General features: G+C 42.0%; 7 protein-coding genes across 9 annotated transcripts; 5 read left to right on the top strand and 2 right to left on the bottom strand.

Moving 5' to 3' along the window:
• The first annotated feature begins 11822 nt into the window (after positions 1-11822).
• Positions 11823-18563, top strand: LOC306714065 (NXPE family member 3-like). Its single transcript, XM_079183994.1, has 7 exons — positions 11823-11840; positions 12746-12877; positions 13682-14119; positions 14357-14655; positions 15870-15940; positions 17193-17396; positions 17479-18563. The coding sequence occupies exons 2-7, from the start codon at positions 12776-12778 to the stop codon at positions 18030-18032; spliced, it is 1668 nt and encodes a 555-aa protein (XP_079040120.1). The 5' UTR covers positions 11823-11840; positions 12746-12775; the 3' UTR covers positions 18033-18563.
• Positions 18564-21068: 2505 nt separating this feature from the next.
• Positions 21069-23405, top strand: LOC306713830 (NXPE family member 3-like; the record flags this gene model as incomplete). Its single annotated transcript, XM_079183671.1, has 2 exons — positions 21069-21099; positions 22321-23405. The coding sequence occupies 2 exons, from the start codon at positions 21069-21071 to the stop codon at positions 22872-22874; spliced, it is 585 nt and encodes a 194-aa protein (XP_079039797.1). The 3' UTR covers positions 22875-23405.
• LOC306714064 (NXPE family member 3-like) lies at positions 21146-39974 on the top strand. Of its 3 annotated transcripts, XM_079183991.1 has the most exons (8): positions 21146-21319; positions 31630-31800; positions 32886-33017; positions 33816-34259; positions 34488-34786; positions 36002-36072; positions 37322-37525; positions 37608-39974. In XM_079183991.1, exons 3-8 carry the CDS (start codon positions 32916-32918, stop codon positions 38159-38161), a joined length of 1674 nt encoding a protein of 557 aa, XP_079040117.1. In that variant the 5' UTR covers positions 21146-21319; positions 31630-31800; positions 32886-32915; the 3' UTR covers positions 38162-39974. The 3 variants fall into 3 exon arrangements, with proteins under 3 accessions (XP_079040117.1, XP_079040118.1, XP_079040119.1); XM_079183992.1 differs by lacking the exons at positions 21146-21319; positions 31630-31800 and adding an exon at positions 26038-26155; XM_079183993.1 differs by lacking the exons at positions 21146-21319; positions 31630-31800; positions 32886-33017 and adding an exon at positions 26056-26155.
• Positions 39975-41325: 1351 nt separating this feature from the next.
• On the top strand, positions 41326-48760 carry LOC306713722 (uncharacterized protein). Its single transcript, XM_079183532.1, has 9 exons — positions 41326-41620; positions 42260-42462; positions 42577-42675; positions 42861-42956; positions 43062-43172; positions 44148-44271; positions 44365-45505; positions 45700-45752; positions 47299-48760. The coding sequence occupies exons 1-9, from the start codon at positions 41587-41589 to the stop codon at positions 48564-48566; spliced, it is 3129 nt and encodes a 1042-aa protein (XP_079039658.1). The 5' UTR covers positions 41326-41586; the 3' UTR covers positions 48567-48760.
• An 81-nt stretch (positions 48761-48841) lies between these two features.
• Positions 48842-51889, bottom strand: apex1 (APEX nuclease (multifunctional DNA repair enzyme) 1). The gene is made up of 5 exons (XM_079184185.1): positions 51805-51889; positions 50809-50946; positions 50499-50662; positions 50211-50403; positions 48842-49781 (listed from the first exon to the last, which is right to left on the bottom strand). The coding sequence occupies exons 2-5, from the start codon at positions 50873-50875 to the stop codon at positions 49267-49269; spliced, it is 939 nt and encodes a 312-aa protein (XP_079040311.1). The 5' UTR covers positions 50876-50946; positions 51805-51889; the 3' UTR covers positions 48842-49266.
• Positions 51890-52126: 237 nt separating this feature from the next.
• On the top strand, positions 52127-60899 carry osgep (O-sialoglycoprotein endopeptidase). Its single transcript, XM_079183561.1, has 12 exons — positions 52127-52239; positions 53208-53327; positions 53423-53542; positions 55499-55674; positions 55841-55936; positions 56039-56088; positions 56191-56269; positions 56461-56526; positions 57036-57126; positions 59623-59698; positions 60272-60370; positions 60619-60899. The coding sequence occupies exons 2-12, from the start codon at positions 53213-53215 to the stop codon at positions 60656-60658; spliced, it is 1008 nt and encodes a 335-aa protein (XP_079039687.1). The 5' UTR covers positions 52127-52239; positions 53208-53212; the 3' UTR covers positions 60659-60899.
• Positions 60900-61036: 137 nt separating this feature from the next.
• LOC306713744 (uncharacterized protein) lies at positions 61037-66965 on the bottom strand. Its single transcript, XM_079183562.1, has 4 exons — positions 66845-66965; positions 63241-64020; positions 63102-63134; positions 61037-61716 (listed from the first exon to the last, which is right to left on the bottom strand). Exons 1-4 carry the CDS (start codon positions 66858-66860, stop codon positions 61667-61669), a joined length of 879 nt encoding a protein of 292 aa, XP_079039688.1. The 5' UTR covers positions 66861-66965; the 3' UTR covers positions 61037-61666.
• Between the last annotated feature and the right edge of the window lie 600 nt (positions 66966-67565).

Genomic DNA, 67565 nt, shown 5'->3' with positions numbered 1-67565 from the left:
TTTAAAGTCCTCTTCAGATACATAGTGAGATGAAGAAAATGGACCAAATATTTGTCAGAACAAGAAACTTGGCTGGCCCTCTTCAACCTCACACAGGTTTTTTTACTCTGTTCAGTGTTGATGCTCATTATCTTTTAAGAAGACCGGTCCTCTTCAAACAGGATGCTACTTCATCTGTGCAAATTATTATGGTTGACACGTGTGACGGACAACGCTGTTGGCGTGTTGCACGGTTGTTTTGATGTATTTTGTTTTAGTTTTTTCTCTTATTTATCTATTTATAATCAGCTGTAATAATTATGCAACAACAATTTCTTTAAAACCCTCCTGTTACCTTCAAATTGACTATCATCTTTTATCCTTGGGGTCAATTTGTCAAAAAATAACTTAATTACAACCTGCTAACATAACTAACTACACTATTACATTTCAGAGCTATTCACATAACTGTTTTAAAACAACCGACTCCAGATTTGATACATTATAAAGGAAAATGTTGTTTACTGGTGGTGCATTGTAAATGTTATTTAATCTTGATCATTTTAAATGAACCAAACTAAATCCTGAAGAAAACACAAACTGACCCCTTCACCCCTTAATATACTTAATGTATTAGAAGATTATAATAAATTAACATATCTATACATATCCACCCCAATAACAATCAATAACAATCCAATAACAATAATCTCTGAATATCACTTTAAAATTTTAAAGGTGCACTTGACAGCAACTCATATTTGTGGGATGATAATTTTCAAACATTTTTAAATATAGGAATCAAACATGCATTATAATATTTCCATGGATTCAGTGATTCAACTCTGATCTGACCTGGAAAGCATATTTTGGATGCTGTAAAATACATGTGATGTGCTTTGTATTCATATTTGGGGTGATGTAAACTAAAATCTGGGGAAATGTATATATGGGGAAGAATGTGACCCATACAGGATGTAGTCACATTGTTGTTCACGTATTTATTTTATTTTGACATGAAATTAACTTTGTTATTAATGTTAAGAGGATCAGTGTGGGATCCTGTCCTGGGCCCCGTTCCTCGTACGTGGCTAACTGAGTTAGCAGGATCATTTTCAGGATGAGATTACATAAATCAGGCTTTTCGGTTCCTCGAAGCAAGTTTGGCAATATCACCATAGCAACACATCCATATGCTTGAACCTGCTCCAGCGCAGGCTTGAGCTGGATAAGCTTGCCACTCCCCCGGAAAAAAGTGTCAGCTCCCTTCCTCAGAGATCCCATCGAAGAGATAGCGATATTAGTTAGATTAGCGTTTTATAGGGAGAGAGTTCTTCGAGATCGCCAAAATCCGTTATCACATCATGATGACTTCCTGTACGAGCGCTATCGATTCTGCCGACACGGAATCATTTATTTACAAGAGCCATACATTGAACACCACACGCCGCATATGAAGGCAAATCACTGTCAAAATCCGAGATCGTAAATGAAATCCATGCGCGCGCGAAAATCAAACAGCCGCGAGCGTATTTTACTTTGACGAGCACTTTTATATCACTCCGCGAGGAAAAGTCCGTCTCGCGCGAGCAAAAGTCGCTCGCGAAGTTTAAACCTGCTCGCTCGCGAAACTTTAATCTGCTTGCTCGCGAGTCTTTTTCCTGCTCGCTCGTGAGTAGTTTTTCTTTTTGACAGTAAGTGGGCGGACCCAGTCTCACTTGTATCTCTACATATAATTGGTTAAAATCCTCGTCTTTGGATAAACCGGATATCACTCTGACGCAGATGCTAGGTCTGATAGAGGTGGTTTTCAATTCAATTTAATCGCGTTATTAAATACAATAATACAAAATGTGTTAAAGTCAAGTTGCTCAGATTGGTTTAAATTCACTCCATCATTCTATTACAGACAATGTGTGTTTGATAGTCAAACCTCTTGTGACAAACAGCTCAAAGACACTTTTTGATCTTAATTGATTAAAACATGATCATATTTAATCATACTGTTGTGTTTACAGAAGTTAAGAGATATAATATGAGCAACAATTTGGACCCGCTCAAGGATCTGGAGCCGAGATTAGGGACCACTATTTGTATATTAACTGTTTGCCCAACTTAAATCACTGACAAGTAATTAGTGGATGAAAAAGTATTCAGCTCCTCACTGCAGTAAACGTACTAATAACATACTGATGAAACAATAATCCACTACGAGTAAAATACCTGCAATCAAAACCTTAGTCAAGTATGTTATTATCAGCAAAATGTACTTTAAGTGCAGAAAGTAAAAGTACCCGTGCAGTAAAATGTACATTATTTTCAATCTGAAAATCTTAAAAGTCAGAGTGATATCCGGTTTATCCAAAGACGAGGTTTGTAACCAATTATATGTAGAGATACAAGGGAGACTGGGTCCGCCCACTTACTGTCAAAAAGAAAAACTACTCGCGAGCGAGCAGGAAAAAGACTCACTCACGAGCAGGTTTAAACTTCGCGAGCGACTTTCGCTCGTGCGAGACGGACTTTTGCTCGCTGATATAAAAGCGCTCGTCAAAGTAACAGCGCGGCTGTTTGATTTTCGCTCGCGCATGGATCTCATTTGCGCTCTCGGATTTTGACAGTGATTTGCCTTCATATTGACTCACCATTCTGAATAATGTTTTAGTGCTTAGTTTTTACTTGCTCCCATGTCCTCTTGATAGCTGGGTTGCAACTACATGATGGTTGAAAGCACTCATAAATATATGACAGTATTATTAGTACACCATAGCATATCATTATTGTAGAAAATGATTAAGGTGGACTCATGATAAGAATAGAGAGAATCACACATAATTTATTTTCACTGCTTCAATTGATTGAATTACTGATTATGAATAATACATATACTGATACGCCCATACACAGATTCGCACACGCATATTCAAACTCAGAGATGGGCAAAAATACATCAAATTGTATTTTGATACAAAATACAAAATACCCCCAAATAAATGTATTACAACAAAATACAAAATACAAAATACTGGTGCCAGAAAATGTAACAAAATACATGTATTTTGTATTTAAAATATAGGAAATACTTTTTTCTAGATTTTCTGTTTTCTCACAATTTGGTATAGCAGAGCATTCAGGTTTGGGCTATAATGTACACAAAGCTCTGGTGAACCCCACAAAAAGGAAGAACAGTCACAGAATGTCAGTGTAACTAAGAAAAGCTATTAAAAGAACAACTTGATTAATTATGTATATATATATTTTTATTAATGGGACTTAACAGCCCATAAACTTTGGCTTTGTATCAACAAGAAAATATTCATCACATATGACATACAAGATCCCAATCTCCCTCTTCCTATAGCTAGTGTTAGTGAAAGAGGACACAGACTAGACTGAACTCAATAGACTTAAAATCAAACAAAGTATTTATTCTTAACAGGAGTATTCTGACGCAGCAGATCGATACGAGCTTGGACCTAAATCAAAACTATCTGTGACAGCAAAGAAAAAGGCGCTCCCCAAGGGAGAACACAAAACTATATAGTCCTTAAGGGCATTTTGTGATTGGTTGACTATTGTTAGAGGCGGCTCTTGGTTTAAACTTTCTGAGAGCCTCATTGGTGCAAAGGACGTCCGTCCCTACCGGCACCCGGATAGCCGCTCCAGCGATGAGTCAGATCAGTGTGTGTGTGTGTGTGTTTGAGAGTGTGTTCTGAGGCCAAGGTCGCTTAACTGCTTCTTTGTTGAAACTGTTATTTTGTACCAAGCAGTGGCAAGACCGGGAGTACCTGGTTTCTGCTATTGGTCAGTTAACGATGGGCCTCTGCATGGGTGAGAATCACTGCAGCCTCACTCTGTGACTTACACTTAAAGACATATTATGATTACTGCACATAGCATATGGTTTAAGCTTCACTAAATGTGTTTACGAATACATAGCAGTGTTTACAAATATATAGCAGTGTTTACAAATATATAGCATATTTGTTTAAGCTTATTCTTAATGTGTTTACACTAGCTACTCGACTGATAAATTAACTTGCTAAACACTGGCTATGCACTAGCCTAGACAGCATGCTAGCGTTATTAGCATGTTAGCATCGATCGCTAGCTTGATATTATAACCATCACCATGTATATACAATAATAGGCTATGTAGCCAGACCCAGACATGAGTTATACATCAAGCTAGTTGACATCTGTCACACTCAGATACAATATTTAACTTGACAGACAATCCGTTGAACTTGAAGTTCTGAAGACTGAACTCGTGAACTGTTTTTTGTTTCGTGGAGAAAGTATTTTGAGTATTTTAAATACAAAATTACTCCACTCTAAAGTATTTTGTTACAAATTACATTAGATTTTTAATCTGCCCTATCAAATACAAATTACAAAATACTCAAAAGTAATTGAAATACGTATTTCAAATACAAGTAATAGAAATACTGCCCATCTCTGTTCAAACTCCTAGTTGTATATGGTAAACTACACACACATGTATATACACATATATATAGTACATGATACATAAGCGCATACAGTACATATATCCTCATAAGTATCTATTCATTCGTATCAGTTAGATACTCTTTGGGCTTGTTTTTATCTACTTATTCTGAAAGAGTTGAGATAATAATTTTCACTATAAGATCTCATTGGATGATGCATTCCATTAAGCCTACTGCCAGCAGGCACATTTAAAGAAATATCATCTGATTGATTGGGGTGATGAGGCACTTAAAATTAACCTATACATTTTCCCAACACTTACGCATTTAACTTCCTCATATGCGTTCATGATCATCTCCTGCTCATCAGCGGACAAAAAAGAGGCTCTTTCTTTGAGTTTATTGGCCGTTGTACTGTTAGAAAATCATAGTTTCTGGTTCGAATTAACGAGATTGTTTGAGCGCGGATCAGCCTTTGAGGACCCGAGATAGCCTGACACCAATCATCGGGTTAATTTAAGCTGGATGATAGGACATTTGATTGACTTAGTTGAACCACGTACGAGGAACAGGGCCCAAGCCAGAAGGGGGCGATAGCGGAGCAGCTGATGTCACCCACTCTAACCTCCAGCTGTTCTGCTTTAGGCAAACATTTCACACTTAAGTCCTTATAAGCCTCACAAATGTGCCTTCTGATACAAAATTGATAACTTAAAACAGATATTTAGTCCTTTTGCACGTTTAGGAAATACAACTTAGCTCCAAACACTAAGAGAGCCCTAAAGCTCTCTCATTCATTGTAATGTTATTTAGTTATTTCACATCTGAAAGTCTGTGACACATTCCCCTGCACCTCAGACAACAGTATGTTGGTTGATATATCTTCTCCTAAAGACATCTAACCAACATGTTTCATTACAACGGCTTACTTATAAACTCATCTCTACATTTCAGGTTCTTTGGACTTTAGTTGGTGTTAATGAAAGAGGACACAGACAAGACTGAACTCAAAATACTTAAAATCAAACAAAGTGTTTATTCATAACAGGAGTATTCTGACGCAGCAGATCAATACGAGCTCGGACCTCATCAAAACTATCTGTGACAGCAAAGAAAAAGGCGCTCCCCAAGGGGGAGTCACAATGATTTATATGTTCTTAAGGGCATTTTGTGATTGGTTGACTATTGGTGGAGGCGGCTCTTGGTTTAAACTTTCTGAGGGCCTCATTGGTGCACAGGATGTCCGTCCCCACCGGCACACGGATAGCCAGCCGCTCCAGCAATGAGTCAGATCAGTGTGTGTGTGTGTGTGTTTGAGAGTTCATTCTAAAGCCAAGGTCGCTTAACTACTTCTTAGTCGAAACTGTTATTTTGTACCAGGCAGTGGCAAGACCGGGGAGTACCTGGTTGCTGTTTTGTATTAGATAATGAGGGGGCCCTGCGCAGGTGGAATACACTGCCTCACTCTGTGACTTTACACTTAGAGACATATTATGATTACTGCACATAGCATATGGTTTAAGCTTCACTAAATGTGTTTACGAATATATAGCAGTGTTTACAAATATATAGCAGTGTGTGTTTACAAATATATAACATATTTGTTTAAGCTTATTCTTAATGTTTACATTGGCCAAGACTAATATTTAAAGGCAGTTTAAGATTTTATTGTCATGAACACTTGTATACTAAAAGAAGAACAGTTCTAAACAAGTTAACAAAAAGAAACATGTTTAATAAAAATAATTTGATGTAGATTAGTTCAGTAGACACATCATATATTCTACAATAAGAACATTTCATATCATTATGCCTTCAACACAGAAGCAGATCCACTCTGCTCAGTTTCTGGAGATTCTCCACGTGAAGTTGCTTTGCTTAAATAGCTAGCTACTCGACTGATAAGTTAACTTGCTAAACACTGGCTATGCACTAGCCTAGACAGCATGCTAGCGTCATTAGCATATTAGCATCGATCGCTCGCATGTTAGCATCGATCGCTAGCTTGATATTATAACCATCACCATGTATATACAATAGGCTATGTAGCCAGACCCAGACAAAAATTATACATCAAGCTAGTTGACATCTGTCACACTCAGATACAATATTTTACTTGACAGACAATCCGTTGACCTTGAAGATCTGAAGACTGAACTCGTGAACTGTTTTTTGTTTCGTGGAGAAAGTATTTTTTGTTACAAATTACATTAGATGTTTAATCGGCCCTATCAAATACAAATTACAAAATACTCAAAAGTAATTGAAATACGTATTTCAATTACAAGTAATAGAAATACTGCCCATCTCTGAGCACTGGAGCAGGCTTTTAGCCTCCAAATTAGCGCTAGTGGGCAAAATGAGAAATGGCTCTGATTGACTGAACCTTTCACCCAATCAATCTGCTGTTGCTGGGGTGGAAACGGACAACAGGACGAATCCGATTTGACTCTTCTGATACATCAAGTTTGATTGGCTCGTTGTGTTACGGCTTTGGTATAAATACCGCCTGTGAGCTTTTTACTCTGTCTTCGACATCTTGTCTGAGGTAAGTCAATGACTCATGTATTTAGCTAGCTAGCTAGCTTCTTCTTTCTCTGTGTGTGTGTGTGTGTGTGTGTGTGTAAAGTCGGAACACTGTGCTAATGTGCTCCTAGCTTCTCCGCTAGGAAGACCTAAAATGGCTGACATTTCAGATCGTCGATGTGATATTACTCTGTGAGACAGATTTTAGTGCATGGTTGATGTGCTGCATACGAGAGGACATTTCTGTTAGCATTAGCTTCATAGCTGGGTTAGCTGCTGTGTCATGTAATGGTGGAAGAAGAAAATTATATTGGATGACTCATTGGTTGAAATTTGGTTGGTTCAATATTACTCAAGTACAGGTCATAATTTTTTGTTTTTAAAGAAAAGATGCTTGGATTTTGACTGAAAAATATGAAGAAATTTACTTTTTTTGTCATATTTTTAAATAACTGCAATATTACTGGGGGATGTGATCTTTAAAGGGTTTAATCTCTACTTTAATGCACATACAGTACTGTGGTCTAACAAAGGGAGGTGTGTGGAAAACTTAGAATATTGCTTTTAGCTCTTTGTTAGATAAGACAAAATGGCTGTGTTGTTAAAAGGAGGCAGGAGTTTAGTTCAAAATCACTGTAACATTTCTTAATCAGTCTGCCTCAGTAGCGTTCTTCCTTTCAGCAACTATCTTAAAATGAGGTTCATGTTAACAAATATTAGGTCTTTCCATCCCAAATACAGAAATGCAATTTTCAAAGGTATGTACAGTGGGTACGGAAAGTATTCAGACCCCTTTAAATTGTTCACTCTTTGTTTCATTGCAGCCATTTGCTAAAATCAAAAAAAGTTCATTTTATTTCTCATTAATGTACACTCAGCACCCAATCTTGACAGAAAAAAACAGAAATGTAGAAATTTTTGCAAATTTATTAAAAAAGAAAAACTGAAATATCACATGGTCATAAGTAGTCAGACCCTTTGCTCAGTATTGAGTAGAAGCACCCTTTTGAGCTAGTACAGCCATGAGTCTTCTTGGGAATGATGCAACAAGTTTTTCACACCTGGATTTGGGGATCCTCTGCCATTCTTCCTTGCAGATCCTCTCCAGTTCCATCAGGTTGGATGGTGAACAGCCATTTTCAGGTCTCTCCAGAGATGCTCAATTGGGTTTAGGTCAGGGCTCTGGCTGGGCCAGTCAAGAATGGTCACAGAGTTGTTCCGAAGCCACTCCTTTGTTATTTTAGCTGTGTGCTTAGGGTCATTGTCTTGTTGGAAGGTGAACCTTCGGCCCAGTCTGAGGTCCAGAGCACTCTGGAAGAGGTTTTCTTCCAGGATATCCCTGTACTTGGCCGCATTCATCTTTCCTTCAATTGCAACCAGTCTTCCTGTCCCTGCAGCTGAAAAACACCCCCATAGCATGATGCTGCCACCACCATGTTTCACTGTTGGGATTGTATTGGGCAGGTGATGAGCAGTGCCTGGTTTTCTCCACACATACCGCTTAGAATTAACATCAAAAAGTTCAATCTTGGTCTCAGCAGACCAGAGAATCTTATTTCTCATAGTCTGGGAGTCCTTCATGTGTTTTTTGGCAAACTCTATGCGGGCTTTCATACGCCTTGCACTGAGGAGAGGCTTCCGTCGGGCCACTCTGCCATAAAGCCCCGACTGGTGGAGGGCTGCAGTGATAGTTGACTTTGTGGAACTTTCTCCCTACTGCATCTCTGGAGCTCAGCCACAGTGATCTTTGGGTTCTTCTTTACCTCTCTCACCAAGGCTCTTCTCCCACGATTGCTCAGTTTGGCTGGACGGCCAGGTCTAGGAAGAGTTCTGGTCGTCCCAAACTTCTTCCATTTAAGGATTATGGAGGCCACTGTGCTCTTAGGAACCTTGAGTGCTGCAGAAATTCTTTTGTAACCTTGGCCAGATCTGTGCCTTGCCACAATTCTATCTCTGAGCTCCTTGGGCAGTTCCTTCGACCTCATGATTCTCATTTGCTCTGACATGCACTGTGAGCTGTAAGGTCTTATATAGACAGGTGTGTGCCTTTCCTAATCAAGTCCAATCAGTTTAATTAAACACAGCTGGACTCCAATGAAGGAGTAGAACCATCTCAAGGAGGATCAGAAGAAATGGACAGCATGTGAGTTAAATATGAGTGTCACAGCAAAGGGTCTGAATACATATGACCATGTGATATTTCAGTTTTTCTTTTTTAATAAATTTGCAAAACTTTCTACATTTCTGTTTTTTTCTGTCAAGATGGAGTGCTGAGTGTACATTAATGAGAAATAAAATGAACTTTTTTGATTTTAGCAAATAGCTGCAATGAAACTGAGTGAAACATTTAAAGGGGTCTGAATACTTTCCGTACCCACTGTATCTCAAACAAAGGTGTATATCTCCAATACAGAAATGACGGGAGCCATTTCTGGACTGTCCATCACAAACACAAGATTCAATCCAAGAGTATGAATCTAAAATGCAGAAAAGAGAGAAGCGCTATCTCAATCCAACCTTAACGATACTACCAGTAACATCGGTGTGTATGTATATTGCGACGTCTACGGGCAGTAGAAGCCACACTGTCAAAATTTCTTGCGAAATTTTCTAGTTTAACTTCATATCTTCATTTTATTTGTTTTAATTTAGGGAGTTTCAATCTTCCATACTTCACAAGAATTACACCCTTTAAAGGGGGCGAAGAGTGTACACATGTAGTACACATCACTTTTGAGAACGAATGAAATGATATTTTAAAATATTTAAAAAACGTACATGATGAAGAGATAAAATGAACCATGTAACCTATTTTAATCACTAAAAAAATATAAATATAAAAAATATATATATATATATATATACACAAAGTACTTCAAGGTACTAAAAGTATGACCACAATTTCACCTATTTCTCACCAGGAGAAGGCGCGCAATATTCACTGTTATCGATCCCAGCCGCGATCTACGGCACTTTTCAGACAAAGAGAATGTCCACGTGGACAAGCAGAACAAACTACATCGAACTATAGCTTCAGAATATTTCTACTTTTCACTGTTAAAAAGTTAAGCATAAATATTGAAACGCTTCGTACCTTTTAGATGTTTTTCTGGAAGAAAATCGGCCCGAAAAAAATTGAATCCATTTCCTGCATTTGCAGCTGCTCTCTCGCCTTCCTGCTTCAAAACAACTGAGTTTCTACGACCTACTATGACGAATGAATAATAATTTCAGTTTTGGCCAATGGGTTTGACCCATGGGGGCGGATCACAGTTTTCGATTATTTTATTGGCTTAAAATTCAGTCAAACAACTCAAAGAACGAATGACTACAATGCCCAGAGTCTTCCGGGTTCAAATCTGTGGGAATTGCGCAAATCGGCCAATCACAGGCTGAAACTGAAATTCTGACGAAAATTAGGTTTTTATATAGCACAGGCTCTCAAAATGATGCCAAACTGCTGTATTAGATATATTGAACACTATTAGTGATAAAAGAAGTGACATAAATAGTTATATAGTATTTAAAAGTACAATAAAACTGCTTCCAAAATCAGAATTGACGTTGGCTGACCTCAGCTGACCTGTACACCAGCATTGATTTCTCAGGCATACTTCACTCTATCAAAGCCAATTTGTTTTTTAAAAGGACTGCTGACATGTTGTGATATGATTTGAGAGAGTTTAAGCCTTGGTCTGCATCATTTCAAATCAATAAAAGTGATTTTTCTTTCAGGCGAACCTGACATTTTTTTATTTGAGCTGTATGTTATATTCATTCAGCATTAATTAGTAACATATACACTGATATGTACATATATAAAAAAACTATCACAAGTGTTAGTGTTATAATTCCATTGAAATTATTCAAATAGACCTTGTAGTTAGCGAGATAAGCCCCTTTCAGTACAGGTATGACATTTTCGAGCAGAGGTCTCAAAATAGGCTTAGGTTTAAACTTTTAGCTATTTAGATGGACGTGACAGTCAGAGTACAAAGGTTAAAAAAAAGCTTGAGGACACTATAATCACTTTATGTTCTTTTTTTTGTTGTATTTGTTTCAATTTAGGTATATTAAAGCTTCAACAGAGAAGCCCCTACTCATTGCTTTTTCTGTGCTCTTTTGGCACATGGGAGTGGTTCAGAAGAGAAGCTGTGACAGGGATTCATGGTCCAGTGCTGTTTGCTGTCATACCCTTAAAAGCCAAGCAAACCTGTAAACCTTGTAAACCTGTGAGATAAAGTGACAGATCACACTGCAATGAACAGAATCTCCAAATGAATCTCTGCTGAGGTAAGACACAGGAAATGCTTAAACAAAGTAGATATTAAGTTTATTTGATCATGTATCAGTAACCATTCTAATGTACTGTACATGTGTGACATTTTATTTTACTTCTACTACCTTTGTTTTATGCTACTTAATACTCCACTACATTTCAGAGGGAAATTGTGCTTTGTACATTACATTACATTTACTCGACTGTAGTTATTGTATACTTTCTTGATTTAAGATTTACATAAAGTTAAAGACATATGACCAGTTTATAAAATCATGCATTTAAAATGTGATGGAAATAAAAGTGTTGTGTGGCTTGATCCGTGATCGGTTCGGCTCACACCTCACGGTTCGGCACACTTCTGAACCGCAGATCAATTGAGTCTTTTTTTTTGTACAGTGTAATCATCATAGTGTGTAAAGTTTTACTGCTGCTGTTCCTTTTCAAGTAACAAGTCCCCAAATATCAATGCAGTGTACAGATGTAAAGCAGTAGTGTGTTCACGTGAACGGAGCACGCCCACTTCAGTAAGAAGATCGTTCCTCTATGAAGAGGAAAAGACTGACCGCTCACTTCATCACGGTGGAGTGGAGATTCATAGTCCGGTGAGAGTCACACAGACAGGTGCTGTAGACACGCCCCCTCTGTGAGAGTCACACAGACACACACCTGGTGCAGGTGCTGACAGAAGCAGTAGAGTGGAAGCTAGACAGGCCCAATAGTAATATCCCATATCCCGTATCAACATATCTCATGTTGCACTTAAACTTAACAGAATTGAGTAGTCTTGAATGTTTTTTTATAATTTATTTATTTAATTTTTTTTCAAAATGGACTTCTTCAATATATTTGTTTTCATGTAAGACTATAGCCCAAAGTTATTTGCTTTGTGTTCTTGAAGTTCTTTAATTAATAAATGGAAAGCAAAGTTATATTTGTCACCTCCCCTTTTCTTTGCTGATCCGAAAAATGATCCGAACCGTGAACCGAACCGTGAGGTTTGTGATCCGTTGCACCCAAGGGCGCACTTTATTTATAGCCTAAGTGGTGCAGAATAGATTTATTTTAAATTTTTTAATTTGTGTTGTCTTTTTTGGCTGCACAACTGAGAAAAGTTTTTTATATATATTTTGGATATAGAATATACTGTTACTGTATATTGGTATTTTAGCAGAACGTTTTTATTCATTTATTTATTATTATTATTTATTTGGTGCAGAATACTGTTTTGTATTTAAACAAAGGTTTTATTACCGTTATGTTTTAATCAGTTCCAAGTTACACAAATGTTAATATATTTTAAGGGGGGGGGCTGGCAGTGTCCCTACCAATGCTGAGACCAAACCTACGCCCTTGGTTGCACCCCTACCCAACAGCAAGATACATTTGAGCATGTATGTTAACACAAAGGATGAAGGTGTACTGAGTTCAGAGCATAAGTACAAGTGCTTAGGCATTTACACAATATACTAAGTAGAAATATATACTAAGTAGACATTTACCATTACAGTATACCACAGATGAGGACTGATCACCAATCATGAAGGCCATCGCTTGTTTAAGAAGGGCGTTCGGCACCCTCCTCCTCTTTCTGGCTGTCTTTGTCTTAATATTTGTGCTACGACACATGGACATTCTGGAGGTGAGAACTTTTAAGTTTTAGTGGGATCAGTTTGAAGGGTGGACCCTGTTTGAAATGTTTGATATTTGTCTGTTTCTGGATAATTTCAAATCCAATGGAGCCTGGCTACAGTAATGGTCTATGTTGCAAGATAATGCAGTTAAATGGTGTTATCACTCTCAATCCTGCATCTCTTCCAGTTAAAGGATAAAGCTGACAGTATTCTATACTTTAGATAACCTACTGGCTTCCCATTCGTTCTTACTGAAGACCTAAATCTTAAGAAATGGGTCGCAAATATATAGTTTATAAAAAGCCATGAGATGCCCCAAAACAGCTGGGCACTAAAGGGAGGACTTTGAGGTTTAATGGCTTGAATTCTCTCATCAGTGGAGTTTGTGAAACGACTAATAGTCCCTTTTCTACCGTTAGTGTGGTTCAATCCATTGTATATGCATTAAAAAAATGCGTCTTTCAGCTATGAAAGTCTTCCACTGTCTTGTTAAACCATTGGGCATGAAACATCCTCTGTAGTGCTTCTTGGCCAAAGACACAACATATCCCAAAATATGAATTTCATTTAAAAAGACCTTGAAAACCTTGAACATTTGAATTCCATGGGTCAATGTTGACAACAGAGTAAGGGCCATGGCGGAAGTTGAGAAGGGTGGAAAACATACATTTAAATCACTTACCAACTCTCCAAAGTCATTTTGAGTTTTGGGGAGGCATACATCTTCCCCCTTTGCACTTTTGCTGCATTTAGTTAATTATTTGTTGCATCTTTGACACCATCTGTCTCTCTTAACCCTCTGCCAGCTTCTGCCTAAAATAAAATCCACCTTCAGCATGCCGAGAGTCTCCACTCACACTAACATGAATCGCAGCTTCTGCACCTTCCAGTCACTGTCCCCTGAGGACGCTCTGGAGGAAAGTCTCATACTCGAATCAACTGCTTGGCCTGAAACTCCACTTTTGCCAGCTCCTATTTCCCTGGAGCAGACCAGTCATCCAGCTCACAGCAACTTCACCATTCTCCCAGGGAGGAAAGGGGGACAGTGGCATGTAGGGGATCAGCTGGAGGTCATGGTACAAACCTCTGACTTCCAGGGTCGTCCCAAGAAGCATGGGGGGGACTTCCTACTCGCCCGGCTGCACAACCGGAAGCTTGAAGCAGGTGTGGCTGGGCAAGTGGTGGATCATCTGAATGGGAGCTACTCTGCTGTATTCTCTTTACTCTGGGAAGGAGACGCACAGGTTGAGGTACTGATATCTTTAAAACATTTTTTTTACCAATTGTCTGTGAAGCCCCGCCCACCTTTAGTTAGTTCAGAGGAGGGTTTAAGTGAATAGACAATTCTCCAGAGATTATTGTCTGAGATTAATCTGGTTCACGATTTGAAGACGTGAACCTTTATAAGTGTGGCACTTCAAGTAGTATTACTGATATGACTGAACATGATTGGACTTGGTGAAAACTCTTGTTCTCTGTCCAATCAGGTGACTCTGGTTCACCCTGGTGAAGCCATCTCAGTGCTGAACAGGCTGAACGGAGAACAGCCCGACAGGATTTACTTCAAGAGCCTCTTCCGTTCAGGCTCACTCTCTGAAACCACCCTCTGTGATGTCTGCCTAAGGCCAACCAAGCAGCCGCTGTGCAACTACACTGACCTCCGTACAGGTGAGCCGTGGTTCTGCTACAAGCCAAAGAAGCTGAGCTGTGATGCCAGGATCAACCACTACATGGGAGGATCCAAAACAAAGATCCTCAATGCTAATGAGGAGAAGCTCTTTCGAAGGTGAGGGAGCAGAAAGACTGGTATTTTGTGTGACTTCTAAATATGCAGATCCAGTGTTATCTTTGTATCCCCTTGGTGGAATGTTTCAGACGTTTGTATACATGCAGTTAAGATTGAATATAAAGATGTTTTAAAGGTAATGCAAATCAAACAAACCAGTCTGAATCATACTTGTTGACTTCCATTTGGAACATTAGATAGTATTTGCTGTGTTTGTTTTTAAATTGAATTATTGTAAAGTCATTTTATTTTGGATGTAGTCTTTTCTAAACTTTAAGATGGACACTTATTATTTTGTGTCACTTGGAGGCAGCACAACAAGCTATTAACATAAGATCACCTTGTAAAGTAGATATGGCTAAAATGTGAGCAAACACTGGCCTATTTTATACCAGTTGACATGGAGACACATTAGCATTCATTTGGAGTTGTGTCTAATATTTATTCTCATTTTAGCTGTATTTTGGTCTTCACCGACGTCAGAGGGAAATATCTGCCTTAATCTAAATGTGGCACTTTGTTCAACCTGCTAGTCGCTAACATTGCCTGCCTGCTGTTTACTGGTTGTTAGTGCACAATTGACCCTTCACTTAGCCCCGACCCCCGCTGATACTCCGTCAAAATGTCAGAGCTACCATGGAGCCCACACCGTCACTAACTGCACTCACTGAATACATAATATCTAATCTTTCTAGTCAGAGTTGGCCAAATCTACACTTTGATTGACCAGTCTGCGTTGGATTGGCAGAACTAACCAACGGGTCAATTGGTTAATCAGCTTTCCGGCATGAAGCAGCTTGCCTGCTGCATCAATAAAATATGTTGATGAGAACAGTGAGACTCAACCAAAACAGTTTAGTTTGCCGGCCGTAAAACCAAAAATATGAAGTGAATGATACTAAAATGTTCTGTAGAAGGTAATCATCATCTCTGGGTTCATCACTGTGAGTGGCACCTTGCACATTACAGTTATTGGACCCATTGCTTATATGAAAATGATATAAATTAGTGCTGCTTTAATTCACAAAATTGATTTTTAGGGGTTACGTTTTTGTGATGTTGAATGAACTTTCAAGCAGTTGTTTCTCTTTTTAGGGCTATATTTTTCTAATTTTAATTTCTTTCAATTATTTCAAATGTTTCGCCTCTTGTATTTATGTTGTTAATGTTGTAGTGTAATTAATTAATGAATTACTATGTGTGCTTTTCTTCAGTGGTGTTAACTTGAAAGTCTCCATTAAGGCTTCAGGACCTGCTAGTGTCACCGTGTTGCCACAACAAGAAGGTAAAGCATTTAAAACTAACTCGAGAGAGTGACGTTTTTTATATAGAACCATTTCTTCTTTATTTCAGTGACAGTGTGAACCCCAGGTGACACGGCAATAACATCATTCTTTATTGTTCCCCATCCCTTGACTTTAGCAGGTCCTTTAATTCTGCTGCTGACTCTTGTGTTGGCTTATTTCCACTATGACTTATCTGTCTGTTGTTATTGTCTGACTACTCAGTATTTTGGCCCTTTTTGTATTAACAAAGTTAATCAATGTCAGACATGGTGAGTGAGGGTCCACTCAAGTTGAGTAGTATAGTGTGTGTGTGTGTGTGTGGGGGGGGGGGGGGGGTTTAATCAAGGACATGATATTGTCAACTTAGATAAGGGGCTGAATGGGGATGCAGTCAGTGGACCAATCACTGATTAACCATTCAATGGTTAATCAGTTATTGGTCACTGTTGTTCAGATGTCCTCGTGATGAACTCCTCCTATCCCATCATGTGCTCAAGGCCTTTATAAGTCGTACACAACCAACACTCTGGGTTCTTCCTCCTTCAGACCGCATTGCATTCTGTATGACGATTGAACCTTCTCTGCGCAGAGAATAAATACTTTAAAGACAAACTTGGTTTCTCAATGTTTCTTAATTTCAGTGTCATAGGACTCACTCGGTACTATTGAATAGTTTTTTTCCACCACACTGTTAAAAATTAGAGAATTTTCTTTATGGATCTCTGAAAGAAGGACTTCTATTTAGGACATAATGAGGCAGGATGCTCAGCCTTATATGATATTATTGGGGTTACTTGTGCTAATTTATAATGATAATGAACGTAGTACGCTCATTTGTGCACAGGTGACATTCATCATGCCACGCTGGTCATTTACAGTCATCTGAAGTTAAGAGCGTTTGCTGAATCTGACGTGGCTCCATCGTACGAATCCACCGAACGAAACAAAAGTTCAGATAAGAATATGAAAATGTCGTTGCATGAGGTCCACTGAGAGTAATGGTCAGGAACATTTTCTTTTTTAACTTTTTTCTGGCGTTCTCCTGAAGAGAGATTAACCGTATTCAGCCCAAAAGAGTGCTGGGAGCATGGAGCACTAGGCTAAAAGTTCACGAGAGTTGTTCTTCCTGTTAGCAGTGTTTATAGTCTCTCAGGAGTAAGATGTACTTCAGATGTTTATACAATCTCTTTATAGCTTGGTTTTGTTTTTTTCATGGGATAACCCCACCCTTATTCTTTAACTTCCTCTCAGGTCAACCACAGGAGAAGAGCAGCATTGTGACATCTGGACCCTCTGGTTATTACTACCAGGGTGTGTGGCGAGCACTAGGTGGCACCACAGTCCGCGAATTCAGCACTTCTGCCATCAGTCAGTGTCTGAAAGGCAAGGTGGTCCACATGTATGGAGACTCCACCGTCAGGCAGTGGTTTGATTTCCTCAACGCAGCTCTACCAGGTAGCTGATCCACAGGGATTTCTGGCAACAGATGATTGTGTTCCCACTGCTGCTTAACGTGTTCCCCCTGTCATACTTTCAGGTCTTAAGAAGTTTGACCTGCACAGCCCGAAGAAAGCTGGACCTTACATGTCCTTGGACTATGCCAACAACGTGTTGTTGACGTACCGCTTCCACGGCCCTCCAATCCGGATTGTCGTTGTCTCAACTAGCGAGCTTCGTTACATTGCTAATGAGCTAGATGGCTTAATCGGAGGCCCCAACACTGTCGTAGTTTTTGGCATCTGGGCTCACTTCGGCTCTTTCCCCATTGAGATCTACATCAGGAGGCTGCAGAGCATCCGCAGGGCGGTGGTGCGGCTGCTGGACAGGGCTCCAGGCACACTGGTCGTCATCCGGACAGGGAACCCCAAAGATTTAAACCCTTTTGTGTCGCTAACCAACAGCGACTGGTCCTCGCTGCAGTGTAACAAGGTGCTCAGAGCCATCTTCAAAGGACTGAATGTTCATCTGATAGATGCCTGGGAAATGACCCTTGCCCACCATCTGCCACATAACCTCCACCCACCACCTCCCATTATTAAGAATATGGTAAACAATCTATTGTCTTACATGTGTCCTCAAAAAGGCAGCTAGATGTTTGTTTGTTGAGGGAGAGGAGTGGGGGTGCATTTTTTTGTTCAGCAATACTCCAACTAGACTAAATACTTTTTTCTTTTCAACATCAGGCAATGTTGAGTGAACACAAAATAAACGGGACTTGATTGAAAGCGGCTCCAAGCCCACTTGGGTATTAAAAACTGCTGAATGATCACATTTAACACATACAACTTCATGTCCCGTGTCTTGGGATTGTCTCGCAGAATAACAGGAGACGATTGTTTCCTGATAAAACTAATTTTCGATTCGTCACACTGTTTCCATCTGCAGTCTGATATCTGATTTGATTTTTGCTAACCAATCACGAGAGACCAAGGTATCTGCCTGAATCCAACGTAATGTTAAGTCGAAATTGTGTAATTTTGTATTATTGTGAAATTCTCTCCATACAAATATTGTGACACCGCCAGCTTTAGAATTATTATTTGAAAAGTATCTTTCTCCATAAAAACACAGAATGCAAATAAGGAAATAAAAGATTGTGCGTTTGATTTAAAAGTAATTATTCTTGCAACAAGAGGCACAGTTACACAGTCACAAAGAGTCTGTAGAAGTGTGCGCTGCAAAGTTCATTTCACACAGAGTTGTAAAGAGAGTGATCAAGGGTGGGGCCCTGCGTACTGGAACATCCTGTTTCAGGCCGTGCAGGCTGTGGCAGTTAAGAAGCGCTTTATTTGTGTAGACACACAGATACTTAAAGCATACAACATGTGAATGTATACTTGTTATCCAACACATACAACTTCATGACCCGTGTCTTGGGATTGTCTCGCAGAATTGCAGGAGACGATCGTTGCCTGATAAACATAATTTTCAGCTCGTCACACTGTTTCCATCTGCAGTCTGACATCTGATTTGATAACCAATCACGAGAGACCAAATTTTCCGCCTGAATCTAACGTAATGTTAATTAAGTCAAAATCAGTCCTCGGGTGGACACAAGCACTTTTTAGGGGGGGTCAATTTGTTGATAACTTCTAAATAAATGCAAAATAATAGTAACAGTAGCACTGTGCACATCTTAAATACACACCAACACAGGAAGATAAATTAAAATGAGTCAATATGTCGATCGCGTTACTTTGTTTCAGTACAGTGGTGTCTAGAAAGTTGCTTCAATTATTTGTGTGAACGGGTATCCTGGCTTTCAGTTTAAGTTTGAATTTAATGAGTTTGGATGCAAGGATGCACTGTCGACACTTTCCCCTGTCATGCCATGGATATACTGTCATCACCTGAAGTCTTCATGATGTGCATGAACCTTTGTAGGAGGCTTGATCTCCTCAGACTACGAGTGCACGATCTCCTGGGGTCTGGCACTTACATGGAGAGGTCACCCAATGCAATAAGTTAGCCGCATGGCTTTTAAAGTCCTCTTCAGATACATAGTGAGATGAAGAAAATGGACCAAATATTTGTCAGAACAAGAAACTTGGCTGGCCCTCTTCAACCTCACACAGGTTTTTTTACTCTGTTCAGTGTTGATGCTCATTATCTTTTAAGAAGACCGGTCCTCTTCAAACAGGATGCTACTTCATCTGTGCAAATTATTATGGTTGACACGAGTGACGGACGACGTTGTTGGCGTGTTGCACGGTTGTTTTGATGTATTTTGTTTTAGTTTTTTCTCTTATTTATCTATTTATAATCAGCTGTAATAATTATGCAACAACAATTTCTTTAAAACCCTCCTGTTACCTTCAAATTTACTATCATCTTTTATCCTTGGGGTCAATTTGACCCCAGCAATTTAAACCTCCAGAAAATTATTATAATTAAAATTGTTACCCAAGTTTATGTGTCAGGTACTTTATGTTTGTTTGTTGACTACCTAAATAGCAATTTAAATAACCACCCACCCCCCTTATACATCCAGAATACCTGTTAGCGACTATGGAGAAATATGCAGATCACCACAAAATCTCACTGACTGACCTAAAATTGGAAAGAGATATCTTTTTGGTGTTTTAATGGCTTTATATTATTTCTAAGTACATATTTTTGTTTTCTATAACATTTGGAATGAAAAGCAATTTCTGTTATCAAGAATAGTAACATGTAACGAATATCACGTGACTCTTCACGTAAACTGGGCATGCGCGTGGGTGGAAAGTCCTCCGTTTTCTGTCCATCACCCTCCCTAAAGCCGCTAACCGTGACTTCAGACGGCGGCTCCATAGGTCTGATAACGCTGCTGGTCAGGTCACGCCGCTTGCTAATCGCTCCAATAACCGCTGCTTCCTCCGTAATAATGCAGACTTTAACTGAACAACAGCTGCTAGTAAAGACAAAAAGGTCAGCATCACCTGGTAGTCGATCGGTAATCAATGTTGTTTGTCAGCTTCCGGGTAAGGGTCACGTGATAGGAGTGTGGTGAATCAGGGAAGGACACGTCATGACTGCTAATAACCAATCAATTAGCGAACGCGGGTGTGGGCCTCATCGTTTCTAAATGTAGCCGTTTTCGACTGTCCACACGAAAACGCAACCCAGAGTTTTCAAACTTATCCGTCCTCTGGAGCGTTTTCAAACTCCTCCGTTTTCGGTGCTGCCAGCATAGAAAATCGAAAATGCCAGCATAGTGTTGACACTCAGTGTAAACTTAGCAAAACATATGCATTTTCAAATGGAAACGGAGTAGTGTGGACATGGCATCAGAAGAGGAAAGGGATGACTGGAGGGGTCAATGGGGAACTTGAAACTGCTTTGTGTTATTGTAATATAAATACCTGATGTTCTCCACACCCTGTGAAACTGGATTCTTTGCTGATTCCTCTGCAGACTGCGTTGCAGTCTGTATGACGATGAAAGCCTCCTCTGGCCAGAGAATAAATACTTTAAAGACAAACTTCTTTCCTCAATGTTTCTTGTTTCAGTGTTCAGTATTATAGGACTCACTCGGTACTATTGAATAGTTTTGTTTTCCACCACACTGGTCTACCTCTTCTGTCTACGCCTTTGGGGCAGGGCTGGAGTTGGTTGGCTGGTTGGTGTCTGGTTTATGGGTGATGGATGGTGGAGGGACTGCGGGAGGCAGGCTGGGGTAAATGGGGGGGCTTCATTTATGAGAAGCTGAGGTGAAAATCAGAGGTGCTGTGAGGGTGCATGTGGTGGCCGGATGGAAGGGTGCGCCGCAGAGCTCGCAATTAAGAGGAGTGAGCTGCAAAAACTATACAGTATAATTCTGGGTTGAGTGTTCCCCAGTACGCTCCCTGGTTAAACTGCTGCACGTGACCGGCGGCTTCGGACACAAACAGGATGTGGTAGGTGTAGAAACCATTGCCGCCGAATCGGAAGGCTAGGTCGAGTATCAGTGACAAGTAGTAGTCCAACTCGGGCCTGTGGTCGGGGAAGGCGGAGCAGATGATATCGCGGTATAGGGAGAAATAGTAGGTGAATTCGGCTGTAGTGAGTTCCTTGGATGCAAGTGAGGGAAACAGGGATGCAACGGGGATAAAATTAAGAGACTTGGGACGTACACTTTAGTCTACAGAAATGCTGATTTACGGAAAGGGTTCATAAAGGGATTAAAATGTCTGCGAGAGAGCCCTCAAACACTCGATGATTTGACAGTGTGACAGCCATAAACCCTCACGAATTTTGCGAGAGCGCGCCTCAAAGTCTGTAAGTTTGCGAGAGCGCACCTCAAAGTCCGCCGGTCAGTGAGTGTGGAGATTGGGATTGGGCTGACAGCGTTCTTATTTTTTTTGCCTTAGTAAGTAAATGTTTTTTTCATGAATTTCAAAATGTTTCTTATTTGTATGATTTATATAAATGTAAAAAAGAAATCACAAATATATTTCTGCATTTGTAAGTATTTGTTTGTGGATTTGTATGTATTTGTTTGTGGATTTGTATGTATTTATTTGTGGATCGCACTGCATTTATTTGCAAATCGCTTTACATTCATTTACGGATTTTTGAGACTGTCCTGCAGTCGCTGGATTCACAAATGCGTTTTTTTCAACATAGACCTCTCTGTAGCCAATCAGATGTCAGCCTCATTTTCAACCAATCACATGAGCGCAGCTCCCCCCTCCCCTCCCCACGAGACTGTCAGCTGTGTTGAATCAGGAAATACATATTGTAGCCGTCTGTGTTCACCCAGAGCTCTACGATACCTCATATCAGTAGAGACCGGACCAAACTATGTGTATAAATGTTATTTCGGAGTTCCTTTTTGTAGCTGATCCACAGGGATTTCTGGCAACAGATGATTGTGTTCCCACTGCTGCTTAACGTGTTCCCCCTGTCATACTTTCAGGTCTTAAGAAGTTTGACCTGCACAGCCCGAAGAAAGCTGGACCTTACATGTCCTTGGACTATGCCAACAACGTGTTGTTGACGTACCGCTTCCACGGCCCTCCAATCCGGATTGTCGTTGTCTCAACTAGCGAGCTTCGTTACATTGCTAATGAGCTAGATGGCTTAATCGGAGGCCCCAACACTGTCGTAGTTTTTGGCATCTGGGCTCACTTCGGCTCTTTCCCCATTGAGATCTACATCAGGAGGCTGCAGAGCATCCGCAGGGCGGTGGTGCGGCTGCTGGACAGGGCTCCAGGCACACTGGTCGTCATCCGGACAGGGAACCCCAAAGATTTAAACCCTTTTGTGTCGCTAACCAACAGCGACTGGTCCTCGCTGCAGTGTAACAAGGTGCTCAGAGCCATCTTCAAAGGACTGAATGTTCATCTGATAGATGCCTGGGAAATGACCCTTGCCCACCATCTGCCACATAACCTCCACCCACCACCTCCCATTATTAAGAATATGGTAAACAATCTATTGTCTTACATGTGTCCTCAAAAAGGCAGCTAGATGTTTGTTTGTTGAGGGAGAGGAGTGGGGGTGCATTTTTTTGTTCAGCAATACTCCAACTAGACTAAATACTTTTTTCTTTTCAACATCAGGCAATGTTGAGTGAACACAAAATAAACGGGACTTGATTGAAAGCGGCTCCAAGCCCACTTGGGTATTAAAAACTGCTGAATGATCACATTTAACACATACAACTTCATGTCCCGTGTCTTGGGATTGTCTCGCAGAATAACAGGAGACGATTGTTTCCTGATAAAACTAATTTTCGATTCGTCACACTGTTTCCATCTGCAGTCTGATATCTGATTTGATTTTTGCTAACCAATCACGAGAGACCAAGGTATCTGCCTGAATCCAACGTAATGTTAAGTCGAAATTGTGTAATTTTGTATTATTGTGAAATTCTCTCCATACAAATATTGTGACACCGCCAGCTTTAGAATTATTATTTGAAAAGTATCTTTCTCCATAAAAACACAGAATGCAAATAAGGAAATAAAAGATTGTGCGTTTGATTTAAAAGTAATTATTCTTGCAACAAGAGGCACAGTTACACAGTCACAAAGAGTCTGTAGAAGTGTGCGCTGCAAAGTTCATTTCACACAGAGTTGTAAAGAGAGTGATCAAGGGTGGGGCCCTGCGTACTGGAACATCCTGTTTCAGGCCGTGCAGGCTGTGGCAGTTAAGAAGCGCTTTATTTGTGTAGACACACAGATACTTAAAGCATACAACATGTGAATGTATACTTGTTATCCAACACATACAACTTCATGACCCGTGTCTTGGGATTGTCTCGCAGAATTGCAGGAGACGATCGTTGCCTGATAAACATAATTTTCAGCTCGTCACACTGTTTCCATCTGCAGTCTGACATCTGATTTGATAACTGTTGTGAAAAAAAAACTTCGTAGAGACAACGGAGAAAGTCAATTTGTAGTTTAGTTAATCAAATGCTTTATTTCAAGCTTAAACGGAGTATTATATTCCGGCAGTTATACGTGCACGGACCTAACAACCAACACCCAACATAGAGTTGAGACATTCGTAAAAAGGCGCTTGTAACAGAGTGCGCTGATGTATTTAAGGTTCTCCTTAGTGGAGCCTCATAGGTCAAAATCATAGATGCAGGCGGAGCTGGGTTTAGAGCAGCGGCCTGGTTGGAGCACTGAGCATTGTCCCGCCCACACCGGCTCACGTCCATTGATTGTTGTCATCTGTCAGTGTGTGTGCATGTTGTCGAGTGCGTAGATGCAATCAGGGCAAGGGCACTGTTCTGCTGTGATTACTAGACAATGTGTTCCTGTTTCTAGTGTGATGTGTGTTGGCCTTTGCCCTGATCACACGTTGATCACAAGGGCTGTATGCTGACAGCCAGTGTATGTTGTGTGTGTGTGTGTGTGTGTGTGTCAGTCATTTCCTCCTTTATGTGCCACTTAATAAACTATCTTTCAAACTTAGAGGCTCTTATTTGCCCTGATGTAATTTCAAACCTTCTACTCAGTGTTTCCCACATTATAGAATAAATGCCTGTTTATATGCTTATATTTGTGTGTGATTGTGTGCTTGGCTGCATATATTTATTTCCATGACAAATCCCCCTTTTCACACCTGCTAGGTGTGAATTTTTTAAATTTCAGAATCGTTTTGAATTTTGAATTTCAGAATCGTTAAATTAGAATCTTAGAATTAGAATCTTTCAAATCAGTTCTCACTTCTTTCAGTGAGCGTGTCGGCGGAGATGCTGGGGCACAGTGTGTCAGGTGGTGCCAGGGCGCACCTGATTTGCCTCTGACCTGGACCGAGTGTGAGGTAACCTCCCTCACTTCGTACGGTCCAGTCCACCTGGGGTCAGTCCACTTGCGTTTGTGAACCTTGACCCTGACCCAGTCCCCTACTTTTAGGGTCTGCTCCTTCTCCTCCGCTGGTTGCTGCTCGTGTGCTTTCGCCACCTGCGTAGAGAGGGCTGAGACCAACAATGTTAATTCACGCATATACTCAGACTTCTCTATCTGAGTGACATCCAGGGATGGCATATGACCTCCATCCCTGGGTGGTCCTGTTATTTTCCTACCGGTCAAGAGTTCGTGCGGGGATAGATGCGTCCCACCCCCTTAGTGGTCCTCATTGCCATGAGTACCAGAGGGAGGGCTTCTACCCATATCATCTTTGTTCCGGCGCATACCTTGGCTATCTTAGCCTTTATCGTCTGATTTGCTCTTTCCACCAGCCCCCGGGACTGTGGATGATAAACTGACCCGAACTTGTGAGTTATACCTAAGCTGGCCTCCACCTCTTGCAACATTTTATTGTTGAAATGTGTTCCGTTGTCGGATCTGATGTGTCTAGGGACTCCATACCTAGGTATGAGTTCTGTTCTTAACCATTTTATCACTGACTTTCCATCTTCCTGTCTGGTGGGAATTGCTTCCACCCACTTCGAGAATCTGTCTACCATTACCAATAAGTATCTCTTTCCCTGTACTACATTATCTGCTCCCATGTCTGTATAGTCTATGCTAATGTCTTGGAAACAGGCTGAGGGAACAGGGTAGGATCCCATTGGAGTTTTATATGGCTTTCGGGAGTTGTGGCTTCCGCAGATGGTGCATTCTTCACAGTATAGTCTTACCATGCTGTCCAGGTGTGGATGCCACCAAAGCGTCGATATATTGATCAATGTCTGTTTCTGTCCTTCGTGTGTCATTCCATGTGCTTCTGGGAGCAATGTTTGGCATAGTTTGGCTGTTGCCACCACTCTTCCGTCGTGGGATCGCCAGATGCCTTCTTTATCTTTCGTCGCCCCCTTTCTTGTCCAGACTGACCATTCATATGGTCCTGCTGCGTTTTGTAGTTCTTTCAGGTGTTTGGTGTCGAGAGTTTCAGATTGTGGTTCCATTTGGAGCACCATTTGTCTTGGTGCGTAGCCTCCTGCTTGTTTTGCTGCTCGATCTGCAGCGTCATTACCTGCACTTATTCTGGTTGCTGTTTTTTCATGTCCTTTGCATTTCATTACTGCTACTGCCTGTGGTAGCTGCACTGCTTCAACGAGTTCTTGGATAAATAGAGTTCTTGCTGCCTGATGTTTGATGGGCGTGTTGTTTGACGTTGTGAAACCTCTTCTCTGCCACATAGGTGCGTCTATGTGTAGTGCTCCGTGCGCATAGGCAGAGTCAGTGAATATGTTCACCCTTTTTCCCGCTGATAGCTTGAGTGCTTCTGTCAGTCCTTTTACCTCAGCCATTTGTGCTGATGCTGGCTGGGGGATTACTGCTGACGTCAAGGTGAGATGTGTCCCGTCTGGGAACTGCTGTACTACTGCGAATGACGCTTGATTTTTTCCATCATCTCCCTTGTAGCAACATCCATCGGTGTAGAGCCACATTTCTGCTGTCATGTTGGGCATGTTTTCCAGATCTGGTCGGAGCTTGCTTTCTTTGACTGCCAGTTCTTCACATGAATGTGGTGTTCCTTTGCCAAAATTTCCTGCCATATTTCTGTCTGTTAAGACAAAGGTGATGTGTGGTTGGGTGCAGACACGTTGCATTTTTGTTTTTCTGGCCATGCTGAAGGTGAATTCTTTGCTCGTCAGGAATGCTGCGACACCGTGTTCTGTATGAATCTCGAGCGGGTGGCACATTACAACATGTGCTGTCTTTTGTATGGCTTTTGCCACTGCTGCAATGTACCTGGCGCATGTTGTTTGGCCTGTTTCAACAGAATCAAGTTTTGATGAGTGGTATAGCAGCACATTCCTCTCTCCCCCTTTTTTCTGATACAACACTGCGTTGAGAAGCGAGTGTTGTTCAGAAACATCCAGGTGGAACGGCAGCGTGTAGTCAGGAGACATTAGTGCTGCTGCTTGGGAGAGTACTTGCTTCATGTCTGTGAACGCCTGTTCAGCCTCTGTTGTCCGTGGCAACGCGGCAGTGAGGTTGCGAGCGCCTACCTCACTTATGATTGCGCGTAGAGGTTGAGTTCTGTTGGAGTAGTCTGGGATGTGAGAACGGCTGTACCCAGTCAGGCCCAGAAATGACAGCATGTCAGAGACTGTGAGGGGTTTGGCATGGTGTAGGATGGATTCCCTGTGTGCCGGTGAGACCCCAAGACCGGAGGCAGAGACTAGTCTGCCTAGGAAAACAACTTCTCTTCTGCACGCCTGTACTTTCTCCTTCTTAATTTTGTAACCTTTCAGGTGTAGCAGGGCCAGGAGCCGCTCGGTGGCAGTCAAACAGAGGGCAGCCGTTTCGGCGGCGAGAAGCAAATCATCAACATATTGGATGAGAACGACGCCAGGTGGCCATGTCATTTCCAGGAGATGAGTTTTCAGGGCTCTGTTGAAGATGCCTGGAGAGTCCCTGTATCCCTGTGGTAGCCTGCTGTAGGTGTACTGTTGACCATTGAAGGTGAAGGCAAACAGTGGCTGTGATGCTACGTTTAGTGGGATACTGAAGAACGCATTTGCAAGGTCAAGGACAGTGAAGTAAGTCATGGCCGGACTAAGGCTCGTGAGTGCCAGGTGGGGGTCAGGTACCGGATGTACATCCGGCACTGTGATGTCGTTCAGTGGGCGAAAGTCTTGGACCATTCGCCAGCCTTTACCTCCAGCTTTCGGTACTGGTAGTATGGGGGTGTTCCAGTTCGATTTACACTTGTAAATGACCCCTGCTTCTAGTAGACCAGCTACTGTGGGAGCAATTCCTTCCAGCTGTGCCTCAGTCAGGTGGTATTGTCGCCTGTACAGGGGAGGAGCTGTTGGGTCATGGAGGCTGACAGAGATAGGACTGGTGTCCAGCTGGCCAACATCATAGGCAGATGAGGTCCAGATGGCCGGATTGACAGTGCTGAGGCAGGCTGCAGCACCAGGATGGTCAGTGCATGGCAGGCCGTGGTGCCTGGGCAAGGGAAGATGTTCAGGTAGTGTAGTCTCTGTTGTGTGAGGTGCAGTGAAGCACCACATGTCTTCTTCCTTTGCTTTGAGTAGATCAGGCTGGGACGTTGGCTCCCATGTGAGGGAGGCTGCTCTCTTGACCATCGGTCCCAGTCCTCTAGCCTCTTGACCAAATCCGACCGCCAGAGTGACATGTGGGACGGAGTTGGGTGCCAGATTATACCAACGAGCAAGCCAGGGGTCGAGCAGCACCTTCGCTGCTACCCCCTCTTTTCCACAATAGATGCCTTTACAGATTATTGAGGGGCGGAGGTGTGACATGTTCACGTCCCAATCGTCCGTGTATGGGTCATCAGGGTCTGGGGCGACATTCATGGTGCAGTGGACATGGTCCAGTGGCATCTTGTAGGGATGAATGGCAAAGATGCGTGGCTTGAGTATGTTGAAAGCATACTGTATGGCTGGTGTCTGAGGGCCCGACTGTATGAGTCTTAGCCAATAGACCTCCTCATCTTGCATCAGGGGCGCTGGTCGCAGTGACAGCAGTCGGACAGGATTAGCAGCAGTGGGTGTGGGAGTCCGTGTTGACACATGGACTCCATCATTGTCCATATAAATTGTGAGGCCGAACCTGCACATCAGGTCACGGCCTAGGAGGTTAACAGGGCAGGTGGGGGCAAGCAGGAAAGAATGTTGTAGCTTCTGGTTTTGGTAGGACACTTCGAGTGGAACAGACATGTTCTGTAGGACAGGGCGACCCGTGACTCCCACCACCGCTAGGGTCTTGCCTGATTGCATCTGACTTGTGGTTATACAGGAATACGTTGCACCTGAGTCTGCTAACATGACGTGTGCGACACTGTTGATAGTGAAGGTTAGCAGGGGCTCACTGGTGATGTCAAAATGTGCAGTTCCTGTTTGCGATGGAGGGGAGTGTCAGTACTGGGATGGGTCCTGTTGGTCCCCATACCAGTCTTGGGCATAAGCCTGGTTGCTAGGAGCAGGCCATGACTGTTGGGCGGGTCCAGGTGTTGGTGGGTGTGGCTGTGGGCCAAACCCTCCTCTTCCAATGCGGTGATTCTCTGTTTTAGTTGGTGCAGTTGCTGTGCATGCCGTATCACCTGTTGTTCCGGTGCACTGTAGTCGATGTCCAGATATCCTCCTTTCACTTCTCTTATAGGAGCCATCGTTGCTGGTGCAGGTGCAGGAGGTGCTGTGAACGGGTTGAATGGGGAGTATAGTGGTGGTGCTGTTGGTACTGTGTCTCCATCTTGTGGCAGTGCAGGGTATATGCCTGTTGTTTTTTCTGTTTCCTGTTTCTGCTTTCCGGTGTCATAGCGCATAACAGTGAGAATGATGTCAGCCAGTCTCGTTTCTTCCTCTCTTTCTTCTTTCGCTGCCTTCGCAGGACGTTTCTTGAAGGGGCCCTTCACAGTGTTGGCTTCCTCTTCTTCAGCCTCTATAGCTTCCTGTTGCTTCCGGCGTACATCGCGGACTATCTGTTTCAGTTCCTCATTTGTTGATGCACGTTCACGGTGTATCCAGCCTTTTCCTCCCCATCTTTCTAACAATCTTCTGACTACTTCCCCATCTCCCTTCTTATGTCTCTTTTCTTGATCCTTTACTCTGTCCCTCAGCTCTTCTGTACAACTCGCTTTATCTTTCATTTTTCTTCCAACAACTTGCTTTAGTACACACTATTCCTACTGCGAACAAAATCAAAATTTCTAGCACTGCGATAAATGTCGTATATCAGCTAAACTTTGACCTATTTTCTAATTTTATTATTCTTGTGGTTATGACATGTGGAGTGATGGGTGCAAGGCTTGTGTCTGATGCTTGTTCGATGTCTAAGAGGTGGAGCTCAAATTTGGCAAAGTCTTTTTCCCAAGTCTGTCTTGCGTACCTTTTTAAATTATAAATTCTACAATTACAACCTATGCGGATCGTTTTTACGTTATTGTAAATTTATCTTTCTATTCTACAACAAACACTGCCTAAATTATAAATTCCACAATAACAACCTATGGATCGTTTTTACGTTATTGTCAATCAATCAATTTGGTCCCTTGAGGAATTGTTGTGAAAGAGTTACTCCTAAATTATTTATTCCTAAATTATAAATTCTACAATTACAACCTATGCGGATCGTTTTTACGTTATTGTAAATTTATCTTTCTATTCTACAACAAACACTGCCTAAATTATAAATTCCACAATAACAACCTATGGATCGTTTTTACGTTATTGTCAATCAATCAATTTGGTCCCTTGAGGAATTGTTGTGAAAGAGTTACTCCTAAATTATTTATTCCTAAATTATAAATTCTACAATTACAACCTATGCGGATCGTTTTTACGTTATTGTAAATTTATCTTTCTATTCTACAACAAACACTGCCTAAATTATAAATTCCACAATTACAACCTATGGATCGTTTTTACGTTATTGTCAATCAATCAATTTGGTCCCTTGAGGAATTGTTGTGAAAGAGTTACTCCTAAATTATTTATTCCTAAATTATAAATTCTACAATTACAACCTATGCGGATCGTTTTTACGTTATTGTAAATTTATCTTTCTATTCTACAACAAACACTGCCTAAATTATAAATTCCACAATAACAACCTATGGATCGTTTTTACGTTATTGTCAATCAATCAATTTGGTCCCTTGAGGAATTGTTGTGAAAGAGTTACTCCTAAATTATTTCTTGAACGACTCAACAGGTCGTGAACAATCTCTCACTTCACGTATTTAAATATGATTCGGCGATCATAACAACCCTATCCCAACTGCTTGCAACAATAACAATCTCTCACTTCACGTATTTAAATATGATTCGGCGATCATAACAACCCTATCCCAACTGCTTGCAACAATAACAATCTCTCACTTCACGTATTTAAATATGATTCGGCGATCATAACAACCCTCTAAAACCTATTTAAATATGATTCGGCGATCATAACAACCCTTTAAAACTTCGTTTGCAACAATTCGTCAATTCTGTTAGACCCATTCACTCATGTGTACATACTATGGCAATTTATTTATTGAAATACAATACTCCGTTAATTATTCAAACTTATTTCAATTCAAGTCATTTATCAATTCGTAACAATTTAGACTAAGTTATTCATACTCACACTCAGTACTCCTGATCACAATTTAGTTTTATCTATCGACATTTATACACATAGTTTGGTCCGGTCTCTACTGATATGAGGTATGGTAGAGCTCTGGGTGAACACAGACGGCTACAATATGTATTTCCTGATTCAACACAGCTGACAGTCTCGTGGGGAGGGGAGGGGGGAGCTGCGCTCATGTGATTGGTTGAAAATGAGGCTGACATCTGATTGGCTACAGAGAGGTCTATGTTGAAAAAAACGCATTTGTGAATCCAGCGACGGCAGGACAGTCTCAAAAATCCGTAAATGAATGTGAAGCGATTTGCAAATAAATGCAGTGCGATCCACAAATAAATACATACAAATCCACAAACAAATACATACAAATCCACAAACAAATACTTACAAATGCAGAAATATATTTGTGATTTCTTTTTTACATTTATATAAATCGTAATTTATTTATTTGTGCATTGGAATGTATTTGTGAATTGTTCTGCGTGCATTTGTAAATCGAATATATTTGTAAATCCTTCTGTGTGCATTTGTAAATCGAATATATTTGCGAATTGTTCTGTGCGCATTTGTGAATCTTTCTGTTTGCATTTGCGAGTCTTTCTGTGTGCATTTGCAATTATTGAGACTGATCTGACCCCATATGGTGGAGGACTCAGACGCAGACCAGGCAGAGTAGCTTGCAACAGATATTTAATTACACAAAATCAATACAGGACACAGCAGGGGATCCACGGACGAGACAAGAGGACAAATCCAGCAGAACCGAAACAGGGCAGGCAGACAGGGAAACCGGGACCAGGACGAGCAAAACGGGCGGGAGACATGAAGCAATGATCTGGCAGGGAGTGACTGCGGGGCAGGAGTTTATGTAGAGGTTTGAACAGGTGAGGGGAGTTGTGCTGATGAGGGGGAAGTGCTTGATTAATACCCAGTGAGCATTTTTACGTTTAAAAGACGTTTAAAGACGTCTACGCCCACCGTTGAAAAGACGTTCAGAATTGGTTCAAAAGTGAAAGTTTTTTCGCCGACTATTCATAGACGGTGATTGAACGTTCACGCTTAGACCAGATTTCAACGGGATTTGCAATACTACAATTTAAGACGTTCAGACCCGATTTCAACGCGATTTAAACCAAATATCAACGTTGAAATCCGGGTTAGTGCTCACTGGGATGATCAGAGGCAGGTGAAGGGAACTAGGCTGAGGGAGTGACTGATAGGTAGAGTGAGGAGGGTGTGGAGCTACACACAGAACACAGAGGCAAAGCCTAATCGTGACACTTTTGTTCATAGCAGTACTTTTAAAACAAGAGTGCGCAATACACTACTTTTGAATTCATTAATGAACTTTGCCATAACAATGCAATTAATCGCGATTACAAATGGTAATTGTTGCCCAGCACTACTAATAATTACATAAAGGAGGAAAGCACTTTATTTATAGCCTAAGTGGTGCAGAATAGATTTATTTTAAATTTTTTAATTTGTGTTGTATTTTTTGGCTGCACAACTGAGAAAAGTTTTTTATATATAATTTGGATATAGAATATACTGTTACTGTATATTGGTATTTTAGCAGAACGTTTTTATTCATTTATTTATTATTATTATTTATTTGGTGCAGAATACTGTTTTGTATTTAAACTAAGGTTTTATTACCGTTATGTTTAAATCAGTTCCAAGTTACACAAATGTTAATATATTTTAATAAAGTTTGCCTGTTCAAAATAATATCAATTAATTATTTTGATATGGCGGGGGGGGGGGGGGGCTGGCAGTGTCCCTACCAATGCTGAGACCAAACCTACGCCCTTGGTTGCACCCCTACCCAACAGCAAGATACATTTGAGCATGTATGTTAACACAAAGGATGAAGGTGTACTGAGTTCAGAGCATAAGTACAAGTGCTTAGGCATTTACACAATATACTAAGTAGAAATATATACTAAGTAGACATTTACCATTACAGTATACCACAGATGAGGACTGATCACCAATCATGAAGGCCATCGCTTGTTTAAGAAGGGCGTTCGGCACCCTCCTCCTCTTTCTGGCTGTCTTTGTCTTAATATTTGTGCTACGACACATGGACATTCTGGAGGTGAGAACTTTTAAGTTTTAGTGGGATCAGTTTGAAGGGTGGACCCTGTTTGAAATGTTTGATATTTGTCTGTTTCTGGATAATTTCAAATCCAATGGAGCCTGGCTACAGTAATGGTCTATGTTGCAAGATAATGCAGTTAAATGGTGTTATCACTCTCAATCCTGCATCTCTTCCAGTTAAAGGATAAAGCTGACAGTATTCTATACTTTAGATAACCTACTGGCTTCCCATTCGTTCTTACTGAAGACCTAAATCTTAAGAAATGGGTCGCAAATATATAGTTTATAAAAAGCCATGAGATGCCCCAAAACAGCTGGGCACTAAAGGGAGGACTTTGAGGTTTAATGGCTTGAATTCTCTCATCAGTGGAGTTTGTGAAACGACTAATAGTCCCTTTTCTACCGTTAGTGTGGTTCAATCCATTGTATATGCATTAAAAAAATGCGTCTTTCAGCTATGAAAGTCTTCCACTGTCTTGTTAAACCATTGGGCATGAAACATCCTCTGTAGTGCTTCTTGGCCAAAGACACAACATATCCCAAAATATGAATTTCATTTAAAAAGACCTTGAAAACCTTGAACATTTGAATTCCATGGGTCAATGTTGACAACAGAGTAAGGGCCATGGCGGAAGTTGAGAAGGGTGGAAAACATACATTTAAATCACTTACCAACTCTCCAAAGTCATTCTGAGTTTTGGGGAGGCATACATCTTCCCCCTTTGCACTTTTGCTGCATTTAGTTAATTATTTGTTGCATCTTTGACACCATCTGTCTCTCTTAACCCTCTGCCAGCTTCTGCCTAAAGTAAAATCCACCTTCATCATGCCGAGAGTCTCCACTCACACTAACATGAATCGCAGCTTCTGCACCTTCCAGTCACTGTCCCCTGAGGACGCTCTGGAGGAAAGTCTCATACTCGAATCAACTGCTTGGCCTGAAACTCCACTTTTGCCAGCTCCTATTTCCCTGGAGCAGACCAGTGATCCAGCTCACAGCAACTTCACCATTCTCCCAGGGAGGAAAGGGGGACAGTGGCATGTAGGGGATCAGCTGGAGGTCATGGTACAAACCTCTGACTTCCAGGGTCGTCCCAAGAAGCATGGGGGGGACTTCCTACTCGCCCGGCTGCACAACCGGAAGCTTGAAGCAGGTGTGGCTGGGCAAGTGGTGGATCATCTGAATGGGAGCTACTCTGCTGTATTCTCTTTACTCTGGGAAGGAGACGCACAGGTTGAGGTACTGAGATCTTTAAAACATTTTTTTTACCAATTGTCTGTGAAGCCTTTAGTTAGTTCAGAGGAGGGTTTAAGTGAATAGACAATTCTCCAGAGATTATTGTCTGAGATTAATCTGGTTCACGATTTGAAGACGTGAACCTTTATAAGTGTGGCACTTCAAGTAGTATTACTGATATGACTGAACATGATTGGACTTGGTGAAAACTCTTGTTCTCTGTCCAATCAGGTGACTCTGGTTCACCCTGGTGAGGCCATCTCAGTGCTGAACAGGCTGAACAGAGAACAGCCCGACAGGATTTACTTCAAGAGCCTCTTCCGTTCAGGCTCACTCTCTGAAACCACCCTCTGTGATGTCTGCCTAAGGCCAACCAAGCAGCCGCTGTGCAACTACACTGACCTCCGTACAGGTGAGCCGTGGTTCTGCTACAAGCCAAAGAAGCTGAGCTGTGATGCCAGGATCAACCACTACATGGGAGGATCCAAAACAAAAATCCTCAATGCTAATGAGGAGAAGCTCTTTCAAAGGTGAGGGAACAGAGAGACTGGTATTTTGTGTGACTTCTAAATATGCAGATCCAGTGTTATCTTTGTATCCCCTTGGTGGAATGTTTCAGACGTTTGTATACATGCAGTTAAGATTGAATATAAAGATGTTTTAAAGGTAATGCAAATCAAACAAACCAGTCTGAATCATACTTGTTGACTTCCATTTGGAACATTAGATAGTATTTGCTGTGTTTGATTTTAAATTGAATTATTGTAAAGTCATTTTATTTTGGATGTAGTCTTTTCTAAACTTTAAGATGGACACTTATTATTTTTTGTCACTTGGGGGCAGCACAACAAGCTATTGACATAAGATCACCTTGTAAAGTAGATATGGCTAAAATGTGAGCAAACACTGGCCTATTTTATACCAGTTGACATGGAGACACATTAGCATTCATTTGGAGTTGTGTCTAATATTTATTCTCATTTTAGCTGTATTTTGGTCTTCACCGACGTCAGAGGGAAATATCTGCCTTAATCTAAATGTGGCGCTTTGTTCAACCTGCTAGTTGCTAACATTGCCTGCCTGCTGTTTACTGGTTGGTAGTGCACAATTGACCCTTCACTTAGCCCCGACCCCCGCTGATACTCCGTCAAAATGTCAGAGCTACCATGGAGCCCACACCGTCACTAACTGCACTCACTGAATACATAATATCTAATCTTTCTAGTCAGAGTTGGCCAAATCTACACTTTAATTGACCAGTCTGCGTTGGATTGGCAGAACTAACCAACGGGTCAATTGGTTAATCAGCTTTCCGGCATGAAGCAGCTGCCTGCTGCATCAATAAAATATGTTGATGAGAACAGTGAGACTCAACCAAAACAGTTTAGTTTGCCGGCCGTAAAACCAAAAATATGAACTGAATGATACTAAAATGTTCTGTAGAAGGTAATCATCATCTCTGGGTTCATCACTGTGAGTGGCACCTTGCACATTACAGTTATTGGACCCATTGCTTATATGAAAATGATATAAATTAGTGCTGCTTTAATTCACAAAATTGATTTTTAGGGGTTAAGTTTTTGTGATGTTGAATGAACTTTCAAGCAGTTGTTTCTCTTTTTAGGGCTATATTTTTCTAATTTTAATTTCTTTCAATTATTTCAAATGTTTCGCCTCTCTTGTATTTATGTTGTTAATGTTGTAGTGTAATTAATTAATGAATTACTATGTGTGCTTTTCTTTAGGGGTGTTAACTTGAAAGTCTCCATTAAGGCTTCAGGACCTGCTAGTCTCACCGTGTTGCCACAACAAGAAGGTAAAGCATTTAAAACTAACTCGAGAGAGTGACGTTTTTTATATGGAACCATTTCTTCTTTATTTCAGTGACAGTGTGAACCCCAGGTGACACGGCAATAACATCATTCTTTATTGTTCCCCATCCCTTGACTTTAGCAGGTCCTTTAATTCTGCTGCTGACTCTTGTGTTGGCTAATTTCCACTATGACTTATCTGTCTGTTGTTATTGTCTGACTACTCAGTATTTTGGCCCTTTTTGTATTAACAAAGTTAATCAATGTCAGACATGGTGAGTGAGGGTCCACTCAAGTTGAGTAGTATTGTGTGTGTGTGTGTGTGGGGGGGGGGGGGGGGTTTAATCAAGGACATGATATTGTCAACTTAGATAAGGGGCTGAATGGGGATGCAGTCAGTGGACCAATCACTGATTAACCATTCAATGGTTAATCAGTTATTGGTCACTGTTGTTCAGATGTCCTCGTGATGAACTCCTCCTATCCCATCATGTGCTCAAGGCCTTTATAAGTCGTACACAACCAACACTCTGGGTTCTTCCTCCTTCAGACCGCATTGCATTCTGTATGACGATTGAACCTTCTCTGCGCAGAGAATAAATACTTTAAAGACAAACTTGGTTTCTCAATGTTTCTTAATTTCAGTGTCATAGGACTCACTCGGTACTATTGAATAGTTTTTTTCCACCACACTGTTAAAAATTAGAGAATTTTCTTTATGGATCTCTGAAAGAAGGACTTCTATTTAGGACATAATGAGGCGGGATGCTCAGCCTTATATGATATTATTGGGGTTACTTGTGCTAATTTACAATGATAATGAACGTAGTACGCTCATTTGTGCACAGGTGACATTCATCATGCCACGCTGGTCATTTACAGTCATCTGAAGTTAAGAGCGTTTGCTGAATCTGACGTGGCTCCATCGTACGAATCCACCGAACGAAACAAAAGTTCAGATAAGAATATGAAAATGTCGTTGCATGAGGTCCACTGAGAGTAATGGTCAGGAACATTTTCTTTTTTAACTTTTTTCTGGCGTTCTCCTGAAGAGAGATTTACCGTATTCAGCCCAAAAGAGTGCTGGGAGCATGGAGCACTAGGCTAAAAGTTCACGAGAGTTGTTCTTCTTGTTAGCAGTGTTTATAGTCTCTCAGGAGTAAGATGTACTTCAGATGTTTATACAATCTCTTTATAGCTTGGTTTTGTTTTTTCATGGGATAACCCCACCCTTATTCTTTAACTTCCTCTCAGGTCAGCTAAAGGTGAAGAGCAGCACTGTGACGTCTGGACCCTCTGGTTATTACTACCAGGGTGTGTGGCGAGCACTAGGTGGCACCACAGTCCGCGAATTCAATGCGTCTGCCATCAGTCAGTGTCTGAAAGGCAAGGTGGTCCACATGTATGGAGACTCCACCGTCAGGCAGTGGTTTGATTTCCTCAACGCAGCTCTACCAGGTAGCTGATCCACAGGGATTTCTGGCATCAGATGATTGTGTTCCCACTGCTGCTTAATGTGTTCCCCCTGTCATACTTTCAGGTCTTAAGAAGTTTGACCTGCACAGCCCGAAGAAAGCTGGACCTTACATGTCCTTGGACTATGCCAACAACGTGTTGTTGACGTACCGCTTCCACGGCCCTCCAATCCGGATTGTCGTTGTCTCAACTAGCGAGCTTCGTTACATTGCTAATGAGCTAGATGGCTTAATCGGAGGCCCCAACACTGTCGTAGTTTTTGGCATCTGGGCTCACTTCGGCTCTTTCCCCATGGAGAGCTACATCAGGAGGCTGCAGAGCATCCGCAGGGCGGTGGTGCGGCTGCTGGACAGGGCTCCAGGCACACTGGTCGTCATCCGGACAGGGAACCCCAAAGGTTTAAACCCTTTTGTGTCACTAACCAACAGCGACTGGTCCTCGCTGCAGTGTAACAAGGTGCTCAGAGCCATCTTCAAAGGACTGAATGTTCATCTGATAGATGCCTGGGAAATGACCCTTGCCCACCATCTGCCACATAACCTCCACCCACCACCTCCCATTATTAAGAATATGGTAAACAATCTATTGTCTTACATGTGTCCTCAAAAAGGCAGCTAGATGTTTGTTTGTTGAGGGAGAGGAGTGGGGGTGCATTTTTTTGTTCAGCAATACTCCAACTAGACTAAATACTTTTTTCTTTTCAACATCAGGCAATGTTGAGTGAACACAAAATAAACGGGACTTGATTGAAAGCGGCTCCAAGCCCACTTGGGTATTAAAAACTGCTGAATGATCACATTTAACACATACAACTTCATGTCCCGTGTCTTGGGATTGTCTCGCAGAATAACAGGAGACGATTGTTTCCTGATAAAACTAATTTTCGATTCGTCACACTCTGTTTCCATCTGCAGTCTGACATCTGATTTGATTTTTGCTAACCAATCACGAGAGACCAAGGTATCTGCCTGAATCCAACGTAATGTTAAGTCGAAATTGTGTAATTTTGTATTATTGTGAAATTCTCTCTATACAAATATTGTGACACCGCCAGCTTTAGAATTATTATTTGAAAAGTATCTTTCTCCATAAAAACACAGAATGCAAATAAGGAAATAAAAGATTGTCCGTTTGATTTAAAAGTAATTATTCTTGCAACAAGAGGCACAGTTACACAGTCACAAAGAGTCTGTAGAAGTGTGCGCTGCAAAGTTCATTTCACACAGAGTTGTAAAGAGAGTGATCAAGGGTGGGGCCCTGCGTACTGGAACATCCTGTTTCAGGCCGTGCAGGCTGTGGCAGTTAAGAAGCGCTTTATTTGTGTAGACACACAGATACTTAAAGCATACAACATGTGAATGTATACTTGTTATCCAACACATACAACTTCATGACCCGTGTCTTGGGATTGTCTCGCAGAATTGCAGGAGACGATCGTTGCCTGATAAACATAATTTTCAGCTCGTCACACTCTGTTTCCATCTGCAGTCTGACATCTGATTTGATTTTTGCTAACCAATCACGAGAGACCAAATTTTCCACCTGAATCTAACGTAATGTTAATTAAGTCGAAATCAGTCCTCGGGTGGACACAAGCACTTTTTAGGGGGGGTCAATTTGTTGATAACTTCTAAATAAATGCAAAATAATAGTAACAGTAGCACTGTGCACATCTTAAATACACACCAACACAGGAAGATAAATTAAAATGAGTCAATATGTCGATCGCGTTACTTTGTTTCAGTACAGTGGTGTCTAGAAAGTTGCTTCAATTATTTGTGTGAACGGGTATCCTGGCTTTCAGTTTAAGTTTGAATTTAATGAGTTTGGATGCAAGGATGCACTGTCGACACTTTCCCCTGTCATGCCATGGATATACTGCCATCACCTGAAGTCTTCATGATGTGCATGAACCTTTGTAGGAGGCTTGATCTCCTCAGACTACGAGTGCAGGATCTCCTGGGGTCTGGCACTTACATGGAGAGGTCACCCAATGCAATAAGTTAGCCGCATGGCTTTTAAAGTCCTCTTCAGATACATAGTGAGATGAAGAAAATGGACCAAATATTTGTCAGAACAAGAAACTTGGCTGGCCCTCTTCAACCTCACACAGGTTTTTTTACTCTGTTCAGTGTTGATGCTCATTATCTTTTAAGAAGACCGGTCCTCTTCAAACAGGATGCTACTTCATCTGTGCAAATTATTATGGTTGACACGTGTGACGGACAACGCTGTTGGCGTGTTGCACGGTTGTTTTGATGTATTTTGTTTTAGTTTTTTCTCTTATTTATCTATTTATAATCAGCTGTAATAATTATGCAACAACAATTTCTTTAAAACCCTCCTGTTACCTTCAAATTTACTATCATCTTTTATCCTTGGGGTCAATTTGACCCCAGCAATTTAAACCTCCAGAAAATTATTATAATTAAAATTGTTACCCAAGTTTATGTGTCAGGTACTTTATGTTTGTTTGTTGACTACCTAAATAGCAATTTAAATAACCACCCACCCCCCTTATACATCCAGAATACCTGTTAGCGACTATGGAGAAATATGCAGATCACCATAAAATCTCACTGACTGACCTAAAATTGGAAAGAGATATCTTTTTGGTGTTTTAATGACTTTATATTATTTCTAAGTACAAAAGGCTCGCTGTTGCTTCACCTTCTGATTTGTACACTCCTGCCAAAATGAGCATCCCAATATAGGCCTGGAAGTGGGTCACATCCAAGTCTTTCCAACTGTCCCCATACACGCGCCTCCCCTCTAAATTTGTCATCTCAAGTATATCCTTTTCGGTCAACACTGAGGGTCTCATCCTCATCAGAGGAGGATGCCTCAACATCATGCTCCGTCTCAGACACATTCTCCTCTCTGTCACTTTCATGGTCAAAGAGATGAGACAACACCTCATTGACAGAAAACCTTTCCTTACAATTCGTTTTCAGCTGAGAGAGAGCAGAAAGAGAAAGCACACAGAGCAGCAACAGAAACGGTTTAGAAGGCTGCTGTGCAAGTGTTTGCTCCACCCCCATGTCGTGTGAACTATCAGTGGTTCTCGCACTACTACAGTTATGGTTATGTTATGTTAGGGCCCTAAAGCTTTTTGAAGATTAGAAAATTGCATGTTATAGTGACCTCAATATCATCCAAAACAACCAAAAGAAATGTGTGTAAAATGTTGATATTTCTTATATGTTTTATACAGCTAAAACAGCCTGGGGTCAAATTGACCCCAAAGAACACCGATGCGTACAGCATGTGTACAGGACATTGAAAACATATTATCATTTTAATTTTATGTTCACCCAGTTGTCGCCATTAAATTAGGAAAAGTCATTGAATATGAAGCAAAAAAAATGATGTCAATCATGTTTTTGGAGACGTTAAACATTGAATGGGGTCAAATTGACCCCAAAAGTAACAGGAGGGTTGCAATTAGTGGTGTGGTTTCTTAACCTTGAGTGAATCAATTGTTTTCTTCTCCTCGTTTGGGAGAATCTTGCAAGTAGACTGTTTTTTAAATGATTAGTTAGGAAATGCTCTATTTTGCTTCCTTCTTGAATGTTAGATGAAAAAAATGATACAACTTTCACAAATTGTTTAATATGAAGCTGAAGCCAAGAGATGGTTAGTTATTTTAGCATAACGACTGGAAATCGAGAAAACGCCTGGTTCTGTTGAAGGTGGGTGCAGTGTGAAGGATCTCCAGCAGGTGGCGGTAACAACAATACAAATGTCAGCTGCCGTAAAATAAAAATGGAGAAGAAGAAGCCTTTGACAACAAATCGACTTCCCCATGTAGCGTTAACTAACCAAACTGATTGTTTTGAATATTTTTCGTTCAATCGAAATGTATATCTTATTTAAAGGAGACGTTTTGTAGCTTCAGCTGGATAACTAACGTTATATCAGTCCCATCTTTGTCATTCAGTTTCTACCAATACTAGCCAACTGTTGCTGGGTAGCTAGCTAGCTGGATCACAGCAGCTAACCTCAGCTAGCGTTACTAACATTTTTAACAACGGTGTGAGAAGATGGACTCAAGTGTCTTCACGGCCGTTTCCAAAGGTTTGTTTACAGGAAAACCGAGAACCATTAAAAGCAAATCAGTGGGGAAAGTTGCAGTTGGTGATAGTTGAGCTAACGTTGACTTTTATCAATGCTTTAACTCTAGCCAGGTTAGCTTAGTAACCATTAACTTACATTCGGATAGCAACGTAACCTGACGTGTTTTATCATGCATCGCAGGTCATTTTGCATGCATATTGTCACATGAGTGAGTGCTGTACTGTTTCAACTTGGCAAATGGCTAACCGTGTTTAAGCAACATTGTGGTTATTGAACATGCACTAGTGAAGTTGCATTCAAAACACATCGCTGTTCCTATAGGGGTTAGCTAATACACAAAAGCACCGACACGGGCAAAAATAGCTATTCACTGTCCTGACATTCGTGGTGTTTTTATGTTGTGAATACATCACTTTATTGTATAATTAAAACCAATTATGTTGCCCTAATTGATCCCAGAATGACCTTAGGAATAACTACATAACAGCCCCAGTCTGACTCCCCATCATCGTACAGTCTGATCATTAATTTGACAAATGTGATTTTGCCTTTTGTAGACAGATAACATATCAGATAGTTGAATTAGGATAAACAGTCAGCTGCATTCACTTTCCGTCTGGATGCTTTTCTATTTTTCAGGTGACCCCTTACCGCTGGCGTCGCTGCGCCTCCTGGTCCCACCTTTCCAGCTTATGGCAGCCTCCATGTGTCAGGTTCTGAGGAAACACGATGTCTTGAATTACTGGAAAGTGGCAGAGTTTGTCTCTTTGGTGATGGACATGGTCCCAGAGCTGCTAATGTACAAGCACGGGATGCAACTTAATTTGGGATTGAGAGCCAGGGTGGGTACCAGTGGAGGACACGAGGCATTCATCGCTAGTCTGTTTTTTTTGGATGGAATGTTATTGACAGAAAAAGATGTGTTAACTGTATTGTGAACAATATCTTTTCATCAGTATATTCTTGAGTTGTGCCGAAGTGAACAGCCTGTGGAGCTGGACTTCATCATGTCCATCTTGAACCAGATTAAACTGCGTCATCCCATCCTGAATGATGTAAGTGTCCCCAATCTAGATTAGTTTACTTCTAACCTTTTTTTGTAACATTTCTGCTTCTTGGATCACTATGTGTTTATTGTAAACATATTGTTAGTGGCTTGGCAACAAGTGTATTAACACAACTCAGGAGGTTTTCCGGTAGTGAACTTGTAATATGTGTCATCTTTATGCCCTTATTGCAGATTAAAGAAACACAAGAAGAGGAAGTAGCGGTTAACTTTCTTGAGTTGATCCAGACTCTGCTCAAAGATCCCGAAGAGAGACACGATTTTTTCTTGGTGAGGCGGTTTCACTTCCAGTGAAACAAAAAAAGCCAATGCTGATACCTGATTTTGGTCGTGTATGTGCGATGCAGTAAAATTGACCCTTTGTGTCTTTCAAAGGAGGTCTTCCCTGCTGAGTATGGACCTCAGTATGACAGCGACTTGCAGATGCTGTTTTCGGAGTTCCTCTGTCGACTGGCTCAGCTGTTGCCAGTTCCTGACCTCGAGCAGGTGAGAGGTGTCATTTTGTCATCATTTTTAAAGAAAAGTTAAAAGTATCTCCCCATCAAAGAATTACTTAAACTACCATTCTAAGTCTATACTGTTTAACTTCTCTGCAGAAAAGGTAGACAACAGCGGCAATTTCAAAAGTCCCTGATGGTGTGCTCTGTTCTCGTTACGGTCGTCATGTGACATGTGCTGGTTGAGTAGCAACAACATACACAATTCAAAGTGTCATGTCACTAAGAAGTATTATAGGACACTAAAACAAGAGTACACACCACCGCAATGACGGTATTTGCCAGAGAATATGTCAATAACGGCCGGGATATGATATCAGTCAATCAACATTTATATATTTAGCATATTTCAAACAGTGGCTGTTGCACATTGTGCTGCATGTGACCGAAAGACAATTTCAACAAAATGGGTTCCCCCTATACCAGAATGATGTGTGGAGCCAGACCTTTCTTTAGCACTGACTGACGGAGATATGTCTGGCTATGATAGACTATATATAGACTAAAGTTATAATATATAAATAGTAATATTATGGCCTCTAGTACAGTAGCACATGACATTATCTTACTGCGAATCAAATAAACAAATGAATGTATGTAAAGCCTCCAGTGGTTTATATAAAGGTGAGACAAATGTAGTTCAGAATGTGTAATTGTCTTATCTTTAGAATATCAGTCTGCAGTTATGTGTAGCGTCAAATGAATTTTAGACAAGAGTGTAGATAAGATTGCATACCATATACAGCAATAATGGCTATGTGCTCTGTTAGGAACTGTCTGGAACTGTGAGTGTAGACTAAATGAGGGGCAGTGCTACGCAAAATGTCAGCGATCATTGTTGGTCAGTAATGTGTTTTACAGGTTTTTAATCAGCAAATCTCATGTCTTTGTGTCCTGTTTTTTTTAAGTTAAAATGTTTAGATTGGAATTGGTGTTTATGTGTGTTTTCATGCGTTTCCCACAGACTGTTTCCTGGCTTGGAGCCGAACGCTCTGTGTTGGAGGATTGTGTGGATTCAGTCTCGGAGCCTACGGACCTGAACATTTTGCTCCAGCACCACAAACACCTCGGGCATTTGGAGCAGCACGGTGAGTTACTTCCCATTTCCACTGCCGTTTGTGTTTCTCTGACGCAGCTCTACAATCTGTGTTACCCTTGTCCTGTTTTTTTTTTTGGTGCAGTTACACCCTCCAGCATGGGCGACAGCATCCTGTCCTCCCTCTCCGCAGCTCCATCCAGCAGAGCGGCCAGACCCACGGAACAACCCGACCAATCGGATACACAGCAAGGCCTCTGCGATGACGCGCACACCGCATCATTCGTGGATGACATAGCGGTTGAAATTGTCGCGGTGACCGACTACGCAGAGGTGGAGTTGGACGCAAGCACCGGCATCGAGGTGGCAACGGGAGAAAACTGCTTTGAAGGAACGGACGTCTGCGCCGACGATTCGCTGGTAGTGCTTCCTGAAGAGGCGGCCATGGAGGAAGAAGTGGGCGAAGCAGGGGAAGAGGCAACCCAGGATAAAGCCGCGAGCGGTTCGGCAGACATCCATCCAGAGGTTAGCGCGGACGACTTGGCGTCCTCCCAAGACAAAGTCTCCACGGGACCCCATGACTGCCCGGACTGTGAGAAGAAATTCAAGTTTGCCTCCTCGCTGATCGCCCACAGGGTCATCCACACCGGGGAGCGCCCCCACCGGTGCAACGACTGTGGTCGCTGCTTCTCATTCAGGCAGTCCCTCGACAGGCACAGGCACACGCACAGAACCGGACGCAAGTACAGCTGCGTCGTCTGCAGGGAGACCTTCCACTCCTTGTCTGCCCGCACGGAGCACAAGCTCACGCACATGGAAGACGGCGTTTACGCGTGTCATCGGTGCGACAAGAAATGTAACTGGGAGCTGGCGCTCGCAAGGCACCTAAAAACTCACGCTGACGATCACAACGCCAGCATGCCCACAGCGAGCCGTGAGGATGGGCAACAGACGGTTATAGGTGATGAAAATATCAGCGAAGCTCCCGTTGCACCTGCTGAACCCGACAGCCAGCTGCAGGCAGATGATGATCATGATGATGTTGATCGAGATCCGGAGAACGCGGAGGTTCAGAGCTGTGAGCGTCCCACCTCTGAGCCTGAATGCACCGTGCCCATACGTGACACAGAGGTCGTTTCCCCGGTGAAGGTTCGAACGAGTGGGCGAAAACGCAAACCGACCATGAAGATCCAGGTGATAAATTTACAGAAGCGCATGGGCACTAAACGAAGGAAGGAGATCACCAAGGCCAACCCTCTAGAGCTGAAGCCTTTGCCCTTCCATTGGTAAAAGCATCCGTCCTCCTTCTCATCTCACAAATGGTTTTGTTTATTTCAGTTTCTTTCATCGTGGTTCTATTACAGGGTTACGACATAGAAATATAATGTGATATTTTATGTTGAGTCGAATATTGCGTGGCTGTGGTGGGACTTCAGGCAGGTCAAGCCCCTCATGTTGATTTCTGCTTTCTCTTTAACAGTGCAGAGCATTCTTATGGCTCGCCCATGGTCTCTGCAAAGGACGGGGAGGAGAGTGAGTTCCCTTTTAGAAATCCAATTGTTTGATTTTTCTCACCACAGTTACAGAATCAGAGGGATAAGGGAACTTAGACATTACAATATATTATAAAAATAAAGGCAACTTAAAAAATCTGATCTAAATCACAGACCAGAAAGGATCTAATAATTAGCCAGTCATTTATCCATTACTTAAAGGGAAATGCAAACATAGTTAAGTCAGAAGTTTACTTTGAATGGCTAATTGGGCCTCCATCCATCCATCCATCCATCCATTTTCCTCCGCTTATCCGGGGTCGGGTCGCGGTGGCAGCAAGCCAAGCAGGCTGACCCAGACTTCCCTCTCGCCCGCAACATTTTCCAGCTCATACTGGGGGATCCCGAGGCGTTCCCAGGCCAGCTGGGAGATATAATCCCTCCAGCGTGTTCTGGGTCTTCCCCGGGGTCTCCTCCCAGTTGGACGTGCCCGGAAAACCTCCAGTGGGAGGCGTCCAGGAGGCATCCTAATCAGATGCCCGAACCACCTCAGCTGACTCCTTTCAATGCGATGGAGTAGCGGCTCGACTCCAAGTTCCCTCCTGATGTCCGAGCTCCTTACCCTATCTCTAAGGCTGAGCCCGGCCACCCTACGGAGGAAACTCATTTCGGCCGCTTGTACCCGCGACCTTGTCCTTTCGGTCACGACCCAGAGTTCGTGACCATAGGTGAGGGTAGGAACGTAGACCGACCAGTAAATTGAGAGCTTTGCCTTCCGGCTCAGCTCTCTCTTCACCAAGACGGTCCGGTGCAGCGCCTGCTTTACTGCTGCAGCCGCACCGATCCGCCTGTCGATCTCCCGCTCCATCTTACCCTCACTCGTGAACAAGACCCCGAGATACTTAAACTCCTTCACTTGAGGTAGGCACTCCGTCCCCACCTGGAGGGAGCAATCCACCGGTTTCCGGCAGAGCACCATGGCCTCGGATTTGGAGGTGCTAACTCTCATCCCCGCCGCTTCACACTCAGCTGAAAACCGCCCCAATGAATGCTGGAGGTCACGATCCGAGGAGGCCAACAGGACCACATCGTCTGCATATAGTAGAGAGGTGATCCCGAGACCCCCGAACCTGACGTTCTCCACCGCCCGGCTGCGCCTAGAAATCCTGTCCATGAAAGTCACGAACAGGACCGGTGACAAAGGGCAGCCCTGGCGGAGGCCAACACCCACCGGGAATTGGGCCTATACATCCTTAAATACCTTGACAGGCACCTTTATTATTTTATAATGTATATATTACAGGTCAGTCTTGGCAGTTATTTAAAATGTATTTCAAAGGGAACTTTCCATCTTCTTCCAACTAAAGAACGGCTTGTTCTTACAACTTAAAATTGCAATTTAATTACAGTTATGGGCAAATTGTGTAGTTATTCAATTCCAACCTGTAATTTGGAGGGTTAAGGAATATCCTTTATTTGCTCTAACAACCATAAAAGTCCAAAATGCATGCAAGTTTTTACCATTTCTTAGAATAATGTTAGTTTCTCACTCTCATCTCAGATTTGTTTTTTGTTTCTTCCTGAAGGTTCTGTTGCAGATGGCTCATCAGCTGCTTTCTTCTGTCCTAAGTGCTCCTTCCACCACTTGGAGGAAGCCCAGGTCCAGCAGCACATTGACACGGTCCACTCCGGTGAGGCCGAGGATGACGAGACGTCCTCTCGGCCCCTTGCAGATGAGGAGGGCCGCTTCAGCTGCCCAGACTGTGAGAAGAGCTTCAAGTTCCAGTCCTTACTGAAAGCCCACCAGCGCATCCACACGGGCGAGCAGCCCTTCCTGTGCTCTCAGTGCGGACGGCGGTTCTCCTTCAAACAGTCGCTGGAGAGGCACAGGCAGACGCACAAAACCGGGCGCAAGTACGAGTGCCTGATCTGCGGGGAGTTCTTCAAGTCCCTGGCAGCTCAGAGGGAGCACAAGAGCACCCACATGGAGAACGGCGAGTACCTGTGTTCGGAGTGCGGCCGGGCATTCGCCTGGAAGTCCGCACTGGTGAGACACCTGAAGACCCACGGCGAGGAAGAGGAGAAGGTGGGGCGTCCTTACAAATGCCCCCGCTGTGACCTGGGCTTCAGCTGTGCCAGCTACCTCAACCGGCACCTCCAGACTCACCAGGAAGAGAGAGTGCACACCTGCAACTGCGGGAAGAGCTTCGCCTACCGGGCGGCCCTCACTGCGCACCAGCGCATCCACCAGAAGGAGCGGCCGCACACGTGCACGCAGTGCGGCAAGGGATTCCTCTACAAGGGGGGTTTGCTGAGCCACATGAAGATCCACTCCGAGGAGATGCCCTTCATGTGTTCATTCTGCGGCAAGAGCTTCAAGAGGGAGCGCAACATGAAGAAGCATGAGCGCTGCCACACCCGGGAGGACGTCTTCAGCTGCTCGCAGTGCGACAAGAGCTTCGTCTACAAGGCCACCCTGATCCGCCACGAGCTGACTCATTCGGGCGAGCGGCCGTACCTCTGCTCCGACTGCGGGAAGGGCTTCTTCTCCCACGCAGAGCTCCTGAAGCATGAGCGTTTCCACACGGGCCACAAGCCCTTCCAGTGCCCCCACTGTGGCAAGAAGTTCACTCAGTCCTGCTACCTGACCATCCACCTGCGCTACCACACGGGAGTCCGGCCGTACTCCTGCGGAGAGTGCGACAAGAGCTTCCTAAGTGCCAACCGCCTGAAGAGACACCAGCGGACGCATTCGGGGGAAAAACCGTACCTCTGCGTGGAATGCGGGAAGGGATTCAGGCAGTCATATAATCTCAAAATGCATCAACGGACACACATTATGAAGATTAAATAATCGAGACTAACTATTGAGCTGGAGATTCATATTTTGGAAATATTATAGATTAGTTTAGAGTGGGACAAAATCTCCTATGCAATTGGAGTGAACTGTTTCTAGTATAGAAACTTGCTCTAAGAGGTTCATGTTGAATGTTTTCCATTACACTGAATGAATTTGATTTCCAGGTTGTGGCAAATTAAAGCAGTGTTTTTCAGATGCATTGGGATGCAATTTTTTCCCGTCATCTAGTCTTCAAATAATGAACAACAGGAAGGTACATAAATCCAGTCTTTTATTGTGGGCATGTTCTACAACAGACACTGCATTGGAAAAAGAGGCTTAAAACAAACGTTACATATTCTTATGAGCTGTGGTTTTAAATTCAGACAATAACAAACGCGTACGGCAGGTTCTGTGGCATGGAGGCTTTCCTCAGAACAGCAGTAGTACAGACAACTGGGACACAGTTCCACAGCCAGTCGCGGGTCATTGTTGAAAAATCGGGATAGACATCGTACACCACTGGGTTTACTGACAAACTTCAATTGGATGAAGAGGATAAACAGGCAGTATGAATGTGCTTGTCATTTAATGGCAGTTTAATTTGAAAACTGAAACCGTTAAAAGTACTAGACAAACTACGCTACTGCAGAGCCGGAAAGGTAGCACTATGAAACCAGCGAGGGCTGTGTTAAAGCCCTGGTCAGACAGTGACCTACACGGCTATGTGCAGAGTGATGGGGCAGTGGTCGCTTCCCAGGGCCTTGTTGCGGATCTTGCTGTCGCACAGGCCCGGCAGCAGGCTGGACGACAGCAGGAAGTAATCGAGCCTCCAGCCCACGTTCTTTCCGCGGGAGTTCATCATGTAGGTCCAGAAGGTGTAGGCGTTGGCCTGCTCCGGGTAGAGCTCGCGGAAGCTGTCGGTGAAACCGGACTCCAGCAGCTGGCTGATGCCCTCGCGCTCCTCTGGGGTGAATCCGGCGCTTTTCTTGTTCCCCTTCGGGTTCTTCAGGTCGATATCCTGGTGTGCGACGTTGAGGTCGCCGCACAGCACCAGGGGCTTCTGCATGTCCAGCTCACTCAGGTACGCCTGGAAGTCCACGTCCCACGTTTTGCGGTAATCTAGGCGCACAAGGCCTCTGCCGGAGTTCGGCACGTAGGCGGTCACCAGGTAGAAGCTGGGGAACTCGGCGGTGATGACGCGGCCCTCCTTGTCATGCTCTTCTTTGCCTGGAGCGTTTGGAAGGTAAGGAGCCGTTAGGAATGGAATGTCTTTACCAGGATTCAAAATAAAAATTTATTGTGTAGGTCTGTGTTCACAAAAAAATTGCAGGGTAATAAAAAAAACTCAATTCACTCATAGTTCTGACAATATGCTCATTCCTTTTCTTGAGACATGTGTAAATGTGAATGTACAGTAAATGTGAAGCTACAGTCAGCAGCCACTTAGCTTAGCATAAAAACTGTAGATGTACTTAAAAAATTAATCCTAAATGTCTTTTCATGCAATTTCCAAACGCTTAAAAGTTAATACATTTGAAGCTGTACTTCAAATTTGCTTTACAAAATGATGCCCTAGAATCTAAACTAGTATTGTTGTCATTTACAGCCACCAGTGCAGAGGTGTGCTATACAGGCCCAGTAGAAGACACCACTCACCAATGCCATAGGTGACTTTGAGGGGTTCAGTCTTGCACAGCATGGCCACACCACTGTAACCCTCCTTCTCATCGGACGAGGCCCAATACTTGTGAGGGTACTCTGGCATCGAGGTGATGGCAGCGGGGAGGGATTTCTCTGCACACTTTGTCTCCTGCAGGCACAAAACATCTGGAGCCTCCTCACGTACCCACTGGGAGGAAGAACACAAATGTTGGACCGTTAAAACTGCTCTCAAGACTTAACTTCGCAAATCACTCACGTTGCCTTCGGTCACCGCAGACGCACATCCAGGCCATTCTTTTTCACCCAGGCCCTCAGGCCGTCAACGTTCCAGGAGGTGATCTTCATGTTGGCGTCGCGTCCGTCTTTGCTGGTAATTTTGTCAGGAGGATCTTCGTACAATATCGGGGCCTCTGGTTCCTTAGCCTTCTTGGTTTTCTTTGCCGAAGCTGCGAGGTGAAAGACGCATACGGGGTCATGAAAGTGGTTGATCACACACACACACACACACGTTTCAGTTTAAGAGATGCATTTAAAAGTTGTTCGATATGCAGTAGAACAGCAAGTGTTTGTGCGTTGGTGCACGCTCTCTCACCGGAGCCAGTGTCATTGTCATTGTCCCCGTCCGCGGCCGCCTCTTCTGCCTTCTTGCCTCTCTTCATGCTTGAATTCCCTCTGACTGCAAACACACCTCGCAGACACACAGCACGCACACACAACAGCACACACGCCGCTGGGGGAAAACAGAAGAGCAATTAATGTGATGCATTTCTCTGGAAACTTATCAGTCAATACACAAGAGTTTCACAGTTGTTTCCCACTGTGCCATTAGGGTCAAATCATCAGCATGTTTTTACTGGAGTGCAATCAAATCCACTGCTGTTTGATAAAACAAAAAAAATATCTGAAGATATCACCTGAGAATTCTCTTTTTTCATATTTGTCATTTATGTACTGCACTTTGTTAATAATCTGCAAACATTTACAATAGTACAAAGAGGCAAGTCTGAAAACTTGCGTGCGAACTAACACTCGATACACTCAATAGATGCACATCAACACCAGTATTGCACTATCGAGTGTTAGCCGAAATACCATTAGTGTCCGCATAATGCAAAATCCCTCCGTTTTAAACGCCATTTGTTTAAGATAATGTGCTTGGAAAGTAAATCCTCTGACTAAGTGGGAGCAAGCGGGACGTTTATTTTGATGCAAGTCGTTGCTGTGAAGAAGCTTATAGCCGAGCACATTAAATACAAAATATTAATACATTTCTAGCCCACTGGATGCACAATTAACAACATGCACGGAGAAGACGCAAAACCCTAAAAAGAAATAGCTACGCTGTTTTAACGAGGTACACAACAGGTTTTGTGGCCAGCTATGCTAACGCTAGCTTGTCCTCCGTGACAAAGAGAACAGAGCCAGCAGCAGACGGCCTGCGCTGAGAATGAATGGAGCCAGCTAGCTTAATTAGCCTGATATGCATCTTATTTGATTAATCTACAAATGCAAATGCGGTACAACAACGCACGTGTTTTCATTTCAACCAGCAACACGTTTCAGAAAAAGGAGATGCAAATAATCTTACTTGCACTTTCACAACAGGATGCAAAGACGAGATGAGTACTTCTTTTGTCACTTCCCCCAAACCAAACTCACAATGCACTGCAAAGATTCCTCACCACGTGCTTGATGCACTTACTGAGTGCCTAAACGTATGCCTGACAGAAATGACAAATAACACGTTTTTATCACGTCTTTTCAAATTGAAAAACGAAATACACATCTGTAGCTGATATGAAACATATTACATTATCTTGATTTGTTGCTGGAGTAAAACTTTATTTAGACACTGTTTTTTGGTGAGGCCATATCTAGAGCTTTCAGTGTTTGGGACCATTTAGGACCCCTTTCAATGGAGGAGTTGAAGTGAAGAAGTTAGCCGAGGCAGTATAATTATTCGTTTAGAAGTTTAACTGGCACGAATTTGGATTCATTTGAATCACCGAAAGAAAGCGAAAAGGTAGGTTCACTTATTTGTAAATTCAATGTAGCGTTAATGTATCGTTAAGCTAGTTTTACGGAGACGGCATGCTGTCACTCACTGCTATCTTAACAGCTACACAGCTGTGCAGAGTGGTCTAATTAGGGTTTTCGCGCTAGCTAGACATGTACAGTATGTATACTATATTGTTGCATTTTGTATGTGCCGCGGGGGGGGGGGGGGGGGGGGGTTAGTGTAATATTTCCATAAATGTCACATAGTGTTACATTTAATAGTACAATTAAAATGGTGGCATGTAAAGCTTGTCACCAAAACATAATTAAATATAATTTCGCAGTTAGAATAGATTTGTCTATTCAGCCAGGTCTTTGAAAAAAAGAATGGGTTATAGACACTTTTTATTCAATTATTATATTATATTTAAATTGTAAACACCTATTCTATTTTAGTTTCATTAGTTTTATTAACCACTCCACCTATTGTATTTAAGTTATAAAATGTTATTATATTTTATTGTATTTTACTGTTATTTTAGCTTTTCATTATATTTTATTACGTTTTTGTTATCTTTTCTGTTGTATTTATGGTCTACACTTGTTCCATCTGTCTTATTTTCATCTCTGATACAGTTTGAACTAAACTAACATGTACTATACTAATATAGTTTGAACAGATGCACCTCCCAGTCAAACTGTGAATATACAGTCTATAGACAATGTAACAACAGCTAACCACAGCCATCTGTTAGACTAACCAGTGGACCAGTTAGACCAAATGTAATGTGTAAAATTGGTGCAGTATCTCCATAATATCTTATATTTGGCACTTCATTTTGATGATGATTATTTTTTTATATTTGATCATTCCTCATTTTTCATGATTGGCGTCAAGGAGAGATTAAATAATTCTGTAGAGAATAGACTTTAAAATAGATTTCCCTCTGTAACCATACCCGTCTTGGCTTTCCATGCAAACACTTTTTTTAGCTACCATGACTGTAGTAATTGGATTTGAGGGCAGTGCCAATAAGATCGGCATCGGAATCATCAAGGATGGTGAAGTGCTGTCCAACCCTAGGCGGACCTACATTACCCCCCCTGGTCAAGGCAAGTCAGTAAGGACACTTTCGCTTCACCGGCGATATGTCAAAGTCTTAACTAGCTTGCATGTGTAGTTGACAACATGTTGTTTTACCCATCAGGGTTCATGCCTAGTGACACTGCCAGGCACCACCGTGCTGTCATACTGACTGTCCTGAAGGAGGCTCTGGAGCAAGCAGGGCTGAAGCCTGCAGACATCGACTGTGTGGCGTACACAAAAGGTAACGTAACCTCCTGCGCGTTCACCCGGGTAGAGCAAGATTTGAACCGTCCAGATGTTTGTCAGAACGAGGCATCATTTTTTTAATGATTAAAAGTTTTGTTCTCTAATTTCACCCACAAGTACTTAATGTCACACAGGAGGAGTTTGCCTTCAGGGCTTTCAGCCAGAAAGGGTTTATTTGAACCCAGAACATGATCTGTTCCCAAATATAACCAAGTAGGTCGATTTCTGGCAGAAAGTCCCGACGACAACCTTCTCGCATGTGCTGAGAGAGAAGATGAATTACAGTTTTTTTCAATTGCTAAAAAGCAGTGTTCAATACTGAAACCACATGTTCAAAACTCTTCACACGTTCAGCGACACACAAGTGTCTACGGACCAAACTGTGAATAATTTTTCATTGCTTTCAGACAAAATGCATTCAATTACCACATTTTTCAAAATTCACAAACACTTTTGTCATTCATACTCCACAAACTGCAAAAAACTATGTATTTGCAGAACATTTTTCATATGCTAACACACTGCTTTCAAAACTGATAAAAACATATTCAAATCAGAATGATGGCAAATTTCAAACATTTCTGCAGTAATTATTTTGAAATATAGAAAATGAATGAAAATGAAATAATAATCATTCCAAGCTAATTGCAATTTCAGCTCAAAGCCAACCCAGGTGTCTTGTTTTAGTCTAATTACCGGTAGCTTGGAACTGATTTTGTTTGGAAATATGGATCACAGAAGACAGGTTGGTTGGGAAAGAGGAGTGGTACGAGGGAGAGTGCGTGGAGGACAAAGGAGAGGAAGACCAAGAGCGGTGATATCGGATGAAATAAGGGCCACAATTGTTGACCATGTTGTAAACCATGGTCTCACTTTGAGAGAGGCCGGTCTAAGGGTGCAACCTAATCTGCCCCGCTCAACAGTTGCGTCAATAATACAAATTTTCCGGCAAAACAACAGGTGAGATGATACATATTACAGTACAGTACAATAGGAGGAGTTTTCTCTGCATGGAGCTGGAAGGTTTATGACCACCATCCACATGACCAGATGACTTTACTGGAGGTAATGAATGCGGAGTGTGGAGACATTTCTCCTGAAGACTGCCAGGGTTGGGTTAGACATTCCTAAAGATACTTTCCAAGATGCATTGCCAGAGAAGACATCAGATGTGATGTTGATGAGAACATGTGGCGTAATCCAAGAGAGAGGGAGGACTAGAACCATCACAGAACTTTACAATGAGTGATTAGACTACACGTGTTGTTGACTTTTTCTTTTTTTTGCCCTGGAATTTCAGGATTTTTTTTTTCTTTTGTCACCTATTTACGGTATTTTCACAAATGAAGTACTATATTAAAAATATATATATATATTTCTGATTCATTCTTGTTACATACGTATGCTTTAGTACATTCAATAAATTAAAAATCTCTTCTATATTGAAATACTGTTTATGTGAAAATTCATTCTAACTAAATAAAAGTTCATGATTTATGTAATGCTCCCTGTTGCTAGTGTTTTTTAGGTCAGTGTGTTCTGAGTGACATGCATGTTTTCTGAATGAGAATTTGTTGCCAGTGATCGGTGGAACGAGCTTATTTTGAGACGTGTATGAAGTGTTTTGTTGGTCTGAGTGAGTTTTGGAGGTTAGATTAACCGTTTGGCCAAAATGAATCTTGGTAATGCAGACTGTGTGAAGAGTTTTGAACACGTGGTTTCAGTATTGAACACTGCTTGTTAGCAATTGAAAAAAACTGTAAATGGAAGGTGAATTAATACTGGTGCAGCATATGATAGATAATATGATCATCCATAAAACATTTTATGTTCAAGGCGTCATCAAACTAATGTGACGTTCTCTCTCAAACAAGGATATGATGTATTCTATCACTCTGACGTGACAAACACCGCTCTTTCTCTTTCTCTCTTTGTTTTCCTTCTCATTCAGGTCCTGGTATGGGTGCCCCCTTGGTGACGGTGGCTCTGGTGGCTCGTACAGTCGCACAGCTTTGGGGGAAGCCGCTCCTCGGTGTCAACCACTGTATAGGACACATTGAGATGGGCCGACTCATCACACAAGCCGACAACCCCACCGTGCTTTATGTCAGTGGAGGGAACACACAGGTTGGTTTGTGAATGCCTCGCTCCTGAGGGGAAGCTATGAGTCTGCATGCATTCCCTTCCTGATGATCAGCTATCAAACAGTGTTGGCGGAGCTGCTACATACACTTGCACATTAAGTACACAGTTTTAGGTTCATCGGGTACAAATGTATATTCTTTCTGTGCAGGTGATTGCATACTCAGAGCGGCGGTACAGAATATTTGGGGAGACCATTGACATTGCAGTTGGCAACTGTCTTGACCGGTTTGCCAGAGTTATAAAGGTATGTGCCATTCTGGTCTTTTTTTATTTAGCAACTATTTGCTTTTTGCTGTATGTGATAGGTGTTTGTTAATTCTTAGTGCGGAACTGTTTCTTCACTCAGATTTCCAATGACCCCAGTCCAGGCTACAACATAGAGCAGATGGCCAAAAAGTGAGTGAGAGTTACTCAGCAGCTTCATTGTTGTGTGCTTAATGTTTGTTTTTACACTACTAATATTTACTACTTAACTTTGCTTCTTATCCATGGTGTTAGAGGGAGTCAGTATGTGGAGCTGCCATATACAGTAAAAGGAATGGACGTCTCGTTTTCTGGGATTTTATCCTATATTGAGGTGAGTGGTTTGCTTGTCCGTTAAACTATTTATCTATAAGAAATGCCGTCATCCTCTCTGTTGTCCTTTGACATGATGTAGATATTAATGAGGCAAATCTCAAAGCTGATACTCAAGGTTGCACTTGATGCTTACTTCATCGTTCTTTTGGTTCATGATCCTAAAAGTTGTTTCCTATTGTTGTTCCATAGGAAGCTTCTCATAAGATGCTGAGCTCTGGTCAGTGTGCAGCAGAGGACCTGTGTTTCTCCCTACAGGTACAAATAACTATCAGTTCAATCCTGGAAACCATCGGCTATCGGTCTGTTGACGATTGAGACTCTTGGGACAATAGCCAAGAGATCTCCGGTCAAGATTTCGTCTTCCATGCGGTGGCCAATTATTCACTGTACAATTAGCAGCTTGAGACACGAGAATGAAGTTGGAGTTGAGAGATGATGTGTACGACCGGATTAATTAACAAGTAGCGAGTTTATCTCATTATTTTAAATACATTTTCTTCTGATGACAGCCGATGGGTTCCCGAGATTGCACTTCATCCAATGCTATATGCCTCTTTTGCTTTTCACATGGATTGTTTACCTGCATTCAACCATAACACGCTCAATTGTGATTTGTCAATACTACAAACGGAAACCAAAATCCTCAGTCAGTCTGTTAATGTGATGCTGCCCCACATGGTGGATGTGTAGCTCAGTTAAAAGCTCTATTGAGCCATTTGAGATTTTGTCTTTATTGCCCAACACTAATGCCTTCCTCTTTGCAGGAGACCGTGTTCGCCATGCTGGTAGAGATCACAGAGAGGGCCATGGCTCACTGCGGCTCCCAGGAGGTCCTCATTGTGGGGGGTGTTGGCTGTAAGTACATCAGATTTTAGAAGTTCATCAGTCTTACATGGACATATGTACAATATAGGAGTCAGAGAGATTGTGTATGATATTGTATTGTACACTATTTCTACAGTTGCAAAATGCATTAAAGTTTAAAGCTTGTTTCATTTAAAGGAACAGGTTACCCAAGTTACTTTCTACAACAACCCAATTAGTGTCTCTCCTGGATGTCATAGTAGCAGAGTAGTAACAGCACAAAAGATTCTTCCTGTTGAAAACCAAAGACAATATCTTGCAATGTGTAAGAGGTTGTACTATTCTCCGAATGGGTAGCTCTTTTTACTTTTCTACTATACTACTGTTATACTAAACTAATTAATTTTATACTTCAACATAGCACAAAAAGTAAGGACATTTGTGTTTGGTAGATTATTTCTTTGTTGTAACAATGCTTCTTGGCAATAAATCTTATACCGTTGGAAAGCCGGTTTATTTCCCTTTTTAAATGGTTCCACATTTGTAAGGAACATGTATTTGTGGGATGAGCAGCAGAGCTGAGTTTGTGGGTTGCGCCCATGAAAATTTGCCAAATCGTCTCTGCCAACGGCAAACAGCTTTTTCTGCCATTGACTCTTGTTTGGTGGATTGGATGATTGAAGTCTGAAGAAACAAGACATATTGACAATTTAACAATTTTTAAATTTAACAAACAGGAGCCTCAGTAGTGTGTGGAAGAACCATACACAGCCACAACAGCCTGGCACCTCCTCCTCATGCTGGTCACCAGCCTGGTCACACTGCTGTGGGAGGGCAGCCCATTCTTCAAAAAGCATTTGTCGCAAGTCAGACAACGTGGCTGTGTTGGTCACTCTGGCACGAACAGCTGATCACACAAGTGTTCAATAGGGTTGAGGTCAGGACTGCTGGCAGACCATTCCATCCTCTCCACTCCCAAATTCTGGAGGTAGTCTCTGATAAACTGCTCTGTTGGCATTGGCAGAGAAGATTTGGCAAATTTTTCATGGCCGCAACCCACAAACTCAGCCTGCTGCTCATCCCACAAATGCATGTTCCTTACAAATGTAGCACCATTTATAAGGGAAATATATACAACAAAGAAATAATCTACACAAAATACTTTTTGTGCTATGTTTATATGTAGTATATATTAGTACATTTTCTTGATTATATACTTTTACTTTGGTAAGCTTTTGAATAAAGGGCTTTTAGTTGTAACAGTGTTTTTTAAATGGTGGTGTTAATACTTTTACTTAATTAAAAGATCTTAGTACTTCTACCACTATTGTCATACTATACTATGGTCTTTTGACTTTTTATATGACACTTCAACACTATACTTTTCATTACATTTTTATTAATTATTCTAAATCTTATGACCACATTGATAATGTCAGCTTTTGTTTACTCAAGTAAACAAAACCAAACAGCAGCCGCGTCAGCCAAAGAAGAGGGCATCCTTGGTCAGGTGCTGAGTCATCGGCCCAATCCAGATCTCCACACTCACGGAGTGTGAGGAGCGCTCCCGTAGAGTCCGTGAGGGTTTAGGGCTGTCCTCGCTGTCAAATCAGTGTTTGAGGGCTCTGACATGTTGAGCCCTTTATGAACCCTTTCTGTAAGGCAGCATTAGATGCAGACTTTGCCCAAGGGAATTACCCATAATTCATTGCTATGGGATGTTAAACACGGTGAACCAGTGAAAGGTAAACAAAGAGGAAGGCACAGGTGTGTTCAGTCTGTCATATTAAACGTACACAGAAACATTAAGGATTAAAGATGGAACAAAAAAAACACATGCAATCAGAGGATATTTCTTTATTTATTCAGCAAATATTTGATTTTGTCATCAAAGCTGATTTGACAAAAACAAGTAAATAGATTATCTGCCATTACCTCTCATCTTGTGAGGAAAGAGCCTGGAAGACTTATAAAATAAATACCCACAATTGTACATCATATTTTTTGACATTGTCATAGTAACGTGATATGTTGCAGCAAAGTGCTGTCCCATTCCTATTTACACCATTTCAAGCCCTTGAAGTTTCTCATACTAGATGATTTAACAGGTGACATCAGTGAGTCCCTGAGGGTTCAGTGTTTGAGGCTTTATGGGGACACTGGGATTGGGCCTCTATATCTTGAACCACACCAGGCTCAGGTGTGGTTCATCAGCTGATCAACATCCTGAAAGACAGAAGAGCCAGCAAACAGGACACAGACCCCTCGTGGAAAGAAGGGTTCATAACAGGTCGAAAGCGTTTTTAAAAAAAAATCATAGTATTCTTCATTCAGAATATTCTTTACTGCTTTTTAATGAACTTCCCATCGCAGCCACAGTTGCCAGAAGGAAGGCCTCAGTTGCCTGAAACGTGAATGTAAATTTAAACTATATACTCCTATCATAATTTAAAAAAAAAAAGGGATCTAGCCCCATTAGGGAATCAAAGAAGCCTCACATTTTATTCACCGGAAGATTTAACCTGTGACCTTTTTTTTTGTCTGCAGGTAACATGCGCTTGCAGGAGATGATGGGGGTGATGTGTAAGGAGAGAGGAGCCAAGCTGTTTGCCACAGATGAACAGTAAACCAGCCATTCATTTACTCTCTATTGACGATAGGTTAGAGTTCTTGGGACCAAACCACATGTACTGCTAATCTTTTTTCAATGTATGCTTTGTTTTAGAATGAGCTTGCGTTTTTCATCACCTGCACCTCTATAGAAACATAGCTAGAAGTAGTCACACGTTTGTCAGAACGGGGAAAATCTGATCAGCTTCTGGCTGTGATAAATGTAGTTTTGGCAAATGTTTAAAGACGATGCTATTCCATCCTCCGGGCAGCTTTTGGGGTTCAGAGGGTTATGTACTTAAGAATCCATAATATTCGTGTGGTCAAACGCAAGTTACTGTTGGATGATGATGCATTTGGAGTACAGTAAAAAGTATAATGGCATGCTTTGTTAAACAGTATGTGAGTAGTGGTAAATTGGCTGGACACGAAAAACACACTGGCCCTTTAAGAGATGTCACTCCTATCAAACTTTAGTTTGAATGTGAAAAAAGAGCCGTTGTCATTTCACTAGCCCTCACTGCTACAATAGTCTGTCACAACACTGTTGCATGTTCAATCAAAATAACTTCACTTTGTGCCACAGGTTCTGCATCGACAACGGAGCAATGATTGCTCAAGCCGGCTGGGAGATGTTTAGGTCCGGTCAAGTGACGGAGCTGGAAGACTCGTGGATTACACAAAGGTAGCCTTCACATTACTAGTTCTGTCTCTTTATACTGCATCAGTCTTTTAGGAAATCATGGAAATGCTAAGTGGTACTGGGACTTAGTGGTCTTTTCAATTGGATACACGGTGCCGCTATAGGTTTTACTGTCCTCAATAACCCAGGGTGAATACCATTTCTGGATTAGCACTCCCAAAATGTAGAAGATAAATAGATTTTATTTTGTTATCTGTCCATGTTGATCATGAACATGTTTCCTGTCGTAGGTACAGAACAGATGAAGTGGAGGTAACGTGGAGAGACTGATGACCTGAGCAACATCTTGGTGCTACGTATGCTGGCTGGTCTAGTACTCCAGTGAGGGGACGTACATTTTAACCCCATGTAATGTAGCCAATTTGGTGTTAAAGATTTAGGGTTTGTTTGCAGTTACAAATGACTTAGTAATTGTGCAAAATCAAACCTGAACTTTAATTAAAAAAAAAAAAAGAGGGAAGGTTTCAAGTTTATTCATTTTTATTAAGCAATACTGTTCACTTACATTCCTCCTCTTTCTCCAGTGTAAATTTTTTTTATTCAATAAATTTTCTTTTCAAAAATCAACATACTGAACATGGTATAAGATCCCTTATGGATTTATGAGTAACATTCACCCGATTGGGGAACCAAATAAAAACAAAAAGGGACACAGCATTAAGATCTGATGGGTAAAGGGTGAACTCTACTGTGCCTTTGACTACACCCTTCTGTAAACTGAAGACACGGGATACACAAGTCCTCTGCATACATTAACCATAAAACTCTAGCAGGTACAAGACATTCTTCTGTTTCTAATTGAAGGAGGGGGGAAAGAAGAAAATAATTCGCTCTGGTGAGGGTTTCTCGCACACAGGGATTGGTCACAACAGATTTTTTAACAAAGTGCTTGATTGACCACTCGCTTTACAGAAGACAAAAAACAGCGATAAAACTGACTGCAGCTTCCAAAAGGGGGAAAAATTAAATTACAGCTCAGCGTAGATTGTTTAAAACAAATGACCAGCTCTACACATACAAGCTAAAAAGGTAATGAGGCAATGAAAACAGGTCTGATTAATTAAGGCAGGCTTTCTGTAAGGCGTTAAAAAAGTCCATTGCTGTAAGATCTCAAAGGAGTTAGTCCAAAGTGTCTCAGTGTGGCTTTGCGTGAAGACATCATCCTGAGTGCAGTGTGTGTGAACGGGACTCATACATTTGTCCATCTTTACGTGTTTAAATGTGCATGTAGGTGTGTGTTGTATACGTGTCTGTATATACTTTGGGTGTCTCACACTGCTAGGCTGGGTGCTCCTGGGTCTCCTTGTACCAGACCACCTTTTTTGGAACTGCAAAACAGAACAACAACAAAAACAATGTCAGGGAGAAGTTTGGGAAAAACAGAAGGAATATAATAGAATTTACAATACATTTTTATAGATTATAATATATAAAATCAATAACATTAGAGTGTCTCGTATGCTACCACCAGACAATAAATGTTAGAGACTAGGGGTGTGCCATATCATATTGTTAGTCACAATACCGGTATAATTGATCAGATTTTCTAAAATGTTATTATAATGGCAATAATACGACTAGTTGATGTAGTCACGTCATATGATTATACACACTGAGCATTGCTGAAAAGCTAAATTGCTTCACTTAGGACGAAGGGAGTTAAAGACTTTGGTAGTGTGGAACAGTTGGGCCTGAGGATACAAACGGGACGTATAGGAAAACTTTAGGGGTGGTTACCATACCCGGAATTAATGATGATCCTCAATCTCTCAACCACAACTGCTGCGTTACACAAACACACGGCTCTCACTCGGCTAATAGCTAATTGTTATAAACAAGTGAAAGTTATTTTGTGGAGCTGCCTCATAGTGAAGGATCTGAATGACTTAAGTTCCCTCTAAGCAGTGTTCTCCAGTGTATGTCTGGGGATTTTACTGTTAACGAGGCTGGAGTAATAAAGTTGATGCCGTCTTGGTTGCAGATTATTATTTTATTACTTCATAAAGTATAAGAGCAACGTAACCTACAGGCAGTGAATCACATCAGCAGAGGGAGGAGGACCGATACCGACTGATTTCACTCAACAGGATTTGTTTCCAGTGAGAGATAATGAGTTTAAATGGTGACTCTGCCGTTAACATTACTGTTTAACTAACTTTTCTAGAAACAATATTAGGCGTAGTTATATTTGAAATGTATATTCAAATCTAATCCCATTATGAATTTATTACCAGGCTGGCATCGGAAATGAACAGCTAATATGCACACTTAAATATTTGTTGCAAGCAAACACGTCGTACAGACCTAATGCTTTGTAACATGACAGCTGGTCAAAACAAATGCACGTCTGTGAGTATAACACAAGTTACAGCAGGAAGAGTAGAGGACAATAATAAATATTTTATAGGCTAAAGAGAAAATCCAAGAGTAAATGATTCATGCTCCCAATTGGCCCAATGCAGGGTTCAATCCGATATATATAATCATTTTACAAGCTGGGCAGCTCATTCTAGAATCAAATGTGCCCTTTTTAACGTCATCATCACTGAGGTGTGTGACACCGTAGTAAAGACACTGGTTCAAAGAGCACAGATCTACATAACGCAATAGTGATATAACTAACAATTCAGGTTGTTTCCAAAATAGACATAACTACTAACTATTGTCACGACACGTTAACACATTTAAGGTGCTACGCTTTGACTCAACGTACCTTTTTTCTGTTTGTTGCACATAGCGTTCCATTCTGAGAGGACAAAAAGAGGGTAATTGTTAGAATTAATTCTCTGAAACGAAAGTGCTCAAATATTATCTGGCACAACAATGTCTTTAAAGTACATCCCAATTCTCACCTCTACTGTGATAGTTCAAAGCCTCCATTAGATGGCGACAACTAAGCAGCAGCTTCCCGTTGCTTGCGTCCACCTCTGGGCGCGTGGTGGGGGGGGCAGAGGTAGCGACTGGAACGGGCGTGTCCTCCGGAGGCTGGACTGTGAGAACTGTCTCGAACTGTAGGTCTGCCGACTGTGCGGCGTCTGTGGGCTGAGGAGGGAGGGCGTTGGCAGCGGGTCGAGGGCCGGAGGCTTCGCTGATAAAACTGAGACCCCACTGGTTCTGTAGCAGCACGCCGATGGCAGGGCGGTCCTCCTCCAGCCCCCCACTGGCCGCTCCCGCCTTCACCTTGGACGCGTAGCTGACGGCAGGCTGCAGCTTGGCGGGGCTGTCCTGCACTGGGAAGGCAGGTGGGGGCTTGAGCAGCGACAGACTGTCCTCCACCCACCTCTCCTTCTGGTTAACCTTTTGTGGCCGCTCGCTTACTCGGCCGACCCCCTTCTGACTTTCCCTGCGGAGGCTACGGCCTTTGTGCTGCTGGCCTTTGCGCTCCTTTTCCCTGCGGAAGCTGAAGGTGTGCGCGTGGCCGGGTCCGATCAGGACGCCTTCGGGTGAAAGCTGCCGGGGCTGTTGGTCACCCCCAGAAATGCAGCCTCCGCCTCCACCACCTCCACAGTTTCCTGAGCTAGGAGACAGGCGGCGGTTGCGAATGTGAGGCTCGGAGTTGGTGGCTGCAACGAGGACTGCTGGATCACACAGGGTATCGGACTCACACACGGTGTTGCTGGCTTCCCATGTACCTGAAAGAGACGTTGACAAGTTGTAGTTAAAATAAACAATTACCAAACAACAGTGTCATTTAAAAAGTCATTTCTCTCTTCTTCGGAAACAAAATATTGAAATTCTGATTAAAATGCTTCAACCGCAACAACATCTGCATGACAGGCAAGTAAGTGGAGGTCCAATCAACAACCAGCGTTCAGGCAGCCTCCCACTGCAGATTCAGACCAAGCCAACGTGACTAATGCCGTGGAGTATTGCTGCGTACATGCGACCACGCTCGAGCGTAGACAATACAGATGTAAAAGCATATGATTAAAGTGCTTGAGCCACGCTACAGTGACAGTTCAGGAATTATCAACAGGTCAGTCTTATGGAGCATTGCAGAAGAAATACTTTGCATTTAAACTAAACATCTTTTAATTGTTAATAATTTTCAAAATAAATTAACAAAAAAGTTATTTTCTGCAAATTCTTCGTTTTCCCTATTGTACTGAAAATGTGGCGAGTACGGTTGTGCTTTTTCTTGCCAATCACTGCATGCCAAACTTTAAAAAATACAAGCACAGCTCGGCTCTTTCTGTGATGAATATTCAGAAACAGTTTACATCTATTTTGGTATTGGCGAGACCTTGCAGATTGGTGATTGATCATATCTTTAGAAACTTATTACGGGTAAATGTGGTGTTTGGTTTCTTCAGAAACCTTAAGAAAAGAAAAAGATTTTCTATAATAAATTTGGTAATGGCATTACAATATTTTCATGAACATAAAGCTATATATGAAAGTACTTTCTAATTAGCATGACAAAAAGTGAATCGTGATACTTAATATCTGTATATTCACCACCATGTTTGAAGGCGGACGGTGCGATTACGGTCGCCTGATTCAAGGCCATTAGTAGAGCCAGTGAAACCGCCAAGCCAAAGGATCAGACATCGCTTCAAGAGGCATTTGCTCACGGCCCTGCCTAGGACAGGAAAAGCAGGCGGTGGAGCGACATTACAAAAGCAATAATCCACTTATGTAGGACTTCTTCAAGCTAGTCGAGCAGGCGGCTTCAGATCAATGATTGGAACACTGGACTCGGGGTATGTCTTGAAAATATGCCAAACCGCACTTCTCTACAACAACATAACTGTTTTACAACCATCCTAAAATATGTTGCTTTAACAAAAAGAAAGTTGTTGGCATTTATGACTTATTCAATATATTTTATATAGCCCAAAATCTGTACACCGGGACCCTCACACCAGAACAGGAAAACGTATTTATTTTTTAAGTTATAATTTTACTATGTTGAAATTTGTGCAATAAATATTGTTTACATTCAGCAACTGTTTCACACAATCTGATTTATTCATGTATTGTTTAATTTTGTGGAGCCATAATTAAGAATTTAATCACTTTAGTCTATACATCCCATTATAATGCTTTTTTAATATTCTATGTACTCCTGGCTGTAGAACACGCCAACATAAACAGATTTAACGGTAATGTCACATAAAAAAAAAAAGAAGATATCCAGTGAAACCGCCAGAATCTTAAAAAACACGGTGATACAGAAACAATTGTCGATTTGTCTAGAGTGATACTCCCCTGGCTCTCTCGCTATACGTGTACACTACCCCCTGTATGATGAATCTGGGTTCTTTTGATTAATACAAACGAAGTTGGGAAGAGTGGAAAACTGGTGCAAAATAACACACCGCCATTGGCTGGTTGTCCTCCCAGCCACAACGGGTTGGAACACTCCAAATATTCACATTCCACGCATCCCAGAAACAAGTTCCAGGTTTTGGTGATTACACTGTCACAAAGAACATCACTCATCGCAATAATTTGGACCAAGTCTTAAGAGACCACGCTCAACACGCAATAATCCCTGTCCTGAGATACAAAGAGTCTAACAAAACACAAGATTCTTCACTTGGCACTGGTTATCATAGCGTCCACTCCCTTTCGCCACGCATCTCACCGTTAGTGATATTGTACCAATGTTACACAACGACCTGTGTGTCATTCAGTAACAATAGATGACTCGCGGTGTTCAAGGAATGATTTTCAACTTAGTATTGACCGGGGGGGGGGGGGGGTCATTTATATTAGTTCTAGCGTAGCCATTTTCTGTCCATGTGACCACACGACAGACAGACAAACATTACCGCCCGCTGTTTCTAAAGGCATGTCGACGGGTGCTTTGTACTGTTACATAACTTGTGTGGTCACAAATGTCGATGAAACACGCCAATACGATTAAGAAAATGATACACACGGCCCGAATAGCGTGCCCGCTCTAAAGCGCCACAATTCAACTAAACTGGAGCGGTGACGTTAGTTTTCCAATCCAGAGAGCTCCCGACGAACTAGCTGCCCGTATTCCAGTCTCCGGTTAAAAGAGTAAATTGACCACTTTATAGAGTATATTTGGATACAACAACATGCTATGACCCGTGTGCGCGGTGTTGGCCGCTAACAAGACGGCGAAAGCGGCGAGCCAGCCCCGGTGTTAGCTAACTTTAATTAGCAGCGTCATGGTGCGGCGACTTAAACTCGACGGTTTTTATTCATCTGCCGTCACTGCATGGTAAATGCAGTTCAACAATGTCTCAAAAACAACGGTTGACGCAAAAGAGAGGGCCATAGTTTCTTACCATATCGTGAAATTAACAGCTAGCTAGCATGTTAGCCGAAGTCAAAGTTTCGTAACCCCCCATTCAAAGCGGGGAGCAGGCTGCTATCGACGCCGATAGCATAGTTGCTAACACCATCGACAAGACAACAAAATCGCTTCTGAAAGTGAGGAATTTTGGTCAGATATGTCAGAAAGTTATATAAACTTACCTGTTTTGATATGCATGTCTTTTCGTTTAGCGTATTGTGGAAGCTTAACCGTTTAGTAACTTTTGTTTACGGCGTTAAGATAACGACGGCTCGCTGGTTGAGTCTTGTGTGGCCACCCGGAAGCGACACGAGAATGTGGGTGGGACAGGAAGTCCCTACACATAAGGGGTCCGGCGGGAAACTTGGAGGGAATTTTATATTCAAACCTGTGTATGACGAAAAAACCATGTGATAACCACGTGGTGTCATAGACGATAGTGACAGATGACACAGCGTTAAGGTACTTACATAAGTCTGATATAACAATAGCAAACGCAAGCAAATCAAATGGTGTCTATTTGTATGGGGAAGGAAACTTAGCTCTGCCAAAGTAAAAGTTGCTGTTGTCTCTAACCTCTTTGTTTTTCTGGAAAAATAAGAGATTTTCAGGCCTCTACTTATCAATTAAGGGAACAAGAAGGATATCACAAGAGGAACTGCTCACAACGTTTTGGCATATGCAAGAAAAAAAAGTAGACTTATACAAAATGGTCTGTTCCTTGTCCCACACTCACAAAACTGGTCTGAAGGGTCTAAATGCTTTTAAGATTTTGATTAGCAAGATATATTATCTGTAACAACCTCTGTTTATATGACTGACCCTACCAGCAACCACGAGAAATCTAATTTGATGACACAAAAGCTCAGAGCACTTAACACAGATGTTAGACAACATACTCCA

Source organism: Pholis gunnellus (assembly GCF_910591455.1).
Source record: "Pholis gunnellus genome assembly, chromosome: 22".
Taxonomy (NCBI): Eukaryota; Metazoa; Chordata; class Actinopteri; order Perciformes; family Pholidae; genus Pholis; species Pholis gunnellus.
Note: the sequence above shows the minus strand (reverse complement) of the source record. Positions and strands in the feature narration are given on the sequence as shown.

Coding starts and splice junctions, on each gene's coding strand:
- apex1 (XM_079184185.1), bottom strand. CDS start 50,875: ATGAAGAGAGGCAAGAAGGCAGAAGAGGCGGCCGCGGACGGGGACAAT. Junction 50,663..50,808: donor TGACAATGACACTGGCTCCG/GTGAGAGAGCGT, acceptor TTCACCTCGCAG/CTTCGGCAAAGAAAACCAAG. Junction 49,782..50,210: donor CAAAGTCACCTATGGCATTG/GTGAGTGGTGTC, acceptor CAAACGCTCCAG/GCAAAGAAGAGCATGACAAG.
- LOC306713722 (XM_079183532.1), top strand. CDS start 41,587: ATGGACTCAAGTGTCTTCACGGCCGTTTCCAAAG. Junction 41,621..42,259: donor CTTCACGGCCGTTTCCAAAG/GTTTGTTTACAG, acceptor TCTATTTTTCAG/GTGACCCCTTACCGCTGGCG. Junction 45,753..47,298: donor TGCAAAGGACGGGGAGGAGA/GTGAGTTCCCTT, acceptor TTCTTCCTGAAG/GTTCTGTTGCAGATGGCTCA.
- osgep (XM_079183561.1), top strand. CDS start 53,213: ATGACTGTAGTAATTGGATTTGAGGGCAGTGCCAATAAGATCGGCATC. Junction 56,527..57,035: donor ACCTGTGTTTCTCCCTACAG/GTACAAATAACT, acceptor TCCTCTTTGCAG/GAGACCGTGTTCGCCATGCT. Junction 59,699..60,271: donor CTGTTTGCCACAGATGAACA/GTAAACCAGCCA, acceptor TTTGTGCCACAG/GTTCTGCATCGACAACGGAG.
- LOC306713744 (XM_079183562.1), bottom strand. Junction 63,135..63,240: donor TTTGAACTATCACAGTAGAG/GTGAGAATTGGG, acceptor TTGTCCTCTCAG/AATGGAACGCTATGTGCAAC. Junction 61,717..63,101: donor GTGCAACAAACAGAAAAAAG/GTACGTTGAGTC, acceptor TCTGTTTTGCAG/TTCCAAAAAAGGTGGTCTGG.
- LOC306714064 (XM_079183991.1), top strand. CDS start 32,916: ATGAAGGCCATCGCTTGTTTAAGAAGGGCGTTCGGCACCCTCCTCCTC. Junction 34,787..36,001: donor GAGGAGAAGCTCTTTCAAAG/GTGAGGGAACAG, acceptor GCTTTTCTTTAG/GGGTGTTAACTTGAAAGTCT. Junction 37,526..37,607: donor CCTCAACGCAGCTCTACCAG/GTAGCTGATCCA, acceptor TCATACTTTCAG/GTCTTAAGAAGTTTGACCTG.
- LOC306714065 (XM_079183994.1), top strand. CDS start 12,776: ATGAAGGCCATCGCTTGTTTAAGAAGGGCGTTCGGCACCCTCCTCCTC. Junction 12,878..13,681: donor GACACATGGACATTCTGGAG/GTGAGAACTTTT, acceptor TGCCAGCTTCTG/CCTAAAATAAAATCCACCTT. Junction 14,656..15,869: donor GAGGAGAAGCTCTTTCGAAG/GTGAGGGAGCAG, acceptor GCTTTTCTTCAG/TGGTGTTAACTTGAAAGTCT.